This window comes from Melospiza melodia, chromosome 18 (genome assembly GCF_035770615.1).
Source record: "Melospiza melodia melodia isolate bMelMel2 chromosome 18, bMelMel2.pri, whole genome shotgun sequence".
Lineage (NCBI taxonomy): Eukaryota > Metazoa > Chordata > Aves > Passeriformes > Passerellidae > Melospiza > Melospiza melodia.
Window position 1 is genome coordinate 1,466,837 of NC_086211.1, and position 67,382 is coordinate 1,534,218.

The following is a 67,382-nucleotide window of genomic DNA, read 5'->3' on the forward strand; positions in this document are numbered from 1 at the left end:
TCCCAAAATATTTGTGTTGGGATGGAGGCGGGAGCAGGCAGGAGAAGGGCAGGAGGGATTTGCAGGGCTGGGGAGGGATTCCAAGGGGGAGCAGCAGCCTGCAGGGTGGGACAGGGGGACACTGGAGGGGACAAAGGGAATGCTGAGGTGGGCAGAGAGCCTGGAGCTCAGGGAGCTCCTAGGAAGGGTTTTAAAGATGAGAAATGACCAGAGGGATGTGACAAGGGGGGCAGGAGGGAAGGGGAGATGTGGCTGTGGCTGGGTGTGGATGTTTGCAGGCACTCTTCCTCTTCGTCTGGAAGACACGAGAATCCGACTCCATGTGTCAGAAGGCTGGTTTATTATTTTATGATATATATATTATATTTAAAAATTAATGATATATTAAAACTATACTAAAAGAATAGAAGAAAAGGATTTAATCAGAAAGCTCGCAAGGAAAAGAATAGGAATGGAATAATAACAAAAGTTTGTGTTTGAGAGTCTGAGATAGCTGAGCTGTGATTGGCCATTAATTACAAACAACCACACGAGACCAATCCCAGATGCACCTGTTGCATCCCACAGCAGCAGATAACCATTGTTTGCGTTTCATTTCTGAGGCCTCTCAGCTTCTCAGGAGAAAAGATCCCGGCAAAGGGATTTTTCAGATAATATCACAGCCACAGCTGGGAAGCCCCTGAGCATTTCTGGGTTTTGGGGTTGTTCCCACCCGTTGAGACATCAGGTGGGAGCAGCTGAGCCCTGACTGTGTCTGTCTGTCCTCAGGAGCCTGATGCCACGGACCCTGGATGGACAGATCACCATGGAGAAGACTCCCAGCTACTTTGTGACCAAGGAGGCCCCGCGGCGCATCCACAACATGTCCCAGGACACGAAGCTGATCGTGGTGGTGCGCGACCCCGTCACCCGCGCCATCTCGGACTACACGCAGACCCTGTCCAAAAACCCCTCCATCCCCAGCTTCCAGGCCCTGGCCTTCAAAAACCTCAGCACGGGACTGATCGACACCAGCTGGAGCGCGGTGCGGATCGGCATCTACGCCAAGCACCTGGAGAACTGGCTGCAGTTCTTCCCCCTCTCCAGGTTCCTGTTCGTCAGCGGGGAGAGGCTGGTCAGCGACCCCGCCGGGGAGATGGGCCGTGTCCAGGACTTCCTGGGGCTCCAGAGGCTGGTGACAGACAGACATTTCTACTTTAACGAGACCAAGGGCTTTCCGTGCCTGAAGAAGCCCGAGGGGGGGAGCAAACCCCGGTGTCTGGGCAAGTCCAAGGGGCGGCCGCACCCCACCATCGACGGGCAGGTGGTGCAGCGCCTGCGCGAGTTCTACAGACCCTTCAACATGAAGTTCTACCAGATGACAGGCCAGGATTTTGGGTGGGACTGAGCCCATCCCCAGGGCACGCTGCCGGGCTGGCACCTGGGCTGCCAGGACTGCTGTCCAGGGATGTCTGTGGTCATCATTGGCCAGGGATGCCTGTGGTCACTGTGATCCAGGGATGCCTGTGGTCATCGTGGTCTGGGGATGCCTGTGGTCATCATTGTCCAGGGATGCCTGTGGTCACTGTGATCCAGGGATGCCTGTGGTCATTGTGGTCAAATGATGCCTGTGGTTATCATTGTCCAGGGATGCCCATGGTCATCATGGCCCAGGGATGCCTGTGGTCAATGGATGCCCATGGTCATTGTCCAGAGATGCCTGTGGTCATCATGGTCCAAGAATGCCCGTGGTCATCATGGTCCAGGGATGCCCATGGTCACTATAGTCAAGGGATGCCCGTGGTCATCATTGTCCAGGGATTCCCGTGGTCACTGTGGTCAAGGGATGCCCGTGGCCACCCCACCAGCACCCTCCTCCCTTTGTTCTAATTTATATGGGACCTTTTCTGGCAAGAAACGGACTTTTCTGGAGTAGAGAGAAATATTTAATAAAACCTCAGATGAGCCCTCTCCCCTCCCTGAGCAGATTAAATATTCTTCCATATAAACCTTGCTGATCTCCATTAACTGGGAGCGTTCTGGGTGGGACTGTGGGTTTGTGTGCACGGGGATCATGGATCCATCCAGAATGAAACCTTTGGAAACCTCTGGGTCACACAGCTGAGGGTTCTGGGGGTGACACAGTCCCTGGGCAGCAAACCCCAACCCTGGGAGATGTTTTGGAGATGGAAAAGAGTCTGCAGGAATTTCCCAGCTGAGCAAAACAAGGAACAGCAGCGGTTCTGAATAAATGCCAGGTGCTGGCTTAGGGAGAGGGAGCTGTGGATCACCTGCCCATGTTCCTGGAGTGGCCCAGCTGGTAGGGCAGGGCATTTCTAACCCTTAGCAGGAAAATTCCAGCTTCTCCACAATTTACCCAGCTCTGCCCTTTCAGTTCTATAATCTCAATAGTTTTTCAAACCTGCAGCCATCGAGGGTCATCACGGGAGGCTGCAGAAATTACTTTAACCTCTACTAACTAGTTTTCCCTTAATTAAAGATGGGGAAAACATTTAATTAACCTCTATGATCTTATTAGTGACTTGTATTTGTCTGTTTAATGAGCTAATTATGAGTTTTGGAGGGCCCTCAGGCCCTGCATTATTTGCAGATCAGCTTTGGCTGCGGTTCCTTCCATCATGCAGCATCCCAAGGCTGCTGAGGTGCTTCCTCTCCTCTCTGCTGCTGCCTGGGCAGGAGGAGGGAGCAGGTCCCACTTCTGGCATGTACAAGGGTCCTCATCCCTTCTCCTCCCTGCTCCAAGGTGGTTTCACACCCACACCTGCAGTTTCATCCCACACAGCTCTCCCTGTCCCGGCTCCTGGCACCTCCCTCGTGTCCCTGGGGGTGAGCTTGGTGTCCTGCCCCATGCTCCAGGTGCAGGTGAGGTTGGGCACGTTCCTGTTCACTCCCAGGACAAGTGACACCTGCTGAAAGTGATGCTGCAGGGAAAAGCAAACCAGTTTCTGTGTGGATTGGGCCATCGAGGAGGTGACAGTCCCCAGGGCTTTGTCACCGGGGTAAAACAGGATACTGCCAAAGCAGTGAGAGGAGATGGTTGAAATCCCAAAGTCCTGGGCGTGATGCAGCTGTTCTGGGATGGGCTCAGCACCCCTGCCCTGGCTGTGACACCTCCAGTCTGTGACCCCAGGCTGTGTCACAGCCACCAATGTCCCCCTCAGGCTGTCCCCCCAGGCTGTGACCCCCTTGCTGTGTCCCCAGTTGTGTCCCCCGGCTGTGACCCCGGCCGTGTCCCCTGTTTGTGACCCCCAGCCATGTCCCAGCCATCAATGTCCCCCCCAGGCCGTGTCCCCAGGCTGTGTCCCCCCTGTCTGTGACCCCAGGCCATCAATGTCCCCCCAGGCCGTGTCCCCAGGCTGTGACCCCCGGCCGTGTCCCCTCCAGGGCGGGATGTCGCAGCGGCTGGAGCCCCTTGTCAGCCTGGCTGGCAGCTCCGCATGATGGACTGCGCTCTGCTTGTTTAGGTTTTGTTTCCAGCGACGACATTCGACCAAATTATTCTCCGCGAAGGGCTTTAAAGTTTCCCAAGTGCCTGTGAAAGGCTGGAAGCGCTGATAGTGATCCTATTTCCCAGCTGAGTGACTGCATTCAGCCCCGGCCCTATTGATATGCAAAACCTTGAGGGTCCCGGCTCTAAAGATGGTTTCTGTCTGCCCTGTGAAAGGGAACCATACTTTTTTAAAGCCCGGCCCTTTCTAAAGCCGCACAATACCATATAGACTATGCCATTTGAAGCATCTGAAGCGACCCAAAATGTATTGAAAGCTCGCTTTGCAGACTCATTAAGACTACTCAATGCGCTCTGCCAAATACCGTGCCAGGGCTGACCGCACGGATTAAGACTTTTGAAGTGTTACACAAACCCCCTGCTTAAACTAATTGCTGCCCCGCAGCTCACGAGGTCAAGTATTTGTATTCATTGCCTCCGAGAGGAGCCACTTATGGCTCTGTCCAGGTGAAGTCTGCACTTCATTAGATCAAGACAATAAAAGCAGCTTTGGTAGGAAGGGGATGAAATCTCCCCGGCTCCTGCTCCGAGCTCAGCGCGGGTGTAAGTCCACCTCGGCGGAGTTTGTGGTGCTTTCAGGAGGGATGTGCTGCCGAAAAAAGCGTGTCATTGGGGATGGTGACAGCAGCCCTGTCCCATTTGTGCCGTCCTCGAGGGTTCGGCTTGAGCAGAGACTCCTTGGAATTCCCAGTGCTCACTGGGACGCTTCATTCTCCAGGGTCATGGAATCCTGGTTTGGGTTGGAAGGACCCTCAATCCCACCCAGCGCCACCCCTGCCGTGGCAGGGACACCGTCCACTGTCCCAGCTGCTCCAAGCCCTGTCCAGCCTGGCCTGGGGCACTCCAGGGATGCAGGGGCAGCCACAGCTCATCCAGGAGGAATTGCTCTGAAACTCCCACAGAGGCTCAGAGAGGTGGCACTGCTGGATATCCCTGCTTAAAACCTCTGGGAATAAAGTTTTTTATAAAGTTACAACGAGAGGATGCTGGGCTGTGCTGGTGGTTTTGGGACACAGGGAGCTGGGGCAAACACCCCGTGCTGGTGGAGCTGGAAAAATGTCCCAGGTTAATTGGGGCAGTGCCAAAACAAGAGGATGATGAAGATCCTGCTTTGCAGCCAAGTATGAAGTGAAGTTTTCATCCCCGTCTCAGTTAACCAGAGTTTCCATTTCTAGACCCAATTTTGTTTTGAAAATCCAGCTATCCAAAGTTTTGTGGTTCCTGAGCTCTGGGCCTCCCCCTCCATTCCACTCCATAAGCCAGGAAGAGCAAGGCTGGAAGAGCTTTCCAAAATTCTTTATTTGCTCCTTTTTCTGTTATACCAGATTTAGGAGGACAGAAGGGAAAGAACAAAAATAGGGAAGAAAGAAAGAAGAAAAAAACCCTCCAAAAGCAAGAACTTAAAACTTCCCTGCTTTTGCGTGGGTCTGGAGATGAGGAGAGCAGCAGGGCTGATTTGCAGTCCCACATTTCATCTGGAATGTTTGTAACCTGTGACAGGGAAATCATGATCCTGCCTGGAAATGCCCATCAATCCCCACTTCCTGCTGGCACACCTGTCCCAGCCCACACTCCCCAGGTGAGGCTGGTGCTGCCAGGCACCTGGGGGCTATAAAAGCTGGGAGGAGGCACCAGAACCTCCTCCAGGATTTCCCCCAAGGTGCAGAGGCTGTCCTGGCCCAGGGAGCAGGAGCTGGCACTGCCTGGTGAGTGGGGGCTGTGCCAGGGCTGTTGGGCATCCTCCCTGCTGGTTTTGGGGGCTGCAGCAGTGTGGTTGTGTGCAGCCATCATGTGCAAATGCCACTTTTGTGCTCTGATTTGAGCAAGGCATTGCCTCACTTAATGAATTTATATCAGATAAAGGAATACATGGATGCTTTTCTGGCATGATTCCCTTGGAGGAGGTGAGCTCCAGGCCCTGACTGTGACCCCCTCATGGCTGTATGGTGGATGGGGCATTGCCACCACTGCCCCTTCCCCAGGGAATGGGCACACAGGGGGAGGGGATGGCTGGGCTGGCTCATGGTGGTGCCACAGCTGGTGTTGGAGGAGAGACTGAAGCTGAAAGGGCTGATCCAGCCCCATTTTTCCCGGGTTATGTGGCTGGGAGTGCCTTTGACCCTATGAGCTGGACAGGGGAAGTACATGTATTGACCCAAGTAAGATCTGTTGTGCAGCAGAATGTGGACATCAATTGCAAAGCAGAACTGTACTGTGACGTGACCTGGATGCAGGACGTGAGGAAATTCTAAGAAAGTTTGTACTCAGCAGTGATGGGAAGGATCAGGCTGGCACAGCAGCTCTGTGCCAGCACTGCCATCCAGGCTGGCAGCCACGCCTGCAAATCAACAGCGACGGAATGAGGGAATTCCCCCCCTTTTTTTCCCTTTTACTCTGAGTTTAAACTTCCATCTGATGGCTGATTGCTGCAGACCCCCCCTGGCAGCCCCAGCACGCTGCTGGCAGATGCCAGAGGGAAGGAAAGTGTGAGGGATGGAGGGCAGCAGGAGAGAGGCCGGGAAACTGGGAAACACTCCTGGTGGGGATGGGAGAGGGGCCTGTGCAACAGCCAGCCTTTAATTAAGGGCCTTTAAAGAGCTTTCCCAGCTGGTTAACATTGCCTTGCCGTATTGGAGTGGTTTAGAAGCAATGCTCCTCTGGAGTGGCTCCCTTCCTGTCAGCCCTGTGTGTGTGAGATGGGTCCTGGTCCCTCAGCCCTCTGCAAAAATGGGGCTGAGAAAAACGGGTCCACGTCTGGCTGGAGAGGACAGGGAGAGCCCTCCACCCATCCAGGGGAGAAGCTGTATTTTCTGTGCTGGTTGCTACACACAAATGTCTTGAAAGCAGCTCAGCAAACGCTGGACTGGGGATGCTGAGCCAGCCCTGGGGTGGAGATTGGAGACAGGAGCCAGCCCTGAGGGCAAAGCTCCACCTGAAATGCAGGAGCCCAGTGTGGCAGCTGCAGGATCTGGGGGTGCCACAAGGCACCCAAGCCTCCCTGGAGCTGGTGTCCCTGTCCTGCTTCTCCTGCTGCAGTGAGCTCTGGAGTGACAGCATTGCCCTCCTGCCAGCTGAGACAGGCTCTGCTGTGCACATAAACCTGCTGCAACTTCCTGGGCGCTTATCTCATCCCTTTTGGCTTTATCTCTCATCCCCTTCCTTCCTGCATCCCACTCTGGAATTGCCCTGTACAAAATCCTCTTGGAGGCACAAGCAGAGCTGCCCATGGGCTGGGGACCCTAGGGTGCCGTCCCTGTTTCAGCAGGAGCTTTATGGGTGCCCAAAACCTCCTGCTGAGGTTTCAGCCTCCAGCTGCATCTGCAGAGGAGAGGGCGATGCAAAGCAGCTCCAAGTGTGCTGAGAGGGTTTTGCTCCCCCTTTCCCAGAAAAGCATCCCTGCATCTTGCTCTGCTGCTCCCTTCATCCAGGCTGGGGCTGAGGGATGCACAGCTGAGCACCATCCTCCTCCTCCTCCGCGTGTCCCAGCCTCACCACAGCACTCCCAGCTTGAGGTTCCCCACTCTGTCAGCTCCAAGGACATGGATATTGCTGGGGCTCCCTCTGCTCCCACAGCCTGCTTTTATCTCTGGAAAAACTCCTAATAAAAGCCAAAAGGCAACTTTAATAGTGTAATATTAGAGAGGGCTGGGAGGGAAAGGCTCCTGCCTGGGGCCATGGCACAGCTGGGGTCCTAAGCACGGATCCACGCTTCCATTTAGGGATGCACGGGAAAAATGGGGGGAAAACCAAATTAAATCAATGTTTGCTAGGCTGGGCTGTGCTCAGGAGGGGAGGACGGGGTGGGAGCCATGGCTGAGCTTCCTATTACTTTTAGGACAGGTATTGGGGTTGTTCTGTCTGAGGAAAGCCCAGATGTGACCCTGCCTGTGGAAGGTGGGATCCTGGGCATCCCTCAGCAAGGGGCACAGCCAGGCAGCAGAATGCGGGCAGGGCTGAAGGAACCGGTGGAAAACATTCCAAGTCCGGAGAGGCTTCGCAATAATTTCCACATTCCGTAATTTTTCTCAAGAGGGGAAGAGAGGCAAGCCTGGAATAATTACCCACACAAGCAGCCATTGAAACGTTTCTGTGCTGTGAGTACTGATCACTTACTGTACTTAACAAGACAATTTTGGCTCTCAGCACATAAAAGCAAGCAGTGATTAAAGCTCTTGTTTGCAGGATCCCTGAGCCAAAGCACAAAAGTCTGTTGCTCGATCCAAATGTGGGCTTGGCAAGCGGCTCCTGCGTGGGGAGGGAGCCAAGGTGGAGTGGCTGTGCTGGGGATCCGTGGGGCTGCAGGGCTGCTCCCCCTCCTGCCAGCGCCAGGGCTGGGGGCTGAGCTGTGCTCCAGCCCCAGGGATGCTCTGCAGGGTGGGGAAGGTGTGGAATTCTTTGGGGCTGGGCGAGCCTTCTGGGGTGCTGGGCTGGAAATGGGGTCACTGGTGTCTGCTGCTGTCTGCCCACGGAGCAAGAGAAGGTAAAAAGTGCTGCTGTGGAGGATGAGAAGGCAAAAGGCCCTGCTGTGTGCAGGCAGTGCTGCAAAGTGAGGGCTTGGCTGGAGGCAGAGCCTCTGGCACCTCATGCTGCCTGGATTTGGGGATCCCAGCCTGAGGATTCTGGGTTCGCAGGGTGTCTCAGACTCCAGATAAACTGGAGGAGCTGTTCCCTGCGTTGGGATATCAGGATTGCCCATGGGTAAAAGTGCTGAAAGTGTCCTTTGTGCTGTGCTGGGCACCACCCTGCTGGGAAAGGCTGCCCTGAGATGAACTGGGACCAGCAGGGCCCGAGCTCTCAGCAGCACTGGGGGTGCTGTCTCTTGGAATCCCTGCTCAGGGGCTTTCTCCCAGCCTGGTTTGTGGCTGACACATGAGTTTGGGATCCCTGATCTCTTGGAATCCCTGCTCAGGGGCTTTCTCCCAGCCTGGTTTGTGGCTGACACACCCTGGGCAGCCCTGGCACACCCAGGGCAGGGTTTGCTGCAGCACAGTCCTGTCTCAGGGGCTTTATTTTACCCTGAGGGTCTTCATGCAGTCCCCGTCAGTGGTGCAATGCCTGGTGGGAGTGTCCCAGGATGGGATGTGAGTGCGGATGTCCTGTATGGCTCTGCCTGGGGGGACAGAGGGAGCTGGGAATGGGTTGGAGCCAGCACATTGGGCATAAATCAGCCCTGTTTGGTTCAGAGCAGCTGTGTGATTGAGATCAGGTCAAGATCTGGTTCAGATCTTCCTCTGTGCTTGTTAAGCTCCCGTCCTTGAGGACAGTGTGGGCTCACCTGGGAGGGAAGATGAACGAGTCCCAGTGCAGCAGCACTAAATCTGTCTGGCCTTGTGCTGGGCTTCCCAGGGCTCCCTGTGCTGCAGGACAGGGAAAGCATCCAGGGAAATCCTTGGGATGGCTCAGAGACACAGCTCTGCATGGAAGCAGTGTGCAGAGTCCCCTCTGGCCTTTCCTTGGAAAAAAAAAAAGCAAGAATTCAGATCCTGAATAAATTCCACAGCCATTACCTATGCTAAATGAGTAAGTGCTTGCACAGGGCTGTTACTGCTGCCTTCTCCTCAACCATCAGAGCAGATCAGGTCCTTGCAGGGAGGTTTTATGTCAAGCAGTGGCCTCGTGGCTGTCCTGGAGCACTGGGGGTGCTGTGGAGGTCCAGATCTGGTGTGGCTGTGTCCCTTGGGTGCATCTGCTCCAGCTGGGGTGCAGATGAGCAGTTGTTTTCTGTTAAAGTCCTCCTGGCATGAACTGGGAGCGTGCCATGGTGGGCAAAGGTGTCCTGAGGGATGTCCCTGCAGCACTGGCCATCCTGCCAGCCCAGGGCACAGCTGCCACCAGGACCCACTTGGGAGCTGCACTTGGCTTTCTTGGCTGCATTTTGGATGGAAAAGAGCATTTCTGGGGCAGATCTGGCACGCTGGAAGGGCCCTGGCAGATGGGCAGCCTTCATGCATGGCCCTGCTCTCTTGGATGAGTTGTGCTTGTTGGAATTATTTACTGCACTGGTCGATAAACACTCTGGGCGCTGGGCTGTATTTCATGAGCACCACGCTCTCCATGTGCCTGCTGTTATATTTCAAGAGCATAAATAACAGTGGGGCAGCAGCAGAAATTAAAACCAAACACACACAACAATTTACACCCAGAATTCTTCAACACAGAAAGGAAGGGAAAAAAACACTACCCCACTTAAACCTTGCTCCTGCCTTTCCTGGGGTGCTGGTGCCTCTGGCTTTGCTCCTGCTTCCAGCTGGGGGGGTTTTGGCTGGGAAGGGGATATTGGTTCTGGGAAGGGGATGTTGTTTCTGGGAAGCCACCTGCTTTGCCCACATCCCCTCGTGTGTGGGGACACAGTGCCAGGCTGGTGCCACCATTTGAGAGCCCCCCCTTGGCACATCCCGCCTGCCATCAGCGCTGCCACCCCGGAGTTTGTTTTCCTAGCAGAGGGAAACATCCAGCAGCATGTGCTGCAGCCTCCAGGTTGTTTGTTTTCCTTGAAAATGCAATAGAGCTGTAATGAGATGAAAACAAACTCTCCTGAAGAGCGGGGCTGCTCGGAGCAGGCAGCCAGGGCTGGTTGCCTTCCCTCTGGTAGCGTTTAAGCGTTTCCCCCGTGCGGGTGACGCAGCCGTTCCCCATAAATCAGCCGAGGTAGGAGCACATTTGCTCCCCTGGCTTTGAAGAGGCGTCAGATCTCCGAACAGAGGCTTCTTGCTGGGTGATCCTCCGGGGCTGGTTCTCATTTCCTTGTAGGAGGTGGGTCTGGAGCCCATTTTGTGCATTTGGGAAGGCTGGCAGGGGGGGAAGGGGGAGGGAAACGAATGACTTTGCTTCGTTGACAAAAAAACCGTTAAAAGAGCCTCGACACCACGAGCCCTGTGCCCCATTAACGTCCCACTGACACAATTATTCACCAGGAAGGCGCAGATATTGATTTGGCAGGAACTGCACATGGCAGGGCTGAGGGTGGATGGATCCATGGACTGAAAGTGGGATCCCTGCAAACCTGGGGTTAAGGCTGGGCTCAGGCCACCATTTGAGGCATTGCTGTGTCTTTCTCCCCTCTGGTATTTGAGCACCATTTGAGGCATTGCTGTGTCTTTCACCCCTCTGGTATTTGAGCACCATTTGAGGTACTGCTGGGCCTTTCACCCCTCTGCTGTCACTGCTGACTTTGCCATGAGCCCAGAGCCACCATGGGGTGGTGGCACTGAGGGCTGTGCTGCTCTTGGTCCTTGGGAAGGGTCTTTGGGGAGCCACCTCCCAGGGGATGGGGATGGATGGGGGTATTGGGAGGGGCAGCTCCATCAGCCAAGGAATTGCATTTGTGCATTTTAATAGATGGAAAACTGCCAAGGTGAGGTGTTGAGTGCCCCAAAAATAGAGGTTTTCTGTTCAGTTCTACCCAGTTTTTATGCCTTGAAGAGAAGATGTTAATGCACACTAGTAGCACAAGGCATCCATTGCTGTCCCAGCCATGCTCATACCCCTCCCAAATCTCTCCTGTGCCTGCATTATTTGGGAAGTCCTGAGAGATGTGTCCCTGAAGAAGCTTCAGCTCTGTGTTAGGGGCAGTTTGTTTTAAAATGAGGCATTTTCATCACTTCTAGGTGTGGCTGGGCTCTGAGGAGCTGGACACGCTCTGGATGTGGCCTGGCACACACTTCCACCTGGGAATGCTTTGGCTGCTGCCCTGGAGGAGCGTGGCAGGCTGCAGACAGAGCCACTGCGCTCATCCAGGCAGCAAGAAACTCCTGGCAAGGATTCGAAGGCATTCATCTGGCAGGTTTGGAAAGGTAATGGCCATGCCAAGGTGGAGCTGGAACATTTCTGCTGCTCTGGGCCGTTTGCAGCGAGAGGAGCTGGCAGCAGGCGAGCTGCTGAGTAAGGAGCGGGCGCTGCCATATGGAGCTGCTCGCTCACGGAGAGCTCAGCGGGGCCAGGGCTTGGCAGCCCCTGAGTGGGGATAAATAAAGGTTACTCCTTGCCGGAGCCCCTGGGTGGGGATAAATAGATGTTACTCCTTGCACAGAGCCCCTGGGTGGGGATAAATAGATGTTACTCCTTGCACAGAGCCCCTGGGTGGGGATAAATAAATGTTACTCCTTGCACAGAGCCCCTGGGTGGGGATAAATAGATGTTACTCCTCGGGGTACTTGGGATTGCAGGATCTGCCTGCAGGCAGAAAGAGCCACGATTTGGCCCCACTGCAGGGGAGCAGCAAATGAGACTCCCCGGCTGAAGTCTTGTCTTAAACTCGCTCTCTGCTGGGTCTGAGCTTTCATCTGGCTTGATTTTGTGCCTTGGATCACCCTTGGCTTTCCCAGTGCAGTGGCCTCCTGTGCTCCATGGAGTCTGCCTGAGGCAGGAGGTTTGTGGAAGGGAATTTGGGATTTGCTGAGGAAGGTGGCAATGGGGAGGCTGAAACAGGCTGGCAGGGTTGTGTTTTATTTCTGGTGATAAGAGCAGGGAAGGGGGAGGAAGAAACTGGCTGGAATTGGAATATTGGGCATTTCAGAATGGTAAAGTAAAAAAAGCTCAACCAAAAGCGATTTTAAGCTGAAAAAGTCTGTGGGAGTTTGTAGTCTCAAGGTTCTCCAGAATCTGAGCATGGGAGATGAGATGAGGAAAGCATGAGGTGCAGGACTGAAGTCACTCTGCTGCTGTTAGGTGGGAGATGCATTGGAAGGGAATCAGAATTGAAATCTGGAAGTCCCAAACTCACCCCTTGCATCCCAGCCCTGTTCTTTGCTGCCTCTTTTGAACCACGGGTTTGTGGCTGCTCATCCCTGGCAGTGCCCAAGGCTGGACAGGGCTTGGAGGAGCCTGGGACAGTGAATGTGTCCCTGCCATGGCAGGAGAGATGAGACTTTGTGAGCTTTAAGATCCCTTCCAGCCCACCCCATTCCAGGGTTTATCCATGGGATGGGATCCTGACCTGCCTGTTGTGGGTTTTCACCTGCACAGCCCTGGCTGCTCCTCTGCTCCTGCCCTGATCCTTAATCGAACCTGAGCTGCAGTGGAGCTCCATCAGGGACACATTTGGCCTCCAGCCTCCTCACAGAAGGCCCATTCCCCCTTTCCTCCCACAAACAGGGAGCTCAGTGCATCAGGGAGCCCCGTGATGGGACAGGGACCGTGTGGGAGAGCTCTGGAAAGGAAATGCTAATGGAGAGCGCGACAAGAGCAAATCCCAACGAACAGAGGAAACCCTTGTTAGATCGGGCTGAGCCAGGGGGTCTGGAGGTGGTTAGAGCTATACAGAACACAGCAGTCTGTAATATTTTATTCCAGGGATGTATATTTCCGGGACAAGTTGTTAGATTGACCTCTAGTGTTCATTTTCTTAAGGGAGAATTCCGCGATCCAGTCCCGTTTTGGTCGAGCCCCGTACCTTTGCACTTTGAACAGGCTTTGAGGGGAGGTTTTGTTTTTCCAGTGGATAAACCCTCCAAATGTCAGTGTGGGTCTGCAGGAGCTCTCTAACGAGCTGCCTGACGGGCAGCCAGGAGGGCTGTGGAAATGTTGACACACGATTCCCTCGGAAGGAAGGGCTGGATGCAGTCCTGGCTCTCCCTGCAGCGGGAGCCCTGCCACCGCCAGGCCGGGGCCAAACGCTCCGCCAGGAGATCAAAGGTGGATTTGTGCTGCAAAGTTTAGCTTGGATGGGCCCTTTGGATTGCTCTGGTGCTCCCTTCACTGAGTTCTGTGGTGAGGAAAAGTTTGATTTATTCTAAGGTCCCAGTTTTCCTTTACAGCCACCCTCATATGTCTTTGGGAATTATATCCTAAAGTTTCCTTGTGAACTGCTCATGCAGGGACCAAATTTATACTTGGTTGGAAACTGGAGCAACTGGAGTTTGGAAGGTTTTTTCCCAGTATTGTCACTGGGAGATGCTCATTCCATGTGTCCTAATTGGTACTGGTCAGCCTCATCTGTCTCCAGCTGAAATCCAGATAGAATTTGGGTTTGGTTTCATGGATTTGAATGGCTGGAACTGCCTGAATGGCAGCCAACAATGCTAAATATCTCCTTTTCTTCCCCCCTCAACGCATTCTTCCTCTGTGTCAGGGAGCTGTCACTAAAACTATTTTTAATTGTTGTGTGCTTTAATTCATGATGTTTTGTTGGAAAATATTCATCACTTGTTTGCTCAGAGAGGGAGGAGGAAATTCTGGTCTTGGGGAAAGTGATGAAAATCCAAGTCATTTCACTGAGCTCACATTATTTTGGAATTATGTGCAGGAAAAGTTATTCTCTGTTGCCTGAAGGCTCTAAAAAGAAGAATTTTGAATTTCTGTAGTCTCAGTCAAGTTGAACAGCAGACTGAGGGCTTTAAATCTTGGGCAATCAAAGCCTGAGCTTCAAAAAAGGGAGAAAATTGAAGAAAAAAGGCCTTGTGTCAATGCTTTCAAGCAGTGAGTTCGTATATGGGCATCTTATTCTACTTTTTTGGTAGGAAAACTACACAGGTTGGTTCTGGGGTAAGTTTATTTGCTAATTATACACTAAAAATAAGCTGAGTGCTTAGTGATGATCCAGGAGGTCTCAGATGCCAGCTGTGGTGTTTCTGTCGGGCTGTCACTCTGCCCTGGCCCCTGAGGGGAGCTGATTTTGGGGCAGGGGCTGGTGCAGATGGCTCCTGCTCCTCCCTGGGATGTGCCACATCCTTTCCGTGACATTCCTGCTCCACCACTGCTGCAGAAGGGATTCATTAGTGATGGAATCATGAGGAGCTGAGCTCAGTGATGAGCAGACATGATGAGCCTGGGAGGGAGAGGAGCAATGCCGTGCCAGGCTCCAGCCCTGACAATGCCATTCCCTCCCTGCCCGTGGGCACAGCAGCTACATGGCCCACAGGGATTTGCACCTTAAAAAAAAAAAGCTTTTTTATTTTGGTCTTTGCCAGAAATGGAGCTTTTCTTGTGCAGAGAGAGCTGTTGGCATTCCCAGCAGAGCCCCTGGCCTGTGGTTCTGTTTGCTCATGCCTGTGTTGGGGTCTGAGCTCCCTGCAGGCTGGTGCTGCTGCCACATGAATGCACCAGCCTCAGGTCCTGGCATCTCCCTGGCCCCAAGAAGGCAGAATTAGCCCAGGTGAGGTGGGAACCAACCATGGGTCATGTTAATTTTACAACAAGGCTCTGGGTTGTTGTGTTTTTCCATGCTGCAGGTGGTGATGGTACTGCTCCCACTGAAACAGCACTGGGATGGCTCCAGTGCTGGGGGGGAGAACCAGGCTGGAGTGAGAGCTGAACAAAGACTGGGAGAAATTTGGATTAAATATCCCTAAACACACACTGAGCACCTGTTGGCTGCATCAGCACCTGCACTGCTGCTGCTGAAGATGTCCATCCTTACTCCATCAGTGCTCCCGAGGCTCTGCCAGCTCAGGTATCAGCCAAAACCACTGAACACTGAGCACCTTCAATAATTTGCTGCTCTTAATGCATTCAGTCAGGCCAATTACATAAAATTGCATGTCTGCCCTCTCCATTTTACCAGTTCTTTTGGTCTTAAGGATATATAAATATTCAATAAGCCCTCTCAGTAAACGCTGTGGGCAGCGGAAAATGCACAGAGCAAATATTTTTATATTGCTCTGGGTTTGGAAATGATTTCAGAAATGTCCCTGCTAGTGCTGGACTTTCTTCCCCTGAACGCAAAGTGTACTGATGGTCACGTAACAAATTGCTAAAGTGAATTACGAAATGGCATTTGCACTGCCTGGCCATGCCAATGAGTGTAATTTAAATAAATCTATTCATGAAGGCTAATTAGCAGGGACTGGGCAATTTGCAGCCCAGTGTACGGGGAGGCTCTGCCAATCACAGGAGGAATGGGCAGAGCGCTGAGTGCTGCTGAAGTGCTGCAGAGTTCAAACCACTTGGAGCTTTCAGGGATCAAGCAGTAGATCAGAAAAGCACTGAATTAACACCGGTGCTCTCCCGCGGGGGCTGCTGCTGGAGAGGGCAGCTGGTTCTGTGTGGCTCATGGATTGTAGGAAACCTCTTCTGGCCTTTCTCTTGTCTGTTTTCCCAGTTGTCAAAGGGAGATAACGATGCTGATTTCTTTTTGAGACCACTTTGAGGTCAGCTGAGGAGGAAAGGCTGAGTAAAGCAGGATACAAGTTGAATAACATTTGTTTTTACAGATGCTCTCCAGTGTTTGTATTGAAAATTCCTGGCTGGGAGAATCAGCTGGCATTGTAAATCAGCGGGATAAAGGCAGGTTAGACATTTGTTGGTTATAAACACTAAAAAAAGGTGTTATTTGTTTGCAGTAACCACAGAAGTCCCTGGCTGTCCCTGAGGTGCCATGTGCTGTGTGAATGGCAGAATTCACAGTGTCACCTGAGACAGGTACGGGCATCAAACGAGTCCTTGGCTCAGTATCTGCAAGGCAGAAATTCAGCATCTAATCAGACATCTCAGAGGGAAAGAGCCGGGTCTCACTTTGTCCCCTGCCTTTGTGCCTCCTGTCACGATGGCCCTGATAACGTCTTCCCAGCAGGAGCTATCCTGGGAAAGTAAAAAGCAGCTTTTTTTTTCCCCCCAAAAAAGTACATTGAAAATAGGAGTGGAAGCAGCCCACAAAGCAAACCCTGCCGGTGATTATGGGGAGCCAGGAGAGGCACAACAGCACCCTTGTTCTGGTGGCTTTGAAATGGAACAAAGGCCTGGAGGGGACACGGCAGGGTTGGGTTTCACCTGCCCTTTGTGCCTGTGGGAGAAAAGCAGCTCCACCTGGACAAAACCCACTGGAACTGGGGACCTACCCATGCACAGGATCCCTGCAAGGCTCCACTGCAGCAGGTGCTCATGTCCCACCAAAACCTTGCTGAGATACTGGCCCAGCTCAGCTCCTGCAAGCCCCTGGGCTGTGGTGCTGGTTTGTCACCTTCTGCAGCAGAGGACACCCCACAGGTCTCATTTCAGGGATTCTTTTTCCTGTTTTGCATTGAGTGGTGGCTGTAAGAATGAGACCTGTGCCTTTGCCAGCATTTCCCAGCCAGTGTCCAGGTTCTCGTTCCCATTCCATTGGGATCCTATCACCAGGCTCATTACCTTCTGCTTGTTCATTAGCTTGAGATAATGAAAACAACAGAACTGACAGGAAAAAGTGCCATGTTCTGTTTAGTGGAGACATCAAACCTACAAAACAAAATTAGATCCATGGATCATACTGTATAAAAGGTGACCTAAAAAGGAAAAAAACCCACCCAGGCTGTGAGTTCCCTGGCATCCTGTTTGTCATCAGCACGGGATAATTATCGTGGATTTTTGTGACACAATAAATGCGAAAGCACAGGTGGGATCCATTTTCAGCTGTTTAATTGAAGAAATGAAAGATCCTGTAAGACAGAGTCAACACAGAGAATTTGTCAGGCTGTGCTGAAAACTTCCAATAGCTGAGACCTTGGGGTTATAAAATTACTCATCAGGAGTAAAGTTTTTTTATGCGCAGAAGTGAAGGGTATTGATTTTATAAAATATAATTTTATATTCAATATAAATGGAGAAAACCGCTCAAGCCAGCCTTCTGCAGAGCCTGAAAATATAGGACTATTGGGTGTAAATCAATACAAATAATATCTTTAACCCAGAAATTTTGATTCATTTATAAAATACAGGCTGCAACTCTTTTTTTTCCCTTACAGCTAACATTTTTAAAAAAAGGAAGTAGGGAATGGTTTCTCCAGGGATTTCTGCGACTTGCTTTGTCTTGCTGGTGCATTGTGTGTTTATATTTGTAGAATGAACCTGATTTTTAATTCCTGATACGGTAAGTCACAGAATCATGGGATTGTTTGCGTTGGGAGGGATTTTAAAAACCCTTCCATTACCCCAGGGAGCTCCAGCCTGGCCTTGGGCACTGCCAGGGAGCCAGGGGCATTCACAGCTTCTCTGGGCACCCTGTGCCAGGGCCTGCCCACCCTCGCTGGGTACAATTCCAGCCCAAAATCCTATCTAACCCTGTTGTTACCTCCTCAAACCCAGTGACTCCAGGCCTGCTGGAGCTCCCACTGAACGTGCCGGGATGGGAGAGCGTCTCCCCTCAGCCCTGAGGGACGAGGGGGCGCGGCGCCCTTTTCCCGCCACTGCGCCGGCGCCATCTTGTCTCCCTCAGGACCTGAGGGGCTGAAGGGTCAGTGACGGGAACCTGAGGGACTGAAGAGGTCAGGAGGAGGCTGAAAGGTCAGTGAGGGGAACCTGAAGAGTTCAGGAGGAGGTTGGAGGGTCAATGAGGGGCATCTGAGGGGTACCTGCGGGGATGAAGAGCCAGGAGGACACCGAAGGGTCAGTGAGAGGCACTTGAGGGACTGAAGGGTCCAGGAGGAGGTTGGAGAGTCAATGAGGGCAACCTGAGGGGCTAAGAGTCCAGGAGGAGGCTGAAGGGTCAGTGAGGAGAACCTGAAGAGTTCAGGAGGAGGTTGAAGGGTCAGTGAGGAGAACCTGAAGGGTCCAGGAGGAGGTTGGAGAGTCAATGAGGGCAACCTGAGGGGCTAAGAGTCCAGGAGGAGGCTGAAGGGTCAGTGAGGAGAAGCTGAAGAGTCCAGGAGGAGGCTGAAGGGTCAGTGAGAGGCACCTGAGGGGAATGGCGGATGTGTGAGGAGGTCTCTGATGGGTTGAGGGGTCCCTGAGTGGGGCAGCTCTGCTTCAGCTCTCAGAACCCAGAGAATTTAAAATCCTAAATGACCATTTTAATCTGCCTCTGATACAGGTGTTCCAGTGGTGGTTCCTTTTGACACGACCCAGCTGGTGTGGGGTACAGCAGGTAACAATATTTAACTTCTTCTGAGGTGAGAATATTACCCTGCCTTGGAGGTAATTTTCCTACAGAAGGAAACAAAAATTCTTCTATCTAATGGGATAGGAACAGGTTTGAGGGGCCCCATTGTTCAGTGGTTTCTGTAAAGCAAATTTGGTCTGTCTCTGTGAGAGTGTAGTTTGAAATGCTCTTTTAGAAAAATCACTTGGTTCTCAGATAACTGCTTATTTTTCTTTAAAATGTAGACTTATTTGTTCTCTAGTTCAACAGACCTTTATCCTAATGCCTGATGAAATGGTTAACAATTCTCACACGAGGTTCCAGGTATAAAGACTGTGCAAGCTATTCAGGATTTTCTTCTAAAGATTGAACAGGCATCCTCTGAAAAATGTCAGCAGTTCTCTCCTATTAAAGGTTATTAAGATTTTGACAATGCCATGGTTCCTTTTACAACAAAAACCAGAATTTGACAACCATTTGTTAAGTATCTAAATGTCTCTGAGGAACCCATGGAATAATAAGAGGCATTCAGAGGGGCTAAAAAAGCACCCATGGCCCCACTTCAGCATCTCCAGAGAGATCCTAGGTGTTCTCAGGGCTGGCCAGTAAATGCCACGTTGGCAGCCTGAAAAAAACTTGTTTTCACTAATTTTATTTTAATAAATTCACAACTTTTCTATTTTCAGGAAGCAATAAACTCACACTTTAAAGTAGTTTAATATTTAGTCCAAAACCTCAGTTAAAGGTGCTTTGCAACGCAACGCTTCTCTTTTCTCACATATAAATTGCCTTTTAAATATGAGCTGCCTCATTAAATTCAGTTGGCTTCCCAGAGAGAAGGAGGGTAAATATTTTTCAGAGCCTGGTGCTAATGGAGTCATTTAATGATGAATAATAAATAAAAATTACAGGCCTTTATTTGAGAAGCTTAGGTAGAGCTGTCACAGTAAAATTCATAACTTCCATCGCCAAATCCAAACAATAAAGAATTGTCTACTTCAGATGGCTTGAAATGCTTCTTATTGAAAACAGATGCTATTAGGTCAAAACATTTATGTTAAAAAATAACTTGTTATTCTCACTGTGAGTGGTCTTAAGTGATTTGTTTGGATATTTACAAAACCTGAGTCAGTTTCCTTCAGTTTCAGATAAAGAATGGCTCACTCTCGTTCAGCACGGGACTTTGTTGCACTTTCAGATCTGCATCCAAACCTTGCTCGTCCTGTAAGTCTCACAGCCTTTTGTTCCCAGAGGAAATTGTATCTGAGTGTCTTATATTACTGCAAAATTATGTAATTGATGTGTATTTAGGTACTGGTGGCATTAGTGCAATTGTTGGGTAGAAAAGACCTTCCCTTCTTTGTGTGCAAAGCAGCAAAATGAAAATTGATGCTGTTGCTGTCCACAGCCCATGGGTACCACAGGCACAGATATTGACTGGACAATTCCATGTATCAGAGGCTCTTTTGTAGCACTTGAAATGGATGTGCTGAATTAGTGAAGACATTATTGAGGACATGACAGAGTCGGCATTATGCAGCCACAATCATCTGGGACCTCAGCAGGCTCTCGGGCACACTGGGAAGGCAGGGTAAAAACCTCACAGTTCCATGGCAGGGCTGGTTCTGTTTCTTTGGGATGAAAAATGGGTTTGCATAGGATCACAGATTGGTTTGGGGTGGAAGGGAGCCTAAAGCCCATCCAGTGCCACCCCTGCCATGGCAGGGACACTTCCACTGTCCCAGGGGGGCTTTGGGCACTGCCAGGGATCCAGGGGCAGCCACAGCTTCTCTGGGCACCTGTGCCAGGGCATACCCTCCCAGGGAAGGATTTCTCCCCAGTATCCTAAGCCCACTCTCTCTGTTTGAAGCCATTGCCCCTTGTTCTGTCCCTCCATCCCTTGTAAAGAGTCTCTCTCATGTTTCTTTTCAGCTCCTTCAGCCCCTGGAAGCCACAATTAGGTGACCCCAAAGCTTCTCTTTTCCAGCATGAGCAATCCCAATTCTTTCAGCCTTTCCAAACATCCTGGAGCCTCCTCTGGACTCACCCCAAGAGCTCCAGGTGCTCCCTGTGCTGGGACCCAGGGCTGGAGGCAGCGCTGCAGGTGGGGTCTCACCTCAGCAGAGGCAGCATCCCCCCTCCCCTGCCCCAGGGAAACTCTGATGTTCCTGGAAAGAGTGAAAATAGGGAGTTTTCCTATTCCCACCACTTTTTATTTGGGATGGCACAGTTTATTTTCTCATTTACTTTAAACAAATGAAAGAGGAACTCACAGAAAAGGGATGACCTAAGAGAAGTTTTCTATCTCCTTAGAGCCATACTGATCCAAACTGGTGTTCAGCAATGCTAATCTAACCTGCCATTCACAGTTCCTCCCAATTAATGATCCACTAATCCAGTTAAAAGCTTTTATTTTGCAAATAAAAGCTTTTATTTCACAAATAAAACTTATCTTGAGTATTGCAGTTAGCAACACACAGCAATGAAAGTATTTTCATAAAATAATAATTGATGATAGAATGATCAGTGTGTGTTGTGTTAGGCTGTGAAAACAGCTGAACACACAGTTTGAAGTATCCAAATGGCACGGTTTATGAGTTTGCTGTTTATTTTAAAAAGTGAAAGAGATTCAAGTGTAAACACTTGCAGTGCTCAGGAGTTGGTTGAGCAGCCTCAAGCAGAGCTGTGCCAAAATAGGCACCATAGGGGGGGTTCCCCTCCTCTTTTGGGGAAATGAGTGCTTGGGCAGTTGCACAATGAGCTGATCAAGGAAATGATCTCTGGAAGTTTTTCTGCCTTCCTCAGTCCAAAATAGTTTCCAGCCAGATCAATTCCTTCTGCCAGTTCCCCATGCAAGTTTGGGGTTGGAGACACAGAGGTGAACATTTCTACAGCAGGGCCAGGGCAGATTTCTTTGGGAAATTGGATATTTACACCAGAAATTAGGCACAATCAGCCTAATTTCTGCAGGCACTGATCCTAAATGTTAGTTCTTTTGACATTTGGTGGTGAAATACAGGGAATGTTGCGCTCTAATTTAATAGATTTTTTTTTATTATTAATTAAGAAACAAAACCCAAAATAGAAAAACAAAATCCTAATCAGGATCACTGCATGCAGTGGACATAAGGCATTCGGTCTGGAAGGGGGATATTACCGTGCTGCACGCAAGTGGCCTCTTCCTGAGTGTGTCCCTCCCTGCAGCATAAGGCAGTTCCCCTGCTCCCTCTAGTGATCCCAAGGAAACAGGAGAGCTGCTGCTTTGTGAGCACGTCCTCGATATCGTTGCAGTGGTCAGGCAGGTCACGCTGGTTTGGGAATAGGTACAAAGTGAATCCTGACTGCGTTATTGACCTGCAGCCCTGCCCTTCCCAGCTGGCTCTGGAATTCTGCTGGAATGGGACACTCAGGACTGCCAGAAGGGCTCGTGTGAAGGCGCTGGGGCTGCCACATCCCTGGGAGGGACCAAGGCCAGCCTGGACAGGGCTTGGAGCCCCCTGGGACAGGGGAAGGTGTCCCTGCCATGGCAGGGTGGCACTGGATGGGCTTTAAGGTCCCTCCAACCCAAACCATTCCAGGATTCTGTGATGAGGAACTGAGGCAGGATGCTTCATGTTTGAAGGATCCTGGCAGTATTGCATTGTCAGTCTGTTCTTCCAGCCCTTGTCCCACTCTGATTGTCCTTGCTGAACTCTTAAATCCCAAATGAGCAGTGCAAAACTCTTCTCTACACCAAGGACCATCCGAAAAACAACAACAAGCCACCACAGAGCTGTTATGTTATGTTGTAGATAGACAGATAGATAATATATCTATACCTACATGTGTGTGTTTGCTCCCAGTAGTTGTGTTTGACAATTGAGAACAGGATGTTTTTACACAATAGACACAGGTTTAGCAAAGCAGAATAAGATTGATTTTGGTCTGAATCAACAGAAAAGCTCCTTGCCTCGGCTCCCTTGGAGTCACTTGAAAGACAGCAAGAGAGAGGCACCTGTAGAAATTTAGGCAGCTTGGCTGAGGCAGGACAAGCTCCTGTAGGTGCACACGTGTGGCTAGTGGTGCTGAGAGCCAGGAAAACCGTGGACACTTCACTGTAAAATAAATCCTGTCCAGACTTTCCATGGAGCATTTGAGGAGATCTGAGACCTGTGCAGAGAGCATGAAACAACAACATTGCTGCCTACCTGAGGAGAGATTGCTGTAAAATAGCCAAAATTCTGAAGGCTTGGGGTGAACTTTTGTCCTCTCATTTTCTTTGCAAACAGAAACAGATGCATTTATTTTAATATTTTTATTAGTCACAATTTTTTCCTAAAGTAAACTTGTGTGTTTATATTTTACTCTTTAGCTCATACAGTACTGTAGGATAAATAGATTAAAATGATTACCAGCCAGAAATATGTTTATTATCATCAGCAGAGTATAATTCCATGAAATCTAATTCATCATCTACATCTGGGTTTAATACTTGTACTCTGTAATCTTTTTATTTTTCAGAATGTAATCGGGCTGGTTATTGGGAAAACAGATGTCAGAAGCTTTCCAGACCGAAAAAGTACAGTCCCTTTAAACTCTTTTTACTTCATTTTCTTCAACGGTGTAATTTGGCAGAGATGACTGAAATCAAGGTTTAAATGATAAACAGATTTCTCAGTGTAAAATGGATAGAATAAAATGCACTCAAAAAAATGGTGTCTGTTTGAGAACCAAGATGAAAGAGCAGCATTGGTTTGGCTGAGCCATATCAATTAGAAATTGGAAAATCTCTGTCATGGAAGAGTTTCATGCTCTGAAGATGGAACCAATATGAACCCAGTCTTCCATAAATACTGCTAGAATGGAGCTGGTGCCCTCGTATTTGTTCTCTCTTAAAACAGAAATGTTGAGGACATGTCTTGTGGAGTGACACAAGTAATTTCTGGCCTGAGTAGCAACAGCTTCATCTGGGACAAAATGGGAGTTATATGTTATTAATAATGTTAATTGAAAATTGAAATAACAAATTTACAGTCAGGGTTGGTGCAGACACTGTCAGGGAGCACCTCCAGCCCTGGAGAGCCATTCCAGCTGCAGGAGAAGGGCTCAGTTTTTCTGCTGCCACTGGCTCCTGCTGAGGTTTTAGGGGAAAGTCATTGTTGTCACCCGGAACTGGGGCCAGCCTAGTGCAGAGTCCACAGAGGGCTGTTGGTGTGTGTGCCCCATGGGCCTGCACTCAGGGCACTCTGGGAGATCACTCGAGTTTTCCTGGATAATTTGGTCATCTACTGCATCATGCTGTGATCCTGGAAAGCTTTATTAGTTACCTGTATGCGACAGGGCAGGGATGCAGACACCGATATCCTGAATTTTCCACAGCACTGGAAACCCTTTGCTTTATTGAATTGCCCCCCCTGGCAGTGACCCTGCAGCCTGGGCCATCAGCCAGCCCAGCTCCCACAGACCTGGGGCTGTGTGACACAAACAGCCCTGGTGTCACCTCCCACAGCTCCTGCCCCTCTCCTGTTTGAGGTTCACACCTGCGGGGTGCTCAGGTACAGCCACAGCAGGAGCTGCAGCCCATTCCCAAACACCACCGTGCTCCTGCACCACCTGCTGGCCTCCAGCGGGAGAAAATTCCTGCTCAAACACAGGAAAACCCCAAAATAATGGTTTTTATGCACATATTCTAGTTAGAAATCAAGCTGTGCTGAGCAATTGCTGCAGCCCTGTTTGTTTTTGCAGACATTGGCACTGAGAGATACACCTTCAGTTTCACCATTCGTGATTCCCCAACTTATTTCATTAATGTCCAGTCCTGGGGCAGAGAAGAGTACATCAGATCCCTCTCAGAAAGCTTCAGGGTTGGTGACTGTGGTGAGTTTGTTTATTTTATTTTATTTTATTTATTCCCACCACGTTTCTGTTTGCATGGCAGTCAGGGTTGTGCTGGTGGCTTTGCTGTGTTTTGCTCTGAGGACTCACAAACAGCCTAATTGGAAACAAATTGTTCAGTTCTGTTCAATAGAAAGAGGAAAGGAACAAGATTCCAAGGATTTCAACTGAAGCCCAGTAAATATGTCAACAAAAGAAACCCACTGGGTGCAGCAGCTCAGAGCTGGCCTGCAGTTAATCAATGTCAAAGCTCACATTATATTGAGGTCTTAAACATGATGAAAAATAAGCTGTAAAGCAGTTTGCTGTTTGTCTTCCCTCAGTTATAGATATGACTATGATTGCTGATAAAACCACAACAAAAATCCTGTATTTATTTACAGGATGCATTTTTATCTTTTTAAGTTCATTGAAAGATTTTGCTGTCTGTGGTTGTCTGAGTAAAACTTGTGAGCATACAGACTGTACACACAAAAAAAAAATCTATAACTGTACCTATAATCAATTTCTAACATTACTTATCAATGTTTTATTTTAGTTACAATTGAAAATCCATTAATTCAGTCAAAGGAAGCAGAAAGAGAAGAAAAATTCAACCCTGTAACTCCTAGGTAAACTTAAAGCATAGAGTGGTAGTTCTTTCTAGAAAGATCAGAGTTAAGACTTGCTTTAATTTCCAGCCACATGAAATTGGTAGAAATTTTTGGTGTTTTCTTCTTGTGTAGCTGTACCTCCCTCCTGTGCTCAACAGTGTCTGGTCAAATCTCAGAGGAGAATATATTTAATAAACAAAAGGTCATAAAGCAATAATGTCCTTTGTTACTAAACAGAGTAAATTTCATTCTTTGAGTAAAATTGACAAGCTTTTTTTATACCTTTAGGAAAAACTATCCTGGAATAAAGTTGCTTTTCCATATGAATGAACATTTTACACTGTTGATACCTCAGTGAGTGCTGTGCTGATCCATGGGATTTGTTCTGTTCTAGTGGCTACAAATTATTGCTCAGTGAAAATCACTCTGTGGTTAAAACCTCCTCCTGCTACGACACAGACACCAGGCTCCTGGCCCTGCTGCACCTGCCTGTCAAGGACCCTCAGGATTATTATTCTCTGGGGGACATCGTGGCCAATGGACAGAGCCTCCATGGGAGAGTCCTCAACGTGCTGGCAGCTGTCATGGCAGTGAGTGAGGAGCATTTCTGAGCTCTACTATGAGTAACTTCATTGTAAATCTGTGTAAATGTGGATTTGGGGCTGTGATGGCAGTGAGTGAGGAGCATTTCTGTGCTCTACCATGAGTAACTTCATTGTAAATCTGTGTAAATGTGGATTTGGGGCTGTGATGGCAGTGAGTGAGGAGCATTTCTGAGCTCTACTATGAGTAACTTCATTGTAAATCTCTGTAAATGTGGATTTTGGGCCTCAAAATCCACATTTTGGATTTTGGGTCCTTTTGGAGTGGCCAGGACTCCATTTATTCAGCTTGGCAGCTGAGTGACAATAACCCCACACACCTTTTGATGAGATTTTTATCAACAAAATGAAGGGAAAATGAAGTGATCCCATTTTTAGTAGTCTAGAGTCTTTCTTCCCTTTTCTAACCCTTCTCTAGGTTATGAGTTTTATTCTTCCAAACACTGAATAGAACACAAGTGACTTCTCTTTCTTCCTCAAGGTTGGGGAGCCAAAGTATTTCATGACTTCAGACAAAAGGAAAGGCCAGAGGTGTGAAGTAAAGCTGTATGATGAAACAGAGAGGTCTTTCCCAATAGTATGGTAAGATGTTCTTTAATTCACTAAAAATATAATGCAAACATGGATAAAGAAATTAGCTATAACACACACTAATTAACTATAAACCCGTCTTTTAATTTAAATATATTGTTATTTAGAAGGCAACTGAGATGAGGCAACAATGCACACTGAAAAGAGACTTAAAGAAGAGATTCATTAGAATGGCCTTATATATCTTGTGCAGTTTTATGGCTTGCTGACAGTCTGCTGGCTCATGAATGGCAAAATGAAGCTCAGTTCCAAATAATTCCTTTTTTTAAATGTGGACATTTGAGCTAATTCAGGAAATGACTTTTACAACCAGCTGCAGAGGCTGTTTTGTCTCATCCACAAGCACGAGGGCAGGAAAATGAAGAGCATGATCCATTTTTAAAGCCAAGCAGAACTGCAAGTGGACTGGAAAAAGGTTGAAATAGTTTTTAAATATTTAAAATAATGCAGGAACGTTATGATGCAACTTTGGCTGTATTTTCAAACCTTGTCCTGTTTACAAACACAGCTCCACTGAGCCCATCCCTGAACAGGGCCTTGTTCACAGAGGAACCTTTGCATTTTGCCCAGAGTTTGTTCAATAAACTCGTGGCTTTTCCAAGTGCAGGGGCATGTGGAGCTGTGGTGTCCCCTTGCCCTGGGATTGCTCTTTGGTGGTTAAAAAGTGACTTCAGGGACCTTTGTTCCCTGGGGGAAGCAGGCAGCCAGCCCTGCACTGTGGGCTGGGAACTGTGTTACCACCAGGGATGTTTAACACAATTCATGGCCACAAACCAAGAGAAGCAGCTCTGGGGTGAGCCCCTCCAGCCCAGGGTTCATTTGGAAATTACCTCCTCCAGCAGCCCTCTCAGTGCTGGCACTTGGGCACTGTCAGGGGATTCCAGAGCCCAGCAGTCAAGAGCTGCCTGGGCAATATCAGATGAAAAGGAAATATCTTAAATCTTTTCCCAAGGATTAAGGAGAAAACCCACCAGAACAAATCTGTGCTTTGGCTGTGCTCTTGCCAGCCAAATTTAGGAGGAGCTGAATGAGATTTTATCAAGAGACCATGAAATTACCATTTTTGAGGGATGTTTCTGACCTCGCTCCAGTCTCATCATCCCCAGCCACAAAGATCCCAGTGTTGGAAGTGCTGAACATCTGGCTGGGGATCTGAGCAATCAGCCTGGCCCAGCACACACAGCTCCTTTAACTGGGATTTGCTTTAGCTAGAAATGACTTGGATAAAAGCTGAAACACAGCATTTTCCCTGGTATATTCTGCATTTAGACCATCTTTATTTTATCCTGTTTGAGATAAAGCAGGAATTTCATGGCACATGGAATTTCAGTGCCATGTGTGTCACAAAGGAGTTGTGTCCCCTTTGGCCAATTTTATTACAACTACATTATTTAGTAATTTAGTACTAAACACTTTGAGTGCTGTTTCAAAAATGTTTTCATAATCCACTTTTGTTTAATTTAGCTGGGATAATGAATCCATCCAGCTGGCACAGAGTTGGATCCCCCAAGAAACAGGTAAAGCAGTCTGGTTTATGGTTTTATTGAAGTTCTTCATGTGACATTTATTCTCCAGTAACATGGGGGTGTTTTCTGCACAGTTATATTTGCATCAGATGTGAGAATCAATTTTGACAAATTTAGGAACTGCATGACTGCAACTGTGATATCCAAAACCATCATTACAACTAACCCAGGTAAGAGCTGCTCAAGTATTTCTTTGTTTTTAGTAATTATTCTAGTCTAGAATGCATTAATTAATCTACTGGAACTGTGATTTCTTCTGCTTGCTCCTCACAAAGCTCCCTGCTTTTTGTCTGCTATGTGATGACCAAGTCTTTTGGCTTCTACTTTTATTTTATTTATTTCTTTATTTTATTTATTTTATTTGCAACCTTCATATGTTTATTCCATGCAGTATTAACAGTAAAAATAAAAAAGAGAAAAGCAAGTCTTGGCTAATTCCAATGTGTTTGTGCTACCAGAATAAAAGCTTGTAAAATATAAAAATGCTGTGCTTTTACATGCAACATATACTGATAACTTTTAAAAATGCATCTTCAGAAACAGCAGAAGCAAATGTTCTCTTCAGCTTCATCAAAGAGAGTGCCCAGGCAGGAGCTCTGCCCAGCCCCATGAAGGAGCTGCCAAATGAAACCATTAACTGTAAGCATTTGATTTTATTTACCTGCACAGACTCATTTCATAGTGCAGCTGAAAGAGTTCCTGCTCTGTGTGTTCACAGAAGCAAAGCTCAGGTCCAGCCTGGCTGAGTAGGTAAAGTCTAGATGGTTTCTTGGGGCTGTCCCTTATTTTATCTTTATGTATCTCAGCTGCCTGTGCCAGCTGCAGCCTGTCTGCTGTGTTCTTTCTGTCTGCAACCAGCTGGAGAAGTGAGGGGGAAAGCTTTTGTCAAAAACTCCTTTTGGAGGATGCAAAGATTAAATCATAGATATATTCCTGATCTGAACCCCTTTTGTTTTACTTTTTTTTTTTTTTTTTTTTTTGAGGGGAGCTTTACTGCTGCTTTAAATCTCCTTTTTATTGCCTTAATGCCATTGCTTTTTGAGTAATTTCTGGCTCAGACACACTTAACTTGTCTTTTAAACTTGTAGTGGAGACTGTAGTGGATGTCTACACAGTGGAACAGCTGAAAGAAAAAGCTCTCCAGAGTGATGGGAAGCTGGAGCCTGTCCATGGAATTATTTATGGCTACATTTCCACCCTGGACATCGACGAGAGCGTGTCCAGAGTCCTGCGCAACAGATGGTGAGCAACTGCCTGCCTGGAGTGTGTGCTGAAACGGCTTGTCCCTCCTCCCCAGAGACAAGTGACATGGAGAAATGTTTTAGTCCCATCCCAGAGAAGAAATAAAACTGCTCTGGAGGATGCCATGTGGGCTTCTGGTGGGGGATTTTGTTGTGGGGTTTATATGAGGGTTCTTTGTGGTCCTAGAGTGAAAAAGAAAGAGGTCACTTTGTCTCAGACAGACTCAAGAGTTTAGGAGAGGAATAATTTTTTAAAGACAAAGTCTCTTGGGAAATCTCAGTCTAGAAAAATGTTTCAGGAAGAACAAATTGCACATCTGCATGAATTCTCTCCTTGTGTCTCAGCTCAGTGTGCCGGTTCATCGTGAATGAGGTGTCAAACACCTGCACCTTCTGCACCGACGTCTCTCCAGAGGCCAAGTCCACCTTTGCCAGCTTTGACATCCTGGTGGATGTGACAGACCACACAGGCACCCTGCGCTCCTGCTACCTGGCTGACTGTGTGGCTGAGGACACCCTGGGCTGCACAGTAAGGGGCATTGGGCTGCTCCTGCTCAGCTGGGGACCCTGAGGGGAATTACAGATATCTGAAAATGTTCTGTGTGTGTGGGTGCAAGAGTGACAAAAATGGGAGGGAGGGAGGGATGGAGGGATGGATGGACGGACGGACACACAGAGCTTGGCAGAAGTTGGAAATCACCAGATGCCAACAGGAATTGTGTTCGGTGTAAGACTGAACCCAGTTCAGAACACTGTTTTTCTGAGAACATGGCTGGAAATCCCTAACTCTGATTTTCAAACACCCTGTAGTTTATCTGGTTAATGTGACTGTCTTGGTATACATCTCATACCAAGCACTAGGTTAAAATAGAAAAATACAGCTTAGAAATGTATAAAAATATGTAAGATGTTCTTTTCATCATCATTCTGTTGTGGAGATGATTTAACCACCTGCTGAAGTGCTCTGTGGTGTCCTGTTAACAGGTCACTGAATTCCTCATGCTGGAAGATGACCAGAGGACTGCAATGAAATGGCAACTCCTCTTGGAACGAAGCAAGATTTACTTCAAAGTTAGTATTTAATGCTTAATTCAAAACAGTAGCTGGTTTTCACTTTTATACTTGTCCTTTTGGGCAAAACTCTTTTTACTCTCCCATCTCCACTTTCTCTGTCCCTATTTCCAGGACAAAATGAAAGTGTTTGACTTCAGCAGTGACAGGCAGATGGCATAACTGTGTACTCACACAGGAAATAATGTAAATAAATCTGTCAAACATCTGAAAATAATCTCTGTCAAGGTGCTGTGATAACAAAGATCCTTAATTATTTTTCCAGGTTACTTCATCACCCAATTGGAGAACTGGATTAAAAGTGAATCTTCTTTCCTGCAAACTGGCAGATCCCATAGAGGCCAGTCAGAGCTTGTTGGGAAGAGACTGGAATTATTTATAAATGCTAGGAAAGGCTTCCTTCACTCTCTAGTTAGAGATGGAATTCTGCTGTTGTTAGGTTTTGCCAAGTCCGTTCTGATGGTAAAGGAGAAGTGCACGTTACAATACCTCTAAGTGAGCTTCTGAGTTAATATTTTTGGGTGATTTTACTTTAAAAAGTATACCTGGGCCTCAGCCTAAATGTTAATTCTAAAAATTCAACTCCTTTCAAGGGGGCTGGAAATTTCCTCACTCAGCTGAGATCTTTGAAAAAATCAGAAATAACAAATAGGTTAAAAGAGATCTATTGAACTTGTGTGGTTTTAACTGTTTTTGTGTGAAAGAAATAAAGACCCCCCCTTGAAACACTGCCTGGGTTTGTGCTGCATCTGGCTGAGGCCAAACATGGAGCTGTGGGCAGAGCAGGGCTGATTCCCTTTGGGCAGACTAGGTCTAATTAGAGCAGAGTAATCAATTAGCAGTGACCTCTGACAAGCAAAAATCAAGCTGAGGCTGTAAGCAGGACTCTGGTCTCCAAAGCTGGATTTAAAGAACCCAGGTATGTATATTGTGCCTTCTTCTATGTATTTTTTCCCCTGTTTTTAATATATTCCTGTCCATAGCTTCACTCCTGAGCATGTTGGGACTCAGCCTGTTTCCAACAGAGGGAGATCCCCCAGCCCTGCTCTGCCAAAGGGTTTCAGGCCAGGACATCCCAGGGAACTCTGATCCCCCTGCTGCCCTCCTGACCCTTAAAGCAACGTGGCACAGAGAAAACCCCCCAGAAACAGGAAATCCTGACAAGCAATCCCAGACTGCACCCCTGGCTCATGGGTGGCAATAAAGACCCCAAAAATGCTGCCAGTGCTGGGTCACAGCATCCCTCTTGTAGCAATAAATGATTCAACATTTCCCAGCCATAACAATTCCCATTCTGAGGGGAATGTTTCCCATAACTTAATCCCAACTCTGTCAATACCCAGGGCTGGAGACCAAACTGAAAACGGTGCCCTGCTGCTGTTGGCAGAGATGGAAAATGCAAACAGGACAGACACTTTAATTCCATCCTTCCTCTTCCAGAACTGTTCACCCTAATGGCTCTTTTAATTCTGAAGAAATTCTAAAGGAATTCTTCAATTTCCTCTGCCAGTGTGGTGTGCAGCACCCTGGACTGTGCTGCTCTCACAGAGCTGCTTCTCTTTGGGAGACAGGAGTTTTCTCTGTAGAACTCCCCATTTTTAAAACCAAAGCTTTTCCTAGCAGTTATTAAGATCTGGCTCTGATAAATGGAAGTGTTTTGCTGGTTTGCATTTATATAAAAACAAAACCAAAAAATTCCATCTGTTTTTATTAGAAGTGAGCCAGTTCTGTGCAACCTTTGAAAATCAAGGTTTTGATGTTTGCATGGGGAGGATTTTTTAAATTATATTTTACAACTTGCTGTTGAATTGAAAGAGAACTCGCTGTCATGCAAACGGGTGGGGAGTGCTGGAACAGCTGGAGTTGGGAACTGGGGAAAGTTACCCAGCGTGGCTTTCAGCAGCTGGAAACACTTAAAACTCAAAATGCTGCACTGCACTGGGTAACAGCAACTGCTGCACTTACTGTTTCACTAAAAATACATTGAAATCACTCAAAAGAAAAGTTTGGTGGTGATCTTTATCCATATGCTTCTTTATTCTTGATCATTTTACATTATTTCACTTTTAGAACATTTTAAAATCACAGTTTAGGCAAAAAACAATCTGCCAAACATCTGGCACGCTTCCTGCTGCCTTTGCCCCCTGGAGTGGAAGGAAAAGCCATCCTTCTTTAATTTGTATGTTTGAAAAAAGCAGGGAGGATCACAAACTAATCCAAAAAAATCAAACATCTTTCTCTTCTAGAGGAAACTCTTTGCAAAGCTGCAACTCTTGATTTAGGGCTGAACATCTTCACATAAACCTTTGATTTTCCACAGCACAGCTGAGCCTTAGCTCCTACATCATCATTTGAATTGTTTTGATCAGTAATTTTTATTTAAGGCAACACTCAAAGCATCAGCAGAAGAGAAGCACATGCAGAAGGACAGCCACGCCCATTGCCCTCTCCAATGTCTCAGCCTCCAGTTCCCAGGTACGGTTTTGGAATTAAATGTTGGAATCTGGAGCTTCTGGGCTCCACCTGCTCCAGGCTGGGCCGAACTCCAGGTGTGCTGAAGCCTCCGTGGAGATGGGGCAGCGGCACTCAAACACCTTTTGGGCTCTGGGGTTCCGTGCCCTGCACCACCTTGAACCTCATGGACAGCACGTCCCTGATCCCCGCCTCGATCTCATCGTCGGCCTCCACGGCCCCCACTCCTTTGGGAGACCCCGTGAGAATCAAGTCCCCTTCTTCCAAGGTGAATATGTGGCTGATGTAGCTGATCAGGTAAGGGATGGAGAAGATCATGGACGAGGTGTCCCCCTCCTGCCTCAGCTTCCCGTTCACCTTCAGCCAGATCTGCAGCTTGTGCGGGTCTGGGATCTTCTCCTTGGGCACGAAGTCACTGACGGGGCAGGAGGAGCCGAAGCCTTTGGCCAAGGTCCAGGGCAGCCCCTTCTGCTTGCACTGCTCCTGGGTGTCGCGGGCGGTCATGTCCAGGCACAGGGCATAGCCCGCCACGTGCTCCATGGCCCGCTCCTGCGGCACGGCCTGCGCCCTGCGGCCGATGAGCACGCCCAGCTCCACCTCGTGGTGCAGGTTCCGGCAGTAGTAGGGCCGCACGATCGGGGCCCCCTCCCGCACGTAGGCCGAGGAGGGCTTGAGGAAGAAGAGCGGCTCTGCGGGCAGGGCGCTGCCCATCTCCTTGGCGTGCTCCGCGTAGTTGCGCCCCACGCACACGATGTTCCTGCCCCACTCCCAGAAGCGGGACAGCGGTTTGGAGCCGGCCATGGCCGCCCTTGCCGCGTCCTTGCGGGTCCCCGCACGGCGCCGCCGCTGCTCCCGCTCCTCCTCCGCGGGCCGAGCGGGCGGGCCGGGGGCCGGGCCCGGGGCCGGCCGGGCGCAGCGCCGCCCCCCGCACGCCGGGCCGGGCCGGGCCGGGCCGTGCCGGCGCTGCCGCCGCCTCCTGGGGCGGACAGCCAAGGTAACCGGGCCGGGCGGGGTGCACGATGCTCCGCGGGGGCTGGCGGGGGCTCGGCACCGCCCTGGCAGCCGGGGCCGTCCTCGGGGCCGTTCTCCGAGCCGGTACGTGCGGCGGTCGCTCTCGGGCCGTGCCTCGCGGCCGCGGGCGTGCCGGGCCCTGGGGCTGACTCACCGCCCGAGCAGGCCGGCAGCTCTGGGCTGTGCCGTGCCGTGCCGTGCCGAGCCCATCGCGGAGGCCCTGCGGAGCCCCGGGCCGGCGGTCAGTGCTCAGGGAGGAGGAGGATGAGGAGGATGGGGGGCCGGGCTGCGTTCGGCGGGTGACAGCTTGTACCGGTGATGGAACCGACCCCAAACGGTCCGAGCTTGCGGTTGCATTTCGGGCCTAAATCCTCAGCGCCTCTCCTGGGCTCTCTGGGAATCTCCTCAGGTGGTTTTGCATCGCTGGGGTTTTGAGACGTGGCTGTGATGGGCGAGAATCGCCGGGGTTCTGTGGCAGGGACGCTGCCGAGAGCTGCAGCGTGGCAGTGCCAGACCGAGCCTGTGACAGGTCCCGAGCTCCCAGGGTGGGCTCTGCACCTTCCCCTGCCGGGCCTGGCAGCTGCCCTGGCTTCAGACGCATGTCCTGGAGCCACAAACTCGCTGGGTGTCCCAAAAATCCTCGCAGAGTGTAGTGAGCGAGCGTGGTTCTTGTGAGGCAGCACAGCAGCTGGGCGTGCAGTCATTTCTGAGTGACAGCCCTGCTTGGAACGGGAATTTTCCACTCTTTTATGTAATAGAGTAACCCCAAACGTTCTGGAGGAAGTGCAGGAATCAGCTGGGTTCTGAGAGAACCTGCCTGCTGACATTAACACCTCCAGCTGCAAAACCTTTCCCCTGGGCTGCTCCAGCTGTGCCCATGATCATTCCACAAGCCCAGGTGGGTGATTCAGAGCTGCTGTCCCATTCCTCTGCTCCAGACAAAGCTGGGCGAGAATGAATCACTGGGCATTAATGAATTCTGGGGCAGAGCTCTGTGTGTGACAGGATCTGAGCCTGGCCAGGGAGCTCCTCTGGGCTGGACAGGTCTGAGCAGAGCATGAGGAGCTCCCTGCTCTGCTCCTGAGCCGCACATGGCAACTCACAAAGCGTGAGTTTCATTCTTGGTGGATGTTTTCTCGTTCCTTTGTTGAAATTACATGTTTGGAAACATTTCCTTATGTGGTGCAGCTTGTTTGTTTGTTTGTTTGGAATTTCAAATTACACATGCAAAGAGGCTGTGGGATCCGGGCCGAGGTTAGAGATGGTTCATAGGAAAGAAGCGTTTGAAGTATGTGAATATTTCCTTTGAGTTGAAGTTAAGGTTGGGTTGTTTCCTTTCGTTTGGTTGTATTTTTTTTCCTAGTTGGTGTCTGGTGTGCAAACAAACACCCAGTATAGATAACTCTTGTGACTGACAGATCCAAAAGTTCTCCCTGTTGGCGAGCAGTTGTTTTTGGGCATTTTTTTCCCCTCATCAAAGACTAGTAAGGGCTTTTTTGTGTTCTGTTTTTTGGAAGGAGTCTTCTCCAGAGGAGCACTGCAGGTAGGGATGCTTCTCCCAATCCTGTAAATACTCAGTGCATGCCTGTTGTGTTGTGGTTTGGGTTTGCTTTTGGAGCACTATGTTTAATTTCAGTGGTTCCTCATCCCTCATGATCAGGGATGGTGGAGGTGGAAGGGGAAGAAGCTCTGGGCAGGATGGTTGTGCCAGAGGGCCCTGGCAGCAGGAGCAGATGTGCAGGACTGTGGGGCTCTTATCAGGGGTGGGCAGGCTGGGACAGTGGGACAGGGTGAGCACCGGCACAGGGACCCTCCCTGTGGCACGGAGGGAGGTGGCCAAGCAGGAAAGTCAGGAGCCTCTGGGAGAGTCAGTGGTGCAGAATAAAATGGGTCTGAGCCAGCACAGGCACCTCTGGGTTGTGCAAACACCTCGTGGGTGCTCAGCCAGCAGTTCCTGACCTGCAAGGACTGGCACCTCTTTCCCTGCGAGTGTTGGAGCTCAGCTCTGAGCTGCAGGGCCCCAGCAATGCCAGGCCCTGCTGTCTTTGCTTCCTTTCCTTCAGTTCCTGTGGTAACACCTCCCAGGGTTGGTTATTTCTTTAAGAGCCTGTGCACTGAGCAGTGGAGCCCAAGCTATTTGCATCTGGAATTTGCTTCTTGGATGTGATTAAACATTGAACCCAAAGCAAACATGGAGGCTCTGGTGTTGTATCAGGGCAGGCATGAGCAAGGACCCTGTGTTACCTGGCCAGGTAACCCTTCCTCCCTCGGAGAGCCTGTTTGCTGTCCATGTGCACTGCAGGATGACATTTCCCCCAGAAATACAAACTGGATATTTCTGTTAGAGCAGTGTATTTCTGTATTTCCCTTTTTTTTTTTTTTTTTTTGCCCTTCTTCCTTTTTGTTTTTTGGCTCTGACGTGTCCTTTGTGCCTTTTTTGCAAAATCACCGTCCCAGGCTGACCTTTGCCCAGCTCCATTCTGCTCTCCTGCCCCTTGAAATCTCCTCTCTGGTGCAAGTGCAGAGTTGTCCCTGCATGGAAAGCAAAGTGTCCTGTCCTGTCCTTCTTGGGGCAGCTCTGGAGCACCCAGAGCTCCAGAGTTTTGTCCCATGGTGGCCTCTCCCCTCATGTCTGAAGGGGGCAGGTTGGGCTGTGCTGTGAGCTGGGGCCCCTGCCGTGCCCTGTCCCTCCTGTCCCCTCCCAGGGCTGAGCTCTGGCTGTTTTTGGTGCCCAGGTGCAGCACAGCTGCGAGCTGGATTCCTGCACACCGAGCACGAGCTGAGGGAGCCCAAGGCAGTGAGCCAGGCCGACATGAAGGTGGAAATCCTGCCCGCCCTCACTGACAACTACATGTACCTGCTCATCGACCAGGACACCAGGGAGGCTGCCATCGTGGACCCCGTGCAGCCCCAGAAGGTAACACCCCCTGCTCCGGGGTGGCCTTGCAGGAGGGAACGAGCCCCAGGCTGCCTCAGGTGTGGGGGGAAGGCTGGAAGGGCTGGCTGGGCACAGGGACAGCCTGGGGACACCCCAGGGACTGCTGTGTCCCTCATTTCAGGGATTGCTGTGTCCCCCACTCACCCCAGGGACTGCTGTGTCCCTCACTCATTTCAGGGATTGCTGTGTCCCTCACTCCATCCAGGAATTTCTGACCTGTTTTGGGATTTTGGCCTTAATTTGATGTAGGGCAGAAAAGGGAAATGGCACTTGGGGCTGGGTCAGGGCTCGCGTGCTGTCCTCTCCCTCCAGCCCGTGTGGGATGAGCTGCTGCAGGGCTGCTGTGGCTCTCTCTCCTTGTGCCCAGGTGCCACCAGGGGTGCTGCCAGCTCATTCCATGGTGTGACTCTCCTCCTGTGTCACTCCTGCAGGTTTTGGATGCAGTCAAGAAGCATGGAGTGAGGCTGACCACTGTCCTGACCACCCACCACCACTGGTAACCGCCCTGTCCTGGTCCCTCACGCACACACAGCCAGGATCCAGGGTGATCTCTGAGCAGCAGCTGAGGCAGAAGGACCAGAGCTCATCCTTTGGCCTTGCTCTGAGCTGTGTGTCAGTGCCTTTCACCTTTGAAATGGTGATTTTTGCAGGCAGCCAGTGCAGTGCAGGGTGTGGAGGCAGCTGTGGATGTGGGAGGGAGCAAATTTGTGCTGAGGTGCCAGGACAGGCCCGTGAGGCGTCCTGCAGTCAGCACTGTGGGAGGATCACACAGGTACAAATTGGCTCTGCCAGGGTGTAACATGAAGGTTTTGTGTAGTAACCTGTGTGTGGGTCAGAGTGGAGCCACCCCTGTGGCTGGAGAGTGAAACAAGCAGTCCTGAGCTGGACAAAGCAGCAGCACACCCATGCAGGGCTCTGGGCTGGCTCTGTGCCTGCTCCCTGGTGTTCTGTGGGGTGCTGGAGTGCCCATTTTCCACTCACCCCATTCCCTCCCTGCCCCAGGTACTGCAGGGGTTACTGGGAGCCCCTAAGCTGCTGTTTCCCACCTGGGATGGACCTGTCAGGGGTTGATTCCCCCTCTGAGCGCCCCAGTTACTGCAGAAATGATCTCCTGTTGTTGTGCCTGTCCTTGGCTGTGAGGAGTGGTGGATCCTGGGAGAGGCTGGATCAGAAATGATCACCCGGAGCTCAGCACTGCCCTCCCAGTGACCACAAACCTGTGCTCATCCCTCCCTAAACCCCTTTTCCCCTTGCAGGGACCATGCAGGAGGCAATGAGAAGCTGGTGAAGATGGAGCCAGGGCTGTACGTGTATGGAGGGGACAGCAGGGTGGGGGCCCTGACCCACAGAGTGTCCCACCTGACATCTCTCAAGGTAAAGGGAGGCACTGCAGGGCTCTGGGTGTCCCCTCCTTGTGGCACAGCTCTGTCCCACCTGGGCTGGGCACCTCTGGTGCCTTTCAGCACATGGGGCTATCTGAAATGCAGCTTTCACCATTTTCCAGCCCTGGGACTGCAACCCCTCTGCCTTGTGTGAGGACAGCACTGGGACACCTGGGACGTGCTGGGTGTTCCTGTGCAGCTGGGGGACAGGGCAGGGGCAGTGTGACAGGGGCTGTGTGACAGGGCAGGGATTGTGGGATGGGACAGTGTGACTGTCTTGTCACACTGGACTGGGGCTGCGTGACAGGACAGGGTCAGTGTGACAGGACAAAGACAGTGTGACAGGGTCAGTGTGACAGAGCAGGGTCAGTGTGACAGAGCAGGGTCAGTGTGACAGGACAGGGACAGTGCTCTGCCAGGAGCACAGTGAGATCCAGGAGAACAGATCCAGCTGTTCCTGTGGGATGCCAGCTGGGAGATGGGCTGAGCACAGCAGTGCCAGCCTGGCTGTCCCCTGCTGGCAGGGAGCTGGGACAGGTGACAGCGCTGCTGGGACAGGTGACAGCGCTGCTGGGACAGGTGCAGGCAGGCATGAAGGGCCTGGGGTGCACCCCAGGAGGGGCACAGCACAGGAGGGAGCACAGGAAGGGGGGCACATGAGGCTGTGTTGAATCCTTGCCTTTTCCTCATCCCCTTCAGCTCCATTTCTGTTTGGGGTTTTTTCCACGCTCCATCAGCTTTGTTTAGGATTCTCTGTTGGCTCCTGCTGCCAGCCAGGCTTTGAGTGCATGGACATGAAAGGATGTGGCAGTTCCCTTTGTCAGGACACCTGCTTGAGGAAACAGCTCCGTGCCAGCCCTCCCTCCCTGCCCGGGCTCTCCCAGGAGCAGAGCTGCTGCTTCCTGCCAGCCTGGGGCACATCTAGGACCATTAGAGCACTGAGAGTAGCAGTTCTTCTCTAACCATGCCATTGCAGCTTCAGCTTTAGTGTTCTGCCTTCTTCCCAGGTGGGATCTCTGAGTGTGAAATGCCTCAGTACGCCGTGTCACACCTCGGGCCACATCTGTTATTATGTGACTAAGCCAAATAGCTCCGAGCCACCTGCAGTTTTTACAGGTGAGGAGTTGGGAGGTTCCCTTGCAAAAAACAGAAGCTCCCCCTCTGCCTGGGTGCCTCTGGATGTGCATCCCTCCCTCCCTTCCTGCCAGGATATCCACACCCTGCTCCCCTTTCCAAGCAGGTGGAGCTGGGGAAGCCCCTGTGGATTTGTGAGCCAGGGCTGCACACCCTGCAGGCAGCGTCAGCAGCGAGCCCTGCATGAGTCCTACATCCAGCTTTTTTTTTTTTCCTGGACAAAAGAGCTGTTGGTTTCCTGTTTGAGGCCAAACTGATCCCAAATCCTGTTGGCTGATCCCAAACCCTGTTGCTTTTCCATATATCTGTGCTCAGGTCTGACAGCAGAGAGAGGAGAGAGTAGGGGAGTCAGGGAGGGCTGGTGCTCCACTGCTGGTTTGGGGCCTGGATCCTGCTTTGGGGAGAAGGATTCCCCTTCCCTGGGGCTCTGCTTCATCCCTGTGTTCTCCAGAAGCTCCTGCATGGAAGAGAAAGAGCCCTAAACAGGATTTTAGGGAGCACTGGGCAGAAAATAGAGGTGACTCATCTTTGTTCAGTTTCACAGCAAAGTGTTCCTTGTCCCCTATGGAAAGGACAGCAGGGGACAGGGGCTGCCCACAGCTCGGAGGTGCTGGCAGGAGGTGCCCGGTGAGGCTCCCACGTGTGCCAGCAGTGCTGCTGTGGCTGTGCCCGTGCTCAGCTGCTGTGCTGGGGCAGGGCTGAGCCCCCAGGCTGGTGTGGGCAGCCTGCTGTGGCCTGATGCCATTGTCACCCCTGCAGGTGACACCCTGTTCGTGGCTGGCTGCGGGAAGTTCTTCGAGGGCACCCCAGAGGAGATGTACAGGGCACTGATTGAGATTCTGGGCAGCCTGGACCCCAGAACGGTACAAACCTCTGCTCTTGTGTGAGTGAGCAGCCCAGAGCAGCACCCAGGGCAGAGGAACAGCCTGAGGGTGCTGCTGGGCACAGAGACTGGAACGGATGCTTACAGGAGTCCTGTGGTGCTGCAGGGCCCTGGGGAGGGTTGGCCTGCCCCACATGTGTTTGTGCTGTGTGGGGAAGGAGCAGGGGCTGGTGGTTCAAGGCTGCTGGGCTGGGACATGGGGCTCTCATCTGTTCAGCTGGCAGCTTGTCCTGCCTGCTGAGTCCTGGCGCGTGTGCCTGACTCCATTTGGGGCTGTTGGGTGGAGTGTGCTGTTCCTGCTGTGCTGCTGGCACCTGGCAGTGCCATTGCAGTGCCCAGTGTCACTGTGTCACTGTCCCTTCTCTTCCAGAGGGTTTACTGTGGCCACGAGTACACCATCAACAACCTCAAGTTTGCTCGGCACGTGGAGCCCAGGAACCCCAACATCCATGAGAAGCTGGCCTGGGCCAAGGTGAGCTGAGCTGCTCCTCCTTCCCTGCACACAGAGCCTTGCTCAGGAGCTGCAGGAGAGGAGGCAGGGCTGGGAAAACAGAGGGAGTTAAGAGCCAGGATGCTCTGCTCCAGGGGAGCAGGGTTTGCCTGTGCCCACAGTTTGCTGTCTGGGGGAGAAATTCCCTGCCTGGAAACTCCTGTTGTGTCCAGGACCCTCCCTGCTCCCCAGAATTCCTGGTGGAGCAGCCCTGTGTCCCTCTTTGCAGGCCCAGTACGACAGTGGAGAGCCCACCATCCCCTCCACCATCGCTGAGGAGTTCACCTACAACCCCTTCATGAGAGTGAGGTAGGGAACCGTCCCAGTGCCTCCCACATTCATGCTGGGAGCCTCCAGGGCTCCCACTGGCTGTCCTGGCAGAGGGTTCCTGCATTTGGGGGTTGTGCTGAGCCTCATTCCCTGACCCAGGGGGCAGAACAGCCTTTGGTGTGTCTGTTCCCTCACCCTGCTCGGGCACAGAGGTGCCGTTTCCTCCTGGGCCTGCAGGCCAGGCTGGGAGCTGTGCCAAAGGCCAGTGTTTGGTGCTGAAGTGCAGCCCTGAGCCCTGACCTGGTGCCTGCAGGATGCCACCCTGACCCTGCTCTTCCCTCCTGGCAGGGAGAAGTCAGTCCAGGAGCACGTTGGGGACAGCGACCCTGTGCGGGTCATGGGCGCCATCAGGAGAGAGAAGGACAACTTCAGAGTGCCCAGGGACTGAGCCCTGCCTGCATCACTTTAATGTCACTTCAGGTGTCACTTAGACCTTTCAGATGTTTTAGGAGTCAAATCTTCTGTCGTGGTTGAAGTTTTCTTTAGGTTTTCTGTTTTGTTTTAATTCAGAAAAAAAAAAAAGCACTTTGCCCTTGTTGAGATGTTCTACAGCATATTTATATTATGATGAAGAATATTTATCCTCCTCTTGCTCTCTCAACTGTCACGTGTCACCTGCAGATCATTGTGCAAGTGTTGGTGTGAGACCCCAGGCTGCAGGCTGGCCAGGATCAAGCCTGGGGGTTCGGGAAGCAGCTCCTGTCCTTGCTGTAGAAGCACAAGGTGGGACTGAGATGTCTTTGTGTGAAGCAGAGACCAAACACAGGAGCTGAAGATGTCAATGTTTCCTCCATGCTGCTACTTCAACATCCTGGGTGTCCTCCAGGGCCGGACCTGCCGTGCCAGTGCTGCTTCAGGGTGTTCCCTGGGAGCCCCACGGGCTGCCCTGGCTCTGGGGGTGGCTCTGGGGCCATCCCACTGCTCTCTTGTCCCCAGCATTGCTCTGCTTGCACCCTTTGAGCCCCAAGCTGTTGCATGAAGCTGCTCCCTGCTGTCCCCTGTGTGTGAGCTGTGCCAGGCTCTGGCTGGTGCCTCAGAATGCAGGAGCAGCCACTCCTGGTGGGTGCCTGTCCCCCTGAGGGTGGTGGCAGCCCTGCAGCAGGCCTGGCAGTCACAGGCAGCTGAGCAGTTGTTACCTGTCCCCAGGTGAGCGGGGATGTGGGGTGGCACCAGGTCTCCATTTGCTTTAAAATGCTGAATTTTCTGTGGTTCAGAGAGAAAAGTTACCTAAAGCCGTGCTGCCACACCTGAGTGTGACTGTCCTGAGGGCTGGGCAGAGGGGAAATAAAGAACAGCTGGAAGCAGAGGTTGTTAACTCACAGATTCCTGAATTTCTTGGGTTTGCACTAGAGATTGAAGTCAACCAGCTGGGAGTGTCACTCTGCCCAATCCTGGGGTGAGTGGGTGGCACTGTGGGGACCCCAGGGGCTTCAGTGGCAGCTGCATTTTTGTGAAAGGGGAACACAGAGAGGGTTCAGCCCTGGTTCTGCTGCCTGTGAGTGCCCATCCTTCCTCAGGAGGGGCATTTGGGCCCCTCAGGACAAGAGGGACATGGAGGGGCTGGAGCATGGCCAGGGAAGGGAACGGGGCTGGAGAATTCCTGGGGGAGCTGGGAAGGGGCTCAGCCGGGAGGGTCGGGCTCTGCTCCAGGGAACAGGGGCAGGAGCACAGGGAACGGCCCCAGGCTGGGCCAGGGCAGCTCAGGGTGGAATTTTGGGAAAATTCCTTCCTGGAGGGGCTGCCCAGCCCTGGCACAGCTGCCCCGGGCAGGGGTCCCCATCCCTGAGGGGATTAACAGCCCTGTGGATGTGGCACTTGGGGACATGGGACACTGGTTTTTGGGGGCAATGGTTGGGCTCTGTCTCGGGGGACTTTTCCAGCCTCAATAATTCCACGTGGGAGCCATGGCCAGGCCCTGGGGAAGCTCAGCTCTGTTTCCTGAGCCTTTGGGGCTTCCTGCCCTCGGGGTGGGACCCTGTCCCTGGGGCAGAGACCCTGCGGGACCCCCCTGCAGCAGTTGCAGTGTCCGGCACCGCTCCGCACCTTCTGTCCCCGCTGGTGTGTCCCTCCAGCGCCAGCCCCCCATCCCTGCCCCTGTCCCCGCTGGCCCTGGGGACAGGCAGGGGCTGATTTTGGGGACAGAGCTGAGGGCTCCCCTCCTTCCTCCGTGCCGGGGGTGCCACGATGCGCCCAGGCTGGCACTGGGGCTGTCCCCCTGTCCCCATGGCCGGGCTGTGCCCGCCCCACGCTGCGTGTCCCGCCCCGCACACGCGGCACCGCCCCGGGGGTGGCGCTGGGGACGCGCCGGGGTCCCGCAGCCTCCCGGGGCCATGAAGGTGAAGGTGATCTCCGTGCTGGAGGACAACTACATGTACCTGGTGATCGAGGAGAGCACCCGGCACGCCCTGGCCGTGGACGCCGCGGTCCCCAAGCGGGTGAGCGGGTCCGGGGGTGGCGGTGGCTCCATGGCGGGGTATCCGTGGGACATCCCCGGGCAGGACAGCGCCCCCCATGCCCCGGCTGTGCTGGGACCCCTGCCCTGCCCTGCCCTGTCCCTGCGGGTTCCCGAGCCGCTCCCAGCCCGAGCCGCGCCCCGCAGCCCCCACACCCAGCGGGATGTCCCCAAAGCCAGCCCTGAGCACGGTGACCCCATGGGCACCCCCTTTCCCGGCCCGCCGTGTCCCTGTGTCGCTGTCCCGCTGTCCCCAGCCCTCCCTGTCGAGGCTTTTCGGCGTTCGGGGCTGACTCGGGCATTTCCTTCCTCCCGGAGCCGGAGCTGCTCCTGGCCCTGCGTGTTGAGCTGGCACCGGAGCCTCCTGGCACCGAGCGGGGCTGGCAGTGCCCTGTGCCAGGGTGGGTGGCACGGCCGCCGTGTCCCTGCCGTGCCGGTGGCACCATGCCCTCCTCTGTGCCTTCCCTGAGAAAGCACCGGCCAAAAATGCCCCCAGGGCCGTGGTGCCACCCCCCTGCTCCAGGCAGGGTCACACCTTTGTGTCCCACCCTCAGGGGTGCTTTGGGTGGCACGGGGGACAGGTCACTGTGTGGGTGTGTGTCACCTCCCGTGCCCTCTCACCCCTGCTCTGGTCCCTTTCAGCTGCTGGAGATCATCAGAAAGGAGGACGTGGTGCTCAAGGCCATCCTCACCACCCACCACCACTGGTAGGTGTGACCCGCTCGGGGTGGCTGTGTCCCCACGGGGATGGTGGCCGTGTCCCCACGGGGACGGTGCCCGTTCCCAGTCCCATTCCCAATCCCAGTCCCTGCTGTGCCCCAGGGACCACGCCAGGGGCAATGAGGAGCTGGCCCAGCTGCTGCCAGGCCTGCAGGTGTTCGGGGCTGACGAGCGCATCGGGGCCCTCACACACAGGGTCAGCCACGGCCAGGAGCTCTCGGTGAGGGCTGCAGGGCTGGGGACACCGGCTGGGGACACACACGGCTCCTGCTGCTGCATGGGGTGGTGGGGGGGTCCCCATGGGGGGGAGTGGGGCGGTCACACTGTCCCCAGTGGGGAATGCAGTGGGGTGGTCACACTGTCCCCAGTGGAGAGCAGAGTGGGGTGGTCACACTGTCCTCAGTGGGGAATGCAGTGGGGTGGTCACACTGTCCCCAGTGGGGCTGGTGCTGCTGGGCCGTGCTCAGCTCTTGGTGTCCTGGGCTGGGTGCAGATGTGGCCCCACAGATTCCAGGAAGCTCATCCCAACCCCAGCCTGTTTGGGGTTGTGCTGGAGGCTCCCACCCTCTCCTAGATCCCAAATGCCATCAGGGCAGACACAGCTGGACCCACCCAAAGCCCCTTCAGATCTGTGACCTGCTGGGCCCCAGGCAGGCGTGGGGAGGTCTGGGGGGTCTGTTTGTCCCCCTCAGGGGGACCCTGACCCTCTGTCCCCCCAGTTTGGGACCATCAGGGTGAGGTGTCTCTTCACGCCGTGCCACACCTCGGGCCACATGTGCTACTTCATGTGGGAGGACGATTCCCCGGATGCTCCAGCTCTTTTCTCAGGTACCCACGTGCCCCCCATTTCTTTGGGGGACACACTCCCTGTGTGCCGCCTGTCCCCACACTCAGCACTGCTGGGGTGACCCTGGCACCCCCATTCCTGGTGTCCCTTGGTGCCCACCCCTGTCCCACAGGTGACACTCTGTTCGTGGGGGGCTGCGGGCAGTTCTTCGAGGGCACAGCGGAGCAGATGTACACCAACCTCACCCAGATCCTGGGCACCCTGCCCAAGGACACGGTGAGAGCCCTCCCCTCCCTGCCTGGGGGCTCCTGGGGCCGGGAAGGGGCTCAGGGCAGGGATCTGGGGCTGGGACAGGGATTTGGGGCTCAGGGGAGGGATCCTGGGCTCAGGGCAGGTATCTGGGGCTGGGACAGGGATCCTGGGCTCAGGGCAGGGATCTGGGGCTCAGGGCAGGGATCTGGGGCTCAGGGGAGGGATCCTGGATTTGGGGCAGGGATCCCAGGCTGGGACCTGCCCTGGGAGCAGGTCTGATGCCCGCTGCCTCCTGCAGAAAGTTTTCTGTGGCCACGAATGCACCGTCAGAAACCTCAAATTCGCCTTGAAGGTGGAGCCAGAGAATGAGGTGGTGAAGGAGAAGCTGGCGTGGGCCAAGGTAAGTGATGGCATGTGCCAGGGGTGCCAGGGGGTGGCATGGCAGCGGGATTTGGACATCTCTGTCCCCTGGCAGCAGAGGGATGACGAGGACCTGCCCACGGTGCCCTCCACGCTGCAGGAGGAGTTCCTGTACAACCCCTTCCTGCGGGTCACGTAAGCGCTGCGGGCGCCTCCCGAAACTGCTCCCAAACCCTCCTGCCCCAAACCTGACCATCCATCCCTGCTCCCAAACCCTCCTGAACCAAACCTGACCATCCATCCCTGCTCCCAAACCCTCCTGCCCCAAACCTGACCATCCATCCCTGCTCCCAAACCCTCCTGCCCCAAACCTGACCATCCATCCCTGCTCCCAAACCCTCCTGAACCAAACCTGACCATCCATCCCTGCTCCCAAACCCTCCTGAACCAAACCTGACCATCCATCCCTGCTCCCAAACCCTCCTGAACCACCTCTGCTCCCCTTCCCCTCTCGCACCATCCCTACTCCCAAACCCTCCTGAACCACCCCTGCTCTCAAAACCCTCCTGAACCATCCCTGCTCCCAAAACCCTGCTGGGAAATTCCAGCCCGTGGCCAGAGGAGGCTGCCTGGTGTCACCCCAGAGCCACCGTGTGCCCACTGTCCATGCCAGCACAGGGTGGCAGTGCCCCAGTGCCCATCCCAGCCCAGGGCTGTCCTCAGGCTGACAGGGCTGTCCCTTGCAGGGAGGAGCCCAGGGCTGTGTCCCCAGGGTGTGTCCCCAGGGCTGTCCCCAGGCTGACAGGGTTGTCCCTTGCAGAGAGGTCCCCAGGGTGTGTCCCCAGGGCTGTCCCCAGGCTGACAGCGCTGTCCCTTGCAGGGAGGACCCCAGGGCTGTGTCCCCAGGGTGTGTCCCCAGGGTGTGTCCCCAGGCTGACAGCGCTGTCCCTTGCAGGGCTGTGTCCCCAGGGTGTGTCCCCAGGGTGTGTCCCCAGGCTGACAGAGCTGTCCCTTGCAGGGCTGTGTCCCCAGGGCTGTGTCCCCAGGGCTGTCCCCAGGCTGACAGCGCTGTCCCTTGCAGGGCTGTGTCCCCAGGGTGTGTCCCCAGGGCTGTCCCCAGGCTGACAGCGCTGTCCCTTGCAGGGCTGTGTCCCCAGGGTGTGTCCCCAGGGCTGTCCCCAGGCTGACAGGGCTGTCCCTTGCAGAGAGGTCCCCAGGGTGTGTCCCCAGGGTGTGTCCCCAGGCTGACAGGGTTGTCCCTTGCAGAGAGGTCCCCAGGGCTGTGTCCCCAGGGCTGTGTCCCCAGGGTGTGTCCCCAGGCTGACAGAGCTGTCCCTTGCAGGGCTGTGTCCCCAGGGCTGTGTCCCCAGGGCTGTCCCCAGGCTGACAGCGCTGTCCCTTGCAGGGAGGAGGCCGTGCAGAGGTTCACGGGCAGGACAGAGCCCGTGGAGGTGCTCAGGGCTCTGCGCTCCCACAGGGACACCTTCAAGAAGCCCAAGGAGAGGCCCAACCCCCAGGCCATGCTGGCCTTCGACTGGGGGCTCTTTGGGCCCTTCCTGGAGAAGAAGTGACACCCCGAGGTGCCAGGGCTCCCCCTGGCTGGGCACAGCTCAGGCTGGCTCCCGGCTGGGTTTTGGGGCTGCATTTTGTCTTTAGGCTGCTTGTGTGAGGCTGCTCTGCTCCGCTCTGCTCCCCCCTGGCTCCTGGGGTTCCTGTGCAGCTCCCGGATCCCTTTGGGGGGATCCCAGGCTGTGGGACCCCCTTGGGGTGCTGGCAGAGGGTCAGGACGTGGCTTGGAGCAGGGGACAGTCGTGGAAGGAGCCAGGGGTGCTCAGGACTGTGGTGCTGTGCCCATGGAGCCCCTGCCTGCCCTGCATCCCAGCCCAGGGCTCTGGGACTCCTGGAGCCCTCCTGGCCCTGGCCCAGTGTCCTGGCTGATGGACACTTGGATCCCCCCATGGGACACTGGGACAGGACTGGTGGCACTGGTGTCACCAGAACGCACCCAGCTCCAGCCCTGTGCTGACAAACCCATCACAGCAGGGTTTGGGTGGGTTTTCCCCCCATTTTCCCTATTTTCCAGCAGGTCCCACAGGGATCTGTGGCCATGGCTGCCTTGGGGAGCCCTTGGTCCCTGTGGGGTGTCCGTGTGGAGCAGGGTCAGCCCCAGGAGGATTTCCCAAGGTGGGACAGAGTTCAGGCAGCCCAGAACAAAGTGCTGCCACGCATCCCTTTCTGCTTTTTGCCTTCTCCAAGATAAAACCTGGGAAACACTCGGTGCCAACCCCATGGACGTTGCCTTGCCAAGAGCCAGGGAGCAGCTGGGGCTCCCGGGCCTCCCCAGCCCTCCCTTTGTGCAAATCCAGGGCTGTGCTTTATTTATTTTTGCCTGAGAAAGGAGCAGAGTTTTATTTGCAGCTGTGGGGAGCCACTTCACACCACTGAAGTCATTCCTTTTTTTTATTTTTGTGAAGAAAATGAGTGTTTGATGGCAGCTCCCAGCACTGGGACAGAGTTATTTCAGGGATTTTCATGTGTGGACTGTGAATTTCTTTGTTGCCACTGGAGTCTAGTTTGGGGCTTTTTAGTGGAGTCTAGTTTGGGGCTTTTTCCTGCGCTACAAACCAAGTTGGGTTGGTTTTTTGTTTGTTTGTTTGTTTTCCCTTTTACTAAGTTATAGTTTGTACTTCCTTTGCATGGAAGGGAAAAGATTTATCCAGCTGCAAAATGGTACCATGGCCTGCATTCCTCAGTTCCCATGAAATGCTGGATTTTGGATGTCCCGTTTGGGATTTTATTTCTCCTGGGAGCAGGGATGTCCCTGTGGGTGTGACCCAGCCCTGAGCCTGGGACAAATTCAATTCCACAGCCCAAACTGGGAGCAATTCCAGCTGTTCTGGTGCCAAACGGGGAGCCCAGGGTGGCCCTGTCACCCCTGTGTGTGTTGGTGACGTGGGAACCCAAGGGCAGAGCCCTGGGGGTTTCATTCCCAGCCAGTTCAGCCTCTCTGGATTTTGTGCATTTCTGGGCTGATGTGCTGAGCCCAGCCTGGAGCCCCTGCACAGCCAAACCCCTGCATGGCAAAGGGAATTCTCTGCAAGCACCAATTTGCTCCTCAGGAAGGAGAGGGGGGGTTGATGCCTTAGAACACTGTGAGGTCAGGAATGATCAGCAACAGCTGAAAAATGGAAAGCTTTTAATTAAAAACATGAAAATTCACCGTTTGCTCTGTGGATTCATTGGAACCAAGTGCAGAGGGGGCTCTGGTTCCTGCCAGCCCCAAGGTCAGGAGTTATTCTGTGGTAATTTCAGGATGTTATCCAGCTGTAAGTGCCTGTTCTGTCTGGATTTAGGGATTTTATCCCTCAGGAAGTGGCTGCTGAGGGTGGGTAAGTGTGACACTTCTGTCACTCCCTGCTGAGTGTTCAGGAAGAAAACACAGAGAAGGAACTGCCCTTGGTGTAAATTATTATAATTTAGGGAAAAGGAATCACAGGGTTTTGTCCAGCATTCCCTCCAGTCCCTCTGCAGCCCCAGGGATGATCCCAGGCCTTGGATCCCCTCTCTGGGGCCACAGACCCAGTGAGAGGGAGAGCTCCAGGCTCAGGAGAGCATTTCCAATGGGCTGAGGCTGTTCCAGCAGGGGCAGGCACAGATCTGAGTGCTGTGACAGCCCAGCAGGGCCTGGGCAGGAACACTGGGCTGTGGCACAAAGCTCAGCCTGGAGCTGGGCTCCAGATCCTTGAACTCTCAGCTCTGGGGCTGTCCCATCAGCCTGGGAGGTGTTCCTGCCTCTCCTGCTGTGTCCCTGCCAGATTTGGCGTTTATTGCCCTCACCTCACATTTGGGGTTTATTCCCATCAGTTCCAGCTGAAGGATTGAGCAGTGTCAGGCACTTACCCAGAGGAAGATTTGGGGTTTATTGCCCTCACCTCAGATTTGGGGTTTATTCCCATCCCTTCACTCTCCAACTGGAGGATTGAGCAGTGCCAGGCCCTTCCCCAGAGGCAGATTTGGGGTGAATGAGCAGTGCCAGGCCCTTCCCCAGAGGCAGGGGCTGCGCAGAGTCCCTGGAGGATCAGCAGTGGAGGTCAGAAGGCACTGAGGCTCTCACCATTTGATGCTGAGGGCAGAGCTGGCTCTCTCCACAGCGTGGTACTGGGTGTGCAGCACCTGCAGGGCCCTGTGTGAGCCCCAGCCCCCCAGCCAGTGCTCATAGAGCTCCCTCACTGCCTGGTTCTGCTCTGGCACCTCAGCCCTCAGGGATTCATACAGCCTCTCCACCTGCTGCAGCTCCTCCTTGCTGGATTCCCCCTCCAGTTTGATCTGCCCTCCTCCATTCAGACAGCCTGGGGAAAAAAAAAAAAAAAACAAAATAGATTAATAACTTCAATAACTTTAGCTGGGAAAACATCCTCAGAAATTCCAGGTCAAACAGCTGCAGGGATGGAAACAGCCCAGGGACGGAGGTGCCCTCCCAGTTATCTGCCAGCAGCAGGGAGATGTGGGCTGCCTCCAGCTGGGGCTCTGCCAGCTCTTATCTCTTATCTCCTATCTGCTGCCCCCAGGAGGGAGCCTGAGCCCAGCCCAGTGAGCCCAGCCTTGCAGGAAAGGGAAAAGTGCCTGGGATGAGTTCTGGGGGCTGGGGGGGCCCTTGGGAAGGAGCAGCTCCAAGGGAACCTCAGGGCTGCCCTTCTCCCAAGGGAGCCAGCAGCAGCACAGGGAAAATGGAATCAAATATTGAATATTCCTCCACCAGCCACAGCAGCATTTTCTGTCAGCGTGATGCCAGGTTTGGGCAATTTCAGGGGGAAAATCCCCTCAGGCGCCAGAGCTCAGGAAATCCTCCTTAAAAGCAATTAATTAATTAATGAATGATGCAAATGTTGTGTGATGGAATTCAGCTGCAATTCTTTAAATCCTGAGGAATTTCTGGCTCAGAGGTAGGTGATGGTGTGGCTGCCACAGCCCAAGGGGGTGAGGAATCTCCCTTTTCTCCTGCCTGGAATGCCCTGGAGCTCCCCCAGGATTTGGAGCAGCCTCACCTGAGGGACAGGCCATGACCTCCACGTAGTGATAGGGGCACTTCCCTCTCTTGAGCTTCTGCACCAGGTTCTGGATGTTCCTGAAGCCATAGGCCAGGGCAAAGTGCAGCAGGACCTGCCCATCCCTCTCCAGGGTCACCTCCTGGAAGTCCTTGTTCCTGAGGGAGCAGAGCACAGCAAGTGGCTTCTCCAAATCTATTAAAATCTATTTTAAGCTTCAAAGAGCAAAACCCAAATTCTTTGCGAGTCTCACTGAAAAGCTGTCCCAGTTCTGAGCCATCCAAGGAAAACAGGAAGGAATTCCTTCCAGAACCTTCCTGGAGCCACCTGAGCAGAGTCTGCAGGACGACACCTGTGCTGGATAAAGCCTGAAAAGCTCAGCACAGGGAGCCCCTCCCTGACAGACCTGAGTTCCTTCAGCCAACAGCAGTTGAGGATTTTTGACTTCTGCTGGACCATAAAACATGGGAACAAACCCTGACTGAGGATTCCAGATTTCTAAGGTTAGTGGGAATACCTGGTCCTGATAAAAAAGTAAGTAATTTGATTTTTATCAAGTTTTTGAGACTGCTTTTTCTGCTTCTTAAACCAGGGAATCCTAAACATAAAAACTGCTCATTAGGGATATAATTAATTCTAAAGGATACATTAAATTAGAGCTGGGAAGGCAGAAGGAATCTCAGGTGGATGAACCTCAATGCCCAAACTCAGTGATTAATTTTGTGTCTCACTCCAGTTAAACAGAGCCCCAAAACCCTCCCACAAGGTTCTTTGGGATCAATAATCAGTGACAAATCTCCCTGATTGGCCCGATCTAAGGTGAAGAATCTCCGCTCTGCCTTTTCAATTACTCTAAAATTTTATAATTATTCTAAAAATTATCAGTGGGAAAATCCACCAGGCCAAACTGTAGGGTGTGGATGAGGAAGGGACTGGAATTCTCCCTGGATTGGCTGATTTATTTAATATTGGCTGATTTATTTAATATTGGCTGATTATTGCTGAGCAGCTGGAGGATGGAGCAGCCAATCTCAGCCTGGACGTGAACTTTAACATTGCGAAAAACCCCCAAAAATCCAGCATGCCAACAGGGAGAGAATTCTTGAGAAACCCAGAGTTTGCAGTGGGATTGCAGCTCCTTACTTGAGGGGTCTGTAGTGGATGGAGGCGCCGTGGATGCCGAAGAGCTCGCGGGCAGCGTGGATGAAGATGTGCTCCAGGAACCCTCCTGAGCCCCCACCACGGTGAGAGCTCAGCTCCTCTGCAGCCCTGCCGAGCCTGGGGGGCACAGAGAGAGCCCTCAGGGCCTGGGGGGCACACACAGCACCCTCAGGGCACACACAGAACAACCCTCAGGGCCTGGGGGGCACAGAGAGAGCCCTCAGGGCCTGGGGGGCACGCAGAGAACCCTCAGGGCACAGAGAGAGCCCTCAGGGCCTGGGGGGCACGCAGAGAACCCTCAGGGCACAGAGAGAGCCCTCAGGGCCTGGGGGGCACACACAGCACAACCCTCAGGGCACACACAGAGAGAACCCTCAGGGCCTGGGGACACACAGAGAACCCTCAGGGCACACACAGAACCCTCAGGGCCTGGGGGGCACACACAGAACCCTCAGGGCCTGGGGGCACACAGAGAACCCTCAGGGCACACAGAGAGCCCTCAGGGCCTGGGGGGGCACACAGAGAACCCTCAGGGCACAGAGAGAACCCTCAGGGCCTGGGGGGCACACACAGCACCCTCAGGGCACACACAGAACCCTCAGGGCCTGGGGGCACAGAGAGAACCCTCAGGGCTTTGGGGGGCACACACAGCACCCTCAGGGCCTGGGGGGCACACACAGCACCCTCAGGGCACACAGAGAACCCTCAGGGCCTGGGGGGCACACACAGAGCCCTCAGGGCACACAGAGAACCCTCAGGGTCTGGGGGGCACACACAGCACAACCCTCAGGGCCTGGGGGGCACACACAGAGCCCTCAGGGCTTGGAGAACCCTCAGGGCTTCGGGGGCACACACAGCACTCTCAGGGCCTGGGGAGCACACACAGAACAACCCTCAGGGCTTTGGGGGCACACACAGAACCTTCAGAGCACACACAGAGCCCTCAGGGCTTGGGGGGCACACATAGAAAAGGAAATTCTGAACTCCCTAAATCCTGGAGGAAAAGGAACAGGAAAAGGGGAATTCTGAAGTCCCTAAATCCTGGAGGAAAGAGAATTCTGAACTCTCTAAATCCTGGAGGAAAAGGAACAGGAAGAGGGGAATTCTGAACTCCCTAAATCCTGGAGGAAAAGGAACAGGACTGAAATGGGATTTTGCTCTCACATGGTGTCCAGGGGAGAAGGATCTACATCTGACAGGGACACTCCTTCTTGCTCCAGCAGCTTCAGCACTTCTCCTAGGGCAGAACCAGGCACAAAGAGTTCTTATTTTTGGGATACAGGCAAACAAACCCCGCAGAGCAGTCCCTAAACTGCCCCTGCATTTTACCAGGGCATGATTTGCACTGTTAAATGTAAATCTAGATCAATATCCAACCTCTGTCAGAGACAAAGGGTTAGTGAAGCCAGGGAACACTGCAAGGTTCCCAGAATTTGCTGGAATTGGGAATCTCCTGTGGCTCTCTTACCTGTGGTGATGACACAATCCACATCCCTGGTCTGGAATTCCTGGTTGAAGAAGTCTGGCCTGGAGGCCTCCAGCTTTTTGTCATAGCAGGGCATGACAGTGACGTGGTAGATCCTGTCAGGGGGCAGGTGCTGCAAGGGAGACAAGGCTGGGGCAGCCCAAATCCCCCTGGCCCCAGGGAGAGCATTCCAGGGGCAAGGAGTGGGGGAAATAATGCTACTGTGCCCCTGAAATGGTCCTACTATGAGTATTTGTGTATTTATATACTTATGAGTAAATGAAATTATTTCAATTTCAGGTGCAGGCAGTGACAGCAGTTATGGAGCTTCAGAGGTTTCATGGAACCCTGGAATGGTTTGGGGTGGGAAGGACCTTAAACTCCAACACCTCCCACTGTCCCAGGGTGCTCCAATCCCCATCCAGCCTGGCCTTGGGCATTCCAGGGATCCAGGGGCAGGCACAGCTGCTCTGGGAATCCCATCCCATCCCAGCCCCTCCCCACCCTCCCAGGGAGGAATAATCCCTTTCCATCTCTCCTTCAGCTCCTGCAAGTTTCCCTCACTCTGGTGCAATGATCCAAGGTGAGGCAGAGAACCAATAATCCCTAATGAAGGCATTAGGGAATAAACTTCCTGCCAGCCCCTCAGGGCTCGATCTGGAATCTCACAAAACCTCGGGATCATCCAAGCTATAAACACAGGCTGAGCAATCAGGTCACTGACCCAAGGCTCCTGTTTCAGTCTCTTGTGCCAAATATTCCCAGAAACTGCCAAATTTTGTCCCAAATCTGCAGCTGCCCCCTGCAAGTGTCACAAGCAGTAACCCCCAGGAGAAATCCCAGCCCCTTGCTGGCTGTGGGGATCTCCACTCCCCCCTGGGAAGATTCCAGAGGTTCCAGGCTGAGGAGAGCAGCAGAACATGAGGCTGGGAATGAGGGATCACCTTTGGATCTGCACCTAAGCCCCCACTGCAGCCTTGGCTTGGGTCACTTATTTGAAACTATTCACCAAATTTAAACAACAGTGGCACAAAGACGCTGAAAATAACAATAATAAAAGTTCCTCAGCTCTCCCAAATAATTCAGGTTTAATTTAATTAGCCCATGCTTAGTGTTCTGCTCTAATTACTACTCATTAGCTAAGACAGAAGTGAGGAAGATTTCTGCCTTCTGCAAGGCAATATTGACCCTTAAGTGTGTATTACAGCAAATTTATAAATAATCAGCCTGAAGGGTTGAATTGGAGGAGTTTCTGAGTAAGAAGAGCATTTTTAGAGCTGTACCTGCTGCTCTGCAAAGTAGCCCTTGACCAGGGAGCCCATGACCTGCTGGGGGGATTTGGTGGTGCTGATGTGGGGATGATGAAGCTGCCATGGGTTTTCTCAGCATAGCAGATCCAGCCTGCAAGGAACATCACCCAAAAATTAATTACAAAAACAAGAATCAGGCCTTCACTCTGCCCATCCTCCCCAAACCCAGGTTTGGTGCCATTTTCAGCACAAAAAGCAAAGCAAGTGTCAGCCCAGACTGATTTTAAGGTGTCTCTCCACTGCTTCAGCACCTAAACCTGTGCTGAGATGAGAATCATTCTGCAGGTCAGAACATCAATCTGCAGCTTTCTGAGCAGCTGCTGGGTTTGGGACTGCAGCTGGAACTGCAGGCATACCTGGGCAGGCAGAGGCCAGCATGGGCAGGGCCTTTTTGTCCTCTGCTTGTCTCTGGAAGCGCCTCACAAACTCCTGCTGGCTCTCCAGGAGGCTGAAGTTCCTGGAGAAGGTTGTGTCAAACACGTGGTGCACACCTGGGCAGGACAGCAGCTGGGTTAGAACCCTCAGGACACAGCAAAACACAGCAAAAATCCTCCCATTTCAACCAGGGGCAGGCTCAGGCACAGGTACAGGGCTCTGCAGTTGGCAGGGGATGTTTTTCAGCAGGGGAAAGGAGGAAAGGTGACAGGAGAGGTGGAAATGTAAAATGTTAGACTGTTTCCAGTGGTTCTTTACAGGTTCTATGGACTGATGGAATGGTTTGGGTTGGAAAGGACCTCAAAGCTCAGCCAGAGACATCTCCCACTACCCCAGGGTGCTCCAGCCTGGCCCTGGGCACTGCCAGGGATCCAGGAGCAGCCCCAGCTTCTCTGGGAATCTGTGCCAGGGCCTGCCCACCCTCCCAGCCAGGAATTCCTTCCCAAAATCCCACCTGTCCCTGCCCTCTGGCAGTTTAAATCCCTTCCTTTGTCCTGCCCTTACAAAAAATCCCTTCCCCTCCTTTTCCCAAGCTTTTCCCAAGCTTTCTTCCCCTCCCTCCAAGCTCACTGTGTGACTGAAGTTTTGGACAGTCTGGAATCCCTGTGGGGGTTAAATCCCTTTAACCTGAGCTCAGCCCAGAGAGCAGCAAACCCCACACTTGCCCAGGCCCTTGAGGAAGGTGGTCAGCTTCTGGGCTGTCTCCAGCAAACCCAGTTTGCACCTTGCAGCCAGGGAGGCTCTGGACTGGGGGGACACAGAAACCACCACCAGCTTCTGCTCGTGGGCAGCAGCAGCCTGGAAAACACCAAACAGCCCCAAAGTGGCAGAGCTGGCAGCACCACAGGGCTCACCCCATGGCAGCAATTTACACCAAACCCCTGACAAATGAGAATAAACCCCAAAGTGTGGCACAGGCAGAGCTGGCAGCACCACAGAGCTCCCCAGGCTCACCCTCACAACTTTAAAAATGAGAATAAACCCCATGAGAGGAGTGGAATCCCTGAGGGCTCAGGAATTCCCTTTCCCTGTGGATTTTTCCCCCTTTCCCTGTGGATTTTTCCCCCTTTCCCTGTGGATTTTCCCCCTTTCCCTGTGGATTTTTCCTCCTTTCCCTGTGGATTTTCCCCCTTTCCCTGTGGATTTTCCCCCCTTTCCCTGTGGATTTTTCCCTCTTTTCCTGTGGATTTCTCCCCCTTTCCCTCTGGATTTTCCCCCTTTCCCTGTAGATTTTTCCCCCTTTCCCTGTGGATTTTCCCCCCTTTTCCTGTGGATTTTCCCCTCTTTTCCTGTGGATTTTTCCCCCTTTTCCTGTGGATTTTCCCCCTTTTCCTGCAGGATGAGGGGAACCCACCTTGTTTTGGGCCAGCACCTTGCAGAGCTCCCCGTGGCTCTGCTGGCTCACCAGGACACTCTCAGCCGAGGTGATGCAGCCACTGCAGGCCAGGCAATCATTCAGGGTGATTTTGGCCTTCTCCAGCTTCTGGGCTTCCCCATCCTACAAAAAAAAAAAACCACCAAAAATCCCAAAGCAGGCTCAGTTCTGAGCCCAGAATTAAAGGAGCTGTTTCCCCACTTTGTTACAAATAATGAAGGTGTTGTTATTTTGATTTTTAAATCTTTGTTTTTAATGAGATGATGACAAAGCCACCTGAATTTGGCTGCTTTTAATGGGATTATTTGGCACAGCAAAGGAGATTTCATCCCACACACTGGAAGGGAATATTTCCCTTCTACCTGCCCTGAATAATTTGATTTTCCCAAGAGATTCTCCTCCAATCATAGCCAGGAACAGACCAGGAAATGAGGCACTATTAACATTTTAAAATGAGGAACAGGCTCCTCTGGAAGTGCTGTGCCCTCCTTTTTTAAAATCAAAATCTGCCTGAAGTTCCAAGTTCCATTCCCAGAGGGATTCCCAGCCTGGTTAACTGAGCTGTGCCAACTTTTTTTGGTGAAAACAGGAAAAACTCAGCCTGAATTCTTCAAGCTTTTAAAGATTTTTTTTAAATCCAGCACGATTTATCAAAAATATCTCAATTAAATCTCTGAGTGAGCACAAGGACATTGTCACAACCAACCTGGAACTGCCAATCCTTAAATATTGATAAAATAAATAAACTTTTCATTTTATCTGCTCTCTAATGAAAATCATCACCAATTAACAGCAGTGTTTCAGAGTATAAAAAACTGGAATAAATTGGAATTACTGAGTATAAAGTGACTGCTTTGAAAAGAAGTTATAAATTAAAATGCTGATAAAGTTTAATTGAATCTTAGCTTATCTGCCCTTATATTAATAATCAGTAATTAATGCCAGCGTTTCAGAGCATAGAAGTGGCACAAAATTGGAATTATTTATTATAAATTAAAAAGAAAAAAAAACAGGAATGCTGACAGCATCTCTTTGAGGCATTAAATGGATGTAGATAATTAAAATATTTAAAATACACCGATTTTTCTGGGTTTTTACAGTGAACAAAGACCCCACATACCTGATTGACCTGGAAATAGCTTCCATCAGCTTCAATCCTGATCTTGGCTGCTGCTTTTCCAGGCTTTTTGTCCACCTTGACAGGCTTGATGCATTCCTGAAAGAGCAGCAGAGCCTGCAGGTGAGGAGCTGAGCAGGAAGAGGGGATTGATAAAAAATAAATATTGGGAATTTAATAAAAAATAAATATTGGGGATTGATAAAAAATCAATATAGGGGATTGGATAAAAATCAATATAGGTGATTGAATAAAAATCAATATTAGGGATTAAATAAAAAATAAATATTAGGGAATTGGATAAAAATATTGGGGTTTTAATTAAAAAAACAATATAGATGATTGGATAAAAAATAAATATAGGGCATTGAATAAAAAATAAGTATTGGGGATTGATAAAAAATAAATATTGGGGATTTAATAAAGAATAACTATAGGACATTGAATAAAGAATAAATATAGGGGATTGAATAAAGAATAAATATTGGGGGTTAAATAAAAAATAAATATAGGAGATTCAATAAAAAATAAATCTAGAGGATTTAATAAAAAATATAGGGGATTAAATAAAAAATAAATCTAGGGGATTGAATAAAAAATAAAGAACTCAGGGGATCAAAGAGCAGCTCTGGATCCTGCCCCCAGTCCAGGCTGGAATTTCCCAGTTTCTCCCAGCCCTGCAGAGGGATGGCAGGCAGGGGCTCTCACCCCCTGGGAGCAGGAGGAACAATTCTCCAGCATCATCCCAGCCCCGCTCTGCTGCTCCTGAGCTCAGCTCTGGCTCTGCGGCTGTGGCAGGATCAGCCCCTTCCTCCTCCTCCTCTTCCTCCTCCTCCTCCTCCTGCCCAGGTCCCAGCTGGGCTGCAGGGAGATGCCAGTGCCCAGCCCAGCTGGCTCTGGGGACAGAAGGGGCTCGGTGCCACCCTGCCCCGCTGTCCCAGCACGAGTCCCAGGGGGATTCTGGATTTTATCCTGATTTTATCCTGATTTTATCCTGATTTTAGTGCTCAGTCCCCCCGGCTCCGTGTCCTGCTGCTCCTCTGAGCACTCCGAGGCTCCCCCGGCAGGAACCCTGCACTCAGATCCCGCACTCAGAGCAAAGGCAGGGCCGGTGATTTCCTGAGGAATTCCCTTACAAACCCAAACCCAGGGAGAATTCACCATTTTGGGGTTCGCTATTGCCCTGCCCACAGTCCCAGCTCGGTTCTTCTGCCGTGCTTCTCAGAAATACAGGACAGAAATCTGGATATGAATCCTGGGTATGAATTCTGGATATAAATCCTGGGTGTGAATCCTGGATATGAATCCAGGACAGAAATCCTGGGTATGAATCTGGATACAAATCCGGGACTGACATCTCGGGTGTGACCCCACAGTGTCCAACAGTGACCCCATAGTGACCCTATGGTGTCCCATAATGTCCCCACAGTGTCCCGCAGTGTCCCCATGGTGACCCACAGTGTCCCAGTGACCCCGCGGTGTCCCCATGGTGACCCACAGTGTCCCCACGGTGTCCCGCAGTGTCCCAGTGACCCCGCGGTGTCCCCATGGTGACCCACAGTGTCCCCACAGTGTCCCCGCGGTGTCCCCGAGCCCTGTCCCGTCCCTGTGGCAGGATCAGCTCCCAGCCCTCGTTTCCCCCCCAGCAGCGGGAGGGGTTTTCTGGCCGGGCACGGTCCCGTGCGGTGACACCGAGGGGCAGAGGCCGAGGCGGCACCGCCGCCTCCCCTCAGGGCCCCTCCCCGGCGCTGTCACCTGCGAGGGGGCGATGAAATCGTCCAGATCCGTCAGCTGCAGCACCCCGCTGAAGCGCGCCGCCATGGCTGCCGCCAAGCGAGCCGTGTGTTGTGAAACCGGACTACAGCACCGCCGGAAAGCGAGCCGTGTGTCCTGACACGGGACTACAGCACCGCCGCAAAACGAGCAGCGTGTCGTGACATGGGACTACAGCACCGCCGGAAAGCGATCCGTGTGTCCTGACACGGGACTACGGCACCGCCGCAAAACGAGCAGTGTGTCGTGACACGGGACTACAGCAGCGCCGGAAAGCGATCCGTGTGTCGTGACACAGGACTACAGCACCGCCAGAAAGAGAGCCGTGAGTCGTGACACGAGACTACAGCACTGCCGGAAAGCGATCCGTGTGTCCTGACACGGGACTACAGCACTGCCGGAAAGTGATCCGTGTGTCGTGACACGGGACTACAGCACTGCCGGAAAGTGATCCGTGTGTCGTGACACGAGACTACAGCACTGCCGGAAAGCGATCCGTGTGTCCTGACACGGGACTACAGCACCGCCGGAAAGCGATCCGTGTGTCGTGACACGGGACTACAGCACCGCCGGAAAGCGAGCCGTGTGTCCTGACACGGGACTACGGCACCGCCGCAAAACGAGCAGCGTGTCGTGACATGGGACTACAGCACCGCCGCAAAGCGATCCGTGTGTCGTGACACGGGACTACAGCAGCGCCGGAAAGCGATCCGTGTGTCCTGACACGGGACTATAGCACCGCCGGAAAGCGATCCGTGTGTCGTGACACGGGACTACAGCACCGCCGGAAAGCGATCCGTGTGTCGTGACACGGGACTATAGCACTGCCAAAAAGCGATCCGTGTGTCCTGACACGGGACTACAGCACCGCCGGAAAGCGATCCGTGTGTCGTGTCACGGGACTACAGCACCGCCGGAAACCGAGCTGCGTGTCGTGACACGGGACTACAGCACCGCCACAAAACGAGCAGCGTGTCGTGACATGGGACTACAGCACCGCCGGAAAGCGAACAGCAGCACTGACTGTCGTAAAAGCCACCGCAATAACAATATATTATTTTTTTATTTTTGCTCTGTAAATATCAAGTTTTTGGAATAAACTGATACTGTGTAAGGCCTTTTCGCGTTCTAAGCAATTAGAAATGTGTCAGCGCCGGGAAAATTTGGTGTAATTCCTCTTCTTTCACGCGTTAGAATCTCCTGCCTCAAGGGGATGCCAAAATTAAATCCCAGCAAATGTTTCAGGCTCTGAGGAAAAAAAAAAAAAAATTGGTACAAAATGAGGTGAATTCCCTGCAGCTGCTGGGCCCAGCCAGGTGCTCAGGGGGTACTTAAGGAGCACATTTGGGGTGGGGAACATTTAGGCTTTAGGGAGAGTGGGGGACAGGGAGTAGCTGAGGTTTGTTCTGAGTTTTGGGACTGGGCTGTGTGGGACTTGACACCCACTGCAGGTGACTCTGTACACGCACTTTTCAATATTTATATTTTGTATTTATAATTTATATTTATAGTTTACATTTATAATTTACTTATGTTTTACGTCTATATTTATATTAACGGCTCTATTCTCGCTTATGTTTATATTTGCACTTATATTTATGTTTTAAATTTATACTCATCTATATTTCCTGTTTATATTGATATTTATTTCCATTTCCCTCTCTATTTCCATTTCTCCTCAGCAGGTTAAGCTGCCTTGCCCATCCCCAGGTGCCAGCCTTGCTGTGCCAAGCTGGGCACACCCCGAGCCCCTTTCCAGGAGCTCCTTTTCCTGGATTTCCTTGGGCAATTCCAGCCCAATGAGGGTCCTCAGCAGGGGCTGCAGCATTTGGGGTCTCTTCCCTCTCCCTGTCCCCCCTGGGAATGTGGGGCCAAACCCCAACTGCTGGGCTGGGGGTGCTGGGGGCTCTGGGGAGGCTGGGAGGGGATCCATGGGGTGGAGTCCATGGGATGGAACTGAAGAGGATGGGATCTATGGAGTGGGATGAGATGGGATCCATGAGAAGGGGATGGAGTGGGTTCCATGGGAAGGGATCCATGGGATGCAGTAGAATAGGATGGGGTGGAATCCACATGATGGGGATGGGATGGGATGGGATCCATGGGGTGGAATGAAATAGGATGGGACAGGGTGGGATCCATGGGAAGAGATCCATGGGATGGGATGGAATAAGATGGGATGGGATCCATGAGATGGGGATGGGATAGGATAGGATCCATGGAATGGAATCAATGGGATGGGATCCGTGGGATGGAATGGAATAGGATCCATGGGATGGGATCCACAGGATGGGATGGAATCCATGAGCTGGGATCCATGGGGCTCCTGAGCAGCCTTGGTCAGCCCTGAGCCTCCTCCTGCTGCAAACCACTCTCCCAGTGACCCTAAAACCTGTCACACCTCTCCCTGCTGTGCCAGGAGTGTCCCCAGAGGGTCCCCAAGGCCCATGGGGTGGGATGGAATCCATGGGATCCTGAGCAGGAGGGGCTGGGGCACTGCTGGCCCCTTTTCCGTGCCCTGCTGCTCCCCAAGCCCTGGCACAGAGGCGCAGCACATGTCACAGCAGCCACTTTTCCCTTTTCCCCTCTCCTTGCTCAGTTTGTTTGCTCTGCAGGGCTTGGAGCCTTCCCTGAGCGTGGTTTGGGCCTTGTGCAATGCAAACATCACTGAGCCAGGGAAAGCTCTTGTGCAAACCTGCAGGGAGGAACAGCGGGGTTGAATTCCAGCTACAAAGGGATGTTTGGGGCTGCTGGGACTTATAGGGGTGTCCCCATTGTCCCTGGGACACAGGAGGGGCTCTGGGAGGGCTCCGGGGCAGGGGTTAAATAAGGACTGAGTTTAGAGGGGTTGGGATGTTTGTGGGATTGCTCTGCAATTTCCAGAGCAGGGGATAAGTCGGGGCTTGGGTTAGAGGGGTCTGGAGTATTTGTGGGATTATTCTGCAGTTCCCAGAGCAGGGGATCAATCAGGACTGAGTTTAAAGGGGTGGCAGTGTTTGTATTTTTGTTCTGCAGGTCCCAGGGCAGAAGATAAATCAGGGCTGGCTTTAGGGGGTCTAGAGTGTTTGTGGGATTGCTCTGCAATTCCCAGAGCAGGGGAAAAATTAGAATTGGAGTTGGGGTGTTTGTGAGTTTCTTTTACAGGTCCCAGAGGAGGGGAAAAATCAGGATTGGAGGGTTTGGTGGTAGGAAAAGTTCTCTGGCACCCCTGCCTTCCCTCTCTCCTTCTTTGCTGCTGAAAATCCCCCTCAGCTGAGGATGGGATCCCAGAATCACTGCGGTTTAAAAAGACCTTTAAAAACCCAACCAATTCCCCCAGCACTGCCAGGGCCACCCCCAGAACCTGTCCCAGGGCCAGCTCTGAAATCCCTGCAATGACCCCAGCACTGCCCTGGGCAGCTGTACCAGGGCTGTTCCCCCCTCTGGGGGAGGAAATTCTTTATTAATCTCCAAATTAAACTTCCCCTGGTTTAACTGGAGGCCATTTCCTGCTGTCCTGTCCCTGCTCCAGGGTGCCTGAGCTGTGACACCCAAACCCCCACCCCAGGCTGACTCCTCTGGCATTTCTGGGTGTTGGCTCTGCGGCTCCTTGGAGCCAAAATTTGTTTCTGTTCCTGAATTCCCGGCTGGGAACTGCAGCCCTGAGCAAACAGAGTGACACCAGCTCCTCGGGGAGGCAAATATTGTCCTGTTTGTGGGACAGGGATCTCCCTGCTGGTGACATTTACGGAGGCTGTGTCACCCTGGGGGCACGGGCTGGGCTGAGCTCCTCATCCTCCTCATCCTCCTCCCTCAGCTCCATGCCAGGTTTGGCACTGGAGATTTTTGTGGCTGAACCAGAGACAATCCAAAGGAACAAACTCCATTTCCAGAAGGTTTAAACTGTTTAAACTATTGCAGCATGCATGCTTTTATACGTTCTTATAAAACTCATAAATTTAACTTTGCTCATTGGTCATGAATGACAAACAAAGGGAATAGAGAATATAGAACTGGAATAGAGAATTGCAGGTTTCTCTTATTTTTCCTTCTTTCTTTATTGGTTTCTCTGTCAATGACCTTGGTGGGGAATTCTTTCCACGTGGATGCTCTTCTCAAAAAGCTGCTGTGAAAGCTCCTGCACAAGGGTGGCTCTGGGCAGCCCTGGGGACACCCCTGTCCCTGTTGGAGCTCTCTCCATCCCAGGAGAAAATCCCAGGTATTTCAGGAGAAAAGGCTAGGATGAGATGTTGGAATGTGAAATGCAGGGAACTCCCAGAATAAACCGATTGTTGTGAAAAATCAGCAGCAACATAATGAGGAAATGGCATCCATGCGTCTCAAAAATCAAAGGAGTCAGAGATGAAGCAAAGCTAAAGAATTGCCAGGATGTATTAAAGAAAACCCTCAAATATTTATATATATAATAGAAATAATATACATTATATAGACATATACATTATATTATATATTTATATGATAACCATTATAAGATATTTAAATTACATATATATTATAATATATGTAAGTTCCATATACATTATAATATATTAAATTACATATATTTAAAATACATATAAAATTATGTATTTCAACTATAATTATAAGATATTTATAATGTAATATATTTTATATTTATATTATTATATAATTCCAATATAAATTTATATGTCTAGATGTTTATATTTTTATACAAAAATATATAGATAAAAATTAGATGTACGTTATTTATATTATAATTATATAAAATATAATATGTTTATAATAATTTATATTTAACATAAAATATATTAAGAATATATTAAAATATAAAAATATATATATAAATATATAAAAATATATAGATATATAATACCTATGAATATGCATTTAAACAGTGCCATGAAAAAGCACATAAGGAGATTTGCTATATCTATTGCTGTGCTTTTGGCAGTTTGCCGGATTTTACCCCTTTTATCCCTTGTTCAGCTTTTAAAAGTTGAAATTGAGCCTCGTTGCTCACCCCTCATCCAGCCCCGGCTCAGCCTGGCCAGCACAAAGCCCCTTTGTCCCGGCTGGGCGTGCCCGGGGGACCGGGCAGGATTTATTGTCCCTGTCACAGCTGGCTGAGCTCAGCCTGCCCAGCCCTGGGCACGCTCGGGCCCATTTGGGGCTGTTCCCCCCATTTTGGGGTGTCCCATCCCCGTTTTGGGGCTGTTCCCCCCATTTTGGGGCGTCCCACCCCCCCGTTTTGGGGCTGTTCCCCCCATTTTGGGGCGTCCCACCCCCCCGTTTTGGGGCTGTTCCCCCCATTTTGGGGCGTCCCACCCCCCCGTTTTGGGGCTGTTCCCCCCATTTTTGGGCGTCCCACCCCCGTTTTGGGGCTGTTCCCCCCATTTTGGGGCGTCCCACCCCCCCCGTTTTGGGGCTGTTCTCCCCATTTTGGGGCGTCCCACCCCCCCGTTTTGGGGCTGTTCCCCCCATTTTGGGGCGTCCCACCCCCCCCGTTTTGGGGCTGTTCCCCCCATTTTGGGGTGTCCCACCCTTCCCTCCCAGCCAGGGCGGCCCTGGTGCAGAACTGGGAGAGGATTTTGGGGAAAAAGCATCTGGGAGGCAGAGGCAGGGCTGTGTGGCATGGGGTGAGTGAATTAAAGGGGATTTTTTTATTCCAGGTGAGCCCCAAATGCCCCTCACAGACCCTGCAGAGTCATGGGGTGAGTGAATTAAAGGGGATTTTATTCCAGATGAATCCCAAAATCCCACTCACAGACCCTTGTAGGGCTGGTGTGTCATGGGGTCAGATAAAGAGGATTTTTTTATTCCACGTGAGATCTTAATTTCCCCTCACAGACCCTGCAGGGTCATGGAGTGAGATAAAGGGGATTTTTTATTCCAGGTGAGCTCCAAAAGCCCTTCACAGACCCTTGTAGGGCTGGTGTGTCATGGGGTCAGATAAAGAGGATTTTCTTTATTCCAGGTGAGATCCTAATTTTCCCTCACAGACCCTGCAGTGTCATGGGGTGAATTAAACGGGATTTTTTTTATTCTGGGTGAGCTCCAAAATGCCTCTCACAGACACATGTAGGGCTGGTGTGTCATGGGGTGAATTAAAGAGGATTTTTTTTATTCCAGGTGAGCCCTGAAATCCCCAAAAAGTGCCAAAAATGCCAAACCCCGGAGTTTTGGGCCCTGATACCCGTCTGGAGGAGCCCAGAGGCCTCTTGCCCGGAGCTCCAGCCCTGTGACTAATTACTAATTACCCTAATTGCCAAGTGCTGGTGGTTGCTGCGGGGTTGGTGCTTTGGGACGGGGTTCGGGGCAGTCTCTGAGTCACCGCAGCCGCGTTTGTTGGTGACTCCCGGAATTCCAGCGGGGTGTGGTGGCTCTGGGAGGGGACAGGGACACCGATTATTGATGGCCAGGAACGGGCAAGCCCAGGCCAGGCCCGAGCTGGGCTTGGCAAAAACCCGCCTGGAGAAACACCCAGAAAGGGACCAAACAGCGGGTTTTTTTTTTCTTCTTTATTTGGTTGTTGTTTGGGTTTTGTTTGTTTGTTTGTTTTGTGGGGTTTTTTTGGTTTTGTTTTTTTGGTTGGTGGTTTTGGTTTTGTCTGTTTGTTTTTTGGGGGGGGGTTGTTTTTTGGTTTGTTTGTTTTATTTGTTTGGTTGGGGTTTTATTTTTCGGTGGTTTTTTTTGTTTGGTTGGTTTTTGGTTTCTTTTTTGGTTTTTTTAGGGTTTTTTTTGTTTTTGATTTTTGTTTTTTGGGGGTTTTTTTGTTTGTTTGTTTGGGGTTTTTTGGGGTGGTTTTTTTTTGATCGGGTTTTTTTTTTGTTGGTTTGGTTTGGGTTTTGTTTGTTTGGGGGTTTTTTTTGTTTGTTGTTTTGGGGCTTTTTATTTTGTTTTGGGGGGTTTTTTGTTTGTTTTTGTTTTGGTTTTTTTTTTTTTTTTTTTTGTTGGGTTTTGTTTTTTTTTTTTTTTTGTTTGGTTGGTTTTTTGTTTGTTTTTTCCGTTTGGTTTTGGGGTTTTTTTGTTTGTTTGTTTGGGGGTTTTTTGTTGGTTGTTTTTTGTTTTTTTTTTGTTTTTTGTTTTTTTTTTTTTTTTGTGGGGGTTTTTTTTTTTTTTGGAGTTTTTTTGTTTTCATTTTTTTTCCAAATCTGAGGATGTAAAATCACCCTGAGATGAATCCAAAGGCACTGAGCCCCCAGCCTGACATCCATGGGATCTGGAATCACGGAATACCCTGAGCGGGGAGCGATCACAGGGCTTGTACCCCAATAAACCCCATCCCTGGAGCTCTTGGGCCGTTCCTGGGGATCCGTTCATTTTTCCGAAGGTGAACCTTTCCCAAAACCCACCCTGACCCCTGGCACAGCTCCATCCCCCATCCTGCCCGCCCCAACTCCCCGTGGCTCTCCCGGCCGGAGCTGCCTGGCACCCCCGGGCATTCTCTGGCACCTCCGGGCACCGAACGGATCCCGAACGGATCCCGGGTGCCGAACCCCGCCCGGGGCTGCCTTAATCCGGGACGGACAGACGGACAGACCCGGCTGGCTGCGGGTCCCGGCACCGCCCGAGAGCCTCGGTTTTGTTCCGCAGCTCCTCTGTGCTCCTGGAGCCGGGGAGTGCCCGGTTCCTGCTCCATCCCCTCGGTGTTCCCGGAGCCCAGAAATGCCCGGCTCCCGCTCCGTGCCCAGGGCGTGCCCGGCTCCCGCTCCGGGCCTGCCTCCATCCCCTCTGTGCTCCCGGAATCCAGGGAGTGCCCGGCTCCATCATCCCCTTTGTGTTTTTCCCCCCACCCGCTCCATCCCCAGGGAGTGCCCGGCTCCGGCTCCATCCCCTGTGTTCCGTTCCATCCCGGAGCCCAGGGAGTGCCCCGTTCCATCCCCCGTGTTCCATCCCGGAGCCCAGCGAGTGCCCCGTTCCATGCCCGGCTCCCTCTCCATCCCCTCCGCGCTCCCGCAGCTCGGTGGGTGCCCGGCCCCGTTCCGTGCCCGGGGCGTGTCCCGCTCCATCCCGGGATGCAGCGCCCGGGCCACGCCCCGGTTCCCCCGTCAAAAGGAGCCCGCGGTGCCCGAGCGTGCCAGGGACCGGCACGGGCACAGGTGAGCGCCACAGGGTCCCCTCCGGGCGGGCACGGCCACCTCCTGTCCCTGTGGCACCCGCCTGGGCCACCTTCTGCCCCTCTGCCACCTCCTGTCACACCTGGGCCACCTCCTGGCCCTGGGCCACCAAACCGGGTCACCTCCTGTCCCTCCACCACCCACCTGGGCCACCTCCTGTACCTGGGTCACCTCTTATCCCTCTGCCACCTCCTGTCCCACCTGGGCCACCCCCTGTCCCTCTGCCACCCCCCGGGTCACTTCCTCTTTCTCTGCCACCCCCTGTCCCTCTGCCACCCCAGACCCAGCTCAGGGCGTGGTGCCTTCGGTAACTCCAAATTCTCCCTCTGTTTTCCCGGAGCCCCCCCCCCCCCCCCCCCCCTCCCCAGGAGTTTTTCCCATTTTTGGGGCTGATTTGGGGGTTTGTGAGGGGTGTCGGGGTGTCCAGATTTCCACCTGACCTCTACCTTTCTTCCTCTGGGTTTAAGGTTGGTATTAATTTATTCCTCTTTGGTTTTTCCTTTCTGAACTGATTGCCGTGGCTCTCCTGAAGACCTGTGCTGTTTGGTTTTTATTTATTTATTCCTGTTTGGTTGTTCCTTCAGACCTGTCCAGAAATGTCTCCTCTGCTGCCAGGGCTGGGATTCCTCCTGCTGCTGC

The 67,382-nt window shown here is 52.0% G+C and overlaps 7 protein-coding genes across 9 annotated transcripts in view; 5 read left to right on the forward strand and 2 right to left on the reverse strand.

Moving 5' to 3' along the window:
* The window catches only part of HS3ST6 (heparan sulfate-glucosamine 3-sulfotransferase 6), a 25,970-nt gene extending 23,982 nt beyond the window's left edge, over positions 1–1,988 (forward strand). Inside the window, exon 2 of the mRNA XM_063171594.1 lies at positions 769–1,988. Coding sequence (XP_063027664.1) covers positions 769–1,387 — 619 coding nt within the window. The 3' untranslated portion in view covers positions 1,388–1,988. The remainder of the gene's footprint in view (positions 1–768) is intronic.
* A 16,029-nt stretch (positions 1,989–18,017) lies between these two features.
* MEIOB (meiosis specific with OB-fold) lies at positions 18,018–30,908 on the forward strand. The gene is made up of 14 exons (XM_063171615.1): positions 18,018–18,281; positions 19,418–19,499; positions 22,776–22,833; positions 24,000–24,131; positions 24,688–24,760; positions 25,137–25,332; positions 25,826–25,926; positions 27,400–27,452; positions 27,536–27,631; positions 27,999–28,100; positions 28,550–28,703; positions 29,048–29,231; positions 29,687–29,773; positions 30,039–30,908. The coding sequence occupies exons 2-14, from the start codon at positions 19,431–19,433 to the stop codon at positions 30,153–30,155; spliced, it is 1,422 nt and encodes a 473-aa protein (XP_063027685.1). The 5' UTR covers positions 18,018–18,281; positions 19,418–19,430; the 3' UTR covers positions 30,156–30,908.
* Positions 30,909–31,778: 870 nt separating this feature from the next.
* FAHD1 (fumarylacetoacetate hydrolase domain containing 1) lies at positions 31,779–33,101 on the reverse strand. Its single transcript, XM_063171608.1, has one exon. The coding sequence runs from the start codon at positions 33,044–33,046 to the stop codon at positions 32,360–32,362; it is 687 nt and encodes a 228-aa protein (XP_063027678.1). The 5' UTR covers positions 33,047–33,101; the 3' UTR covers positions 31,779–32,359.
* Positions 33,102–33,172: 71 nt separating this feature from the next.
* HAGH (hydroxyacylglutathione hydrolase) lies at positions 33,173–41,728 on the forward strand. 3 transcript variants are annotated; one of them, XM_063171600.1, is made up of 9 exons: positions 33,173–33,239; positions 35,992–36,173; positions 36,626–36,690; positions 37,451–37,568; positions 38,584–38,692; positions 39,470–39,573; positions 39,964–40,065; positions 40,313–40,392; positions 40,702–41,728. In XM_063171600.1, exons 2-9 carry the CDS (start codon positions 36,069–36,071, stop codon positions 40,799–40,801), a joined length of 783 nt encoding a protein of 260 aa, XP_063027670.1. In that variant the 5' UTR covers positions 33,173–33,239; positions 35,992–36,068; the 3' UTR covers positions 40,802–41,728. The 3 variants fall into 3 exon arrangements, with proteins under 3 accessions (XP_063027670.1, XP_063027669.1, XP_063027671.1); XM_063171599.1 differs by lacking the exon at positions 33,173–33,239 and adding an exon at positions 33,286–33,340; XM_063171601.1 differs by lacking the exon at positions 33,173–33,239 and adding an exon at positions 34,779–34,799.
* A 969-nt stretch (positions 41,729–42,697) lies between these two features.
* Positions 42,698–48,203, forward strand: LOC134426527 (hydroxyacylglutathione hydrolase-like protein). Its single transcript, XM_063171605.1, has 8 exons — positions 42,698–42,848; positions 43,508–43,572; positions 43,688–43,805; positions 44,305–44,413; positions 44,545–44,648; positions 44,923–45,024; positions 45,100–45,179; positions 46,390–48,203. Exons 1-8 carry the CDS (start codon positions 42,744–42,746, stop codon positions 46,553–46,555), a joined length of 849 nt encoding a protein of 282 aa, XP_063027675.1. The 5' UTR covers positions 42,698–42,743; the 3' UTR covers positions 46,556–48,203.
* CIAO3 (cytosolic iron-sulfur assembly component 3) lies at positions 48,164–58,789 on the reverse strand. Its single transcript, XM_063171576.1, is given in 12 exon segments — positions 48,164–49,333; positions 50,030–50,187; positions 51,173–51,307; positions 52,355–52,427; positions 52,659–52,788; positions 53,939–54,015; positions 54,018–54,056; positions 54,322–54,456; positions 55,066–55,198; positions 55,755–55,898; positions 56,896–56,991; positions 58,648–58,789. Coding segments are annotated over 12 exon segments (1,425 nt in total). The 5' UTR covers positions 58,714–58,789; the 3' UTR covers positions 48,164–49,094.
* A 7,879-nt stretch (positions 58,790–66,668) lies between these two features.
* Positions 66,669–67,382, forward strand: part of MSLN (mesothelin) — a 24,410-nt gene continuing 23,696 nt past the window's right edge. Inside the window, exons 1-2 of the mRNA XM_063171545.1 lie at positions 66,669–66,725; positions 67,328–67,382. The exon at positions 67,328–67,382 is cut by the window's right edge and continues 6 nt beyond it. Coding sequence (XP_063027615.1) covers positions 67,340–67,382 — 43 coding nt within the window. The 5' untranslated portion in view covers positions 66,669–66,725; positions 67,328–67,339. The remainder of the gene's footprint in view (positions 66,726–67,327) is intronic.

Excerpts from the sequence above, each read along its gene's own strand:
- MEIOB (XM_063171615.1), top strand. The coding sequence starts at position 19,431 with ATGGCTCACTCTCGTTCAGCACGGGACTTTGTTGCACTTTCAGATCTG. Across the intron at positions 28,101-28,549 it reads GCCAAATGAAACCATTAACT|TGGAGACTGTAGTGGATGTC; the intron begins GTAAGCATTTGA and ends TTAAACTTGTAG. Across the intron at positions 29,774-30,038 it reads GAAGCAAGATTTACTTCAAA|GTTACTTCATCACCCAATTG; the intron begins GTTAGTATTTAA and ends TTATTTTTCCAG.
- FAHD1 (XM_063171608.1), bottom strand. The coding sequence starts at position 33,046 with ATGGCCGGCTCCAAACCGCTGTCCCGCTTCTGGGAGTGGGGCAGGAAC.
- HAGH (XM_063171600.1), top strand. The coding sequence starts at position 36,069 with ATGAAGGTGGAAATCCTGCCCGCCCTCACTGACAACTACATGTACCTG. Across the intron at positions 36,691-37,450 it reads CTGACCACCCACCACCACTG|GGACCATGCAGGAGGCAATG; the intron begins GTAACCGCCCTG and ends TTCCCCTTGCAG. Across the intron at positions 40,393-40,701 it reads AACCCCTTCATGAGAGTGAG|GGAGAAGTCAGTCCAGGAGC; the intron begins GTAGGGAACCGT and ends CCCTCCTGGCAG.
- LOC134426527 (XM_063171605.1), top strand. The coding sequence starts at position 42,744 with ATGAAGGTGAAGGTGATCTCCGTGCTGGAGGACAACTACATGTACCTG. Across the intron at positions 43,573-43,687 it reads CTCACCACCCACCACCACTG|GGACCACGCCAGGGGCAATG; the intron begins GTAGGTGTGACC and ends GCTGTGCCCCAG. Across the intron at positions 43,806-44,304 it reads GCCACGGCCAGGAGCTCTCG|TTTGGGACCATCAGGGTGAG; the intron begins GTGAGGGCTGCA and ends CTGTCCCCCCAG.